At 42.0% G+C, this 72,089-nt stretch overlaps 1 protein-coding gene across 2 annotated transcripts; it reads right to left on the bottom strand.

Annotated features, from left to right (window-relative positions):
* Positions 1 to 47,546: 47,546 nt before the first annotated feature.
* Positions 47,547 to 71,362, bottom strand: JOSD1 (Josephin domain containing 1). 2 transcript variants are annotated; one of them, XM_053721327.1, is made up of 5 exons: positions 71,316 to 71,362; positions 66,964 to 67,455; positions 64,757 to 64,885; positions 59,022 to 59,216; positions 47,547 to 52,141 (listed from the first exon to the last, which is right to left on the bottom strand). In XM_053721327.1, exons 2-5 carry the CDS (start codon positions 67,143 to 67,145, stop codon positions 52,042 to 52,044), a joined length of 606 nt encoding a protein of 201 aa, XP_053577302.1. In that variant the 5' UTR covers positions 67,146 to 67,455; positions 71,316 to 71,362; the 3' UTR covers positions 47,547 to 52,041. The 2 variants fall into 2 exon arrangements, with proteins under 2 accessions (XP_053577302.1, XP_053577303.1); XM_053721328.1 differs by having other exon boundaries at positions 71,297 to 71,329.
* Between the last annotated feature and the right edge of the window lie 727 nt (positions 71,363 to 72,089).

Genomic DNA, 72,089 nt, shown 5'->3' with positions numbered 1-72,089 from the left:
ATATGCCTCGTCATTGGCTTATCTGATGTTTTCAGCTAGCTCCCAGAAGTACACTGCTGCTTATTTAACAAAGCATACTAAGATAACAAAGCAAGTTTGATAATATAAGTAAATTGAAAAGTTTACAAACTGCATGTTCTATATAAATCATGAAATAAAAAAAATAAAAAAATGTATGTTTTACTTATAAATTTATTTATTTCTGGACATGGAGAGTCCACAACGTCATTCCAATTACTAGTGGGATATTCAACTCCTGGCCAGCAGGAGGAGGCAAAGAGAACCCCAGCAAATCTGTTAAGTGTAACTTCCCTTACCCATAATCCCCAGTCATTCAGCCGAAGGAAAATGGAAAAAGAAGAAACACAAGGGTGAAAAAGGTGCCTGAGGTTTACTAAAAAAAACTGCCAAAGTATAATTAAAAAGAGGGCGGGGTTGCCAGTACTGCGGAGTGTTCGTGAAGGCACTGGAGGTACAAGCAGACCTATCCCCATGCCGCTCCAGAAGCTTTATGGCCTTACACCTACAGGGACCACGAATGGAGACCCTGCTCCAGTCACAGAAGCTTTACCACCGCAAGTCTTGCACGTTGTGCCCATACCCACGCCGATGATCCTACCAAGTATCCTACCTGCAGGAGGAACATTAACAATGAACCGGCAGGAAAAGCAGATGTGGGTGCGACATCCAGTGAGTACACCAGACTTATCCTACGCAGCAGTAAAAAAACTCACAGAATGTGTACCCCTCTTATTCAGGGCTTCAAACGCATCCTCCTTCCACAGAACTTAGTGCACCAAGAGCTGATCGACATGGTGTGGGGTAATTATGCTCTGAGAACTGGGACTGCCTATCATCCAGAATAAAACCACACTGGTCCTAAGGGCAGCTATTATATCTCAGCTAACACTCACATTCACCCTAGAAATTAAGGGGAAATGCTGTTCTCTACTTAATGTGCCCCCAGTGCTACGAGGCATTGAGATAGATTAATCGATTTCATGAAGATAGTATATCTGAGTCATAATCGAGATTTGAAAATTGTTTACCCCTCTAATATTCTGTTGCAGTTTTGAGGACTATGAATAAATGCAATCATACTTGGCTAAATATACCCCATCACAGAATAGGCTATAATTCATATACCCACTATATGTCAAAGCCAAATTGTTATGTTCATATGTTTACTTTATTTGTTTAGTTATTAAGCTAACTCCATTTAAAGCTAATATTATTTTATTATTTATTATCCCCCTCTATGATGCCTATACCCAGCAGGCTACATAATGCCAATGATAGTTAAAAATTAAATATAAAAATAAGGGCTATATCTACCATTGATATGTTGGCTTAGTAAGCTTCACCGTGGTATCCCAAGAGAGCTGACATATATTTATAATTCTAGCTACATACAGGAGCATAGTTAGAGTAATACCATACTGCTATAGATTAACATATGCACATAGTCCTTTATTGATCCAACCTCCTAGAACTTGAATGTACAGATTTTGAGTTACTGCGGACATGTCTCACTATACACACCTATATACCTACGTATTGGGTAGATAATCTTACCTGCCCTTTATGGTATAATACTTATTCTCTAGGCGTCACTCCCACGGTATATAGCACCCTCTGCAATTAGGTAGTCTTTAAAGATGGTTCCCCGTAACATTATATAAACTAGTAATAACCAGTTGTTTTTACAAGTTGATTATATATTTTACCCTAGTAGAAGGTTATTTCATCGCTATTTTCATTATTTTCATACCAAAGTAAAAACAGAAAATGAGGTTAATCAGTTGAGATCCAGAAGTGGTCTCCTTAGTTGGTACTTATCTCCAATAACTCCTTCATACAGACTGGAGGTCCGAAAGTGACCTCATTTATCATTTTGGAGATATATAGGAAAGTTGGTATACTATCTACATATTGTGTTCTTTTCTTTGTACCTTTCTATGGAATGCATATTACCAACCTACAATAATGTATCTTATGTTGTCTGTTTTCCAATATTTTTATTGTGTTTCTTTACTGTACATTCAATGTATACCTTCTTTTAAACCTCAAATAAAAATTATAAAAAAAAAAAAAAAAGAGGGCGGGGTCATGGACTCTCCGTGTCTGGAAAGAAAGAAATTTAATCAGGTAAGCATGAATTTTGTGTTCCTTCCTATGACATGGAGAGTCCACAACGTCATTTCAATTACTAGTAGGAACCAATATCCAAGCTAGAGGACACAGAATGAACAGGGAGGGAGAAAAAAAAAAAAAAACAGGAGAACCTAAACAGAAGGCACCACCGCTTGAAGAACCTTTCTCCGAAAAGAAGCCTCAGCCAAGGCAAAAGTATCAAATTTGGAAAAAGTATGCAGAGAGGACCATGTTGACGCCTTGCAAATCTGTTCCACAGAAGCTTCATTTTTGAAAGCCCAAGAAGAGGAGACAGACCTAGTGGAATGAGCTGTAATTCTCTCAGGAGGCTGCTGTCCAGAGAGAACAACAAACAGGGCAGAAGACTGCCGAAAATCTTTAGTAGCTTGTAAGTAAAACTTTTGAGCCCGCAGAACATTCAAGTTCTGCAAAAGACGTTCCTTATGAGAAAAAGGATTAGGACAAAAAGGAGGAACAATTTCCTGATTAATTTTTCGATCCACCTTAGGGAGAAAACTCAATTTAGTACAAAGGACTGCCTTAGCTGCATGAAAAATAAGATATGGGGAATCACACTGCAGAGCTGAAAGCTCAGAAACTCTGCAAGCGGAAGAAATAGCAACATGCATCGGCTCTAAGGGAGCCTGCTGCAAAACTTTAAGAACTAGGTTAAGGCTCCACAGAGGAGCAACAGGTTTAAACACAGGCCTGAATTTGAACCAGAGCCTGAAAAAAGGCTTGAACATCTCGTAAGTCTGCCAGACAGTTGTGCAAAGGATAGATAATGCAGAAATCTGACCGACAAACCCTTCTCCAGGCCATCCTAAAGATAAGACAAAATCCCGGGAATCCTCACCCAGCTCCAGGAGAAACCCTTAGATTCGCACCAATAAAGATATTTACGCCATACCTTATGGTAAATCTTGCGAGTTACAGGTTTAAACACAGGCCTGAATTCAAACCAGAGCTTGAAAAAAAGGCTTGAACATCTGGTAAGTCAGCCAGACGTTTGTGCAAAGGATAGATAATGCAGAAATCTGACCGACAAACCCTTCTCCAGGCCATCCTAAAGAAAAGACAAAATCCCGGGAATCCTCACCCAGATCCAGGAGAAACCCTTAGATTTGCAACAATAAAGACATTTACGCCATACCTTATGGTAAATCTTGCAAGTAACAGGTTTGTGAGCCTGAAGCATATTATCAATGACCGCTTCAGAAAAACCACGCCTATACAGAACTAGGCGTTCAATCTCCAAGCAGTCAGCTTCAGAGAATCTAGGTTTGGATGGAGGAAAGGACCCTGAATTAGAAGGTCCTTCCTCAGAGGTAACCTCCAAGGAGAGATGACATCTTTACTAGATCCACAAACCAGATCCTGCAAGGCCAAGCAGGAGCTATTAGGATTACAGATGCGCTCTCCTGTTTGATACGAGCAATGACTCGTGGAAGGAGAGCAAACGGAGGAAACAGATATGCCAGAGAGAATATTCAAGGAACCGCTAGAGCATCTATCAAAGTGGCCTGAGGATCTCTTGACCTTGAACCAAACAGCTCCCTAGCCTTATAGGCTGGCGTCCGTAGTCACAATCACCCAGGAAGGTCTCAGGAAGCAAGTGTTACGAGACAGATGATCCTGTGAAATCCAACACGAGATAGTGTCTTTTGTTAGGGGGTCTAGAATTATCCTCTGTGATAAATCTGAATGGTCTCCCTTCCATTGACGGAGCATGCAATGCTGCAGCTGTTGCAGATGGAACCGAGCAAAAGTAATTATGTCCATGGAGGCCATCATCAGACCAATCACCTCCATGCATTGAGCCACTGATGGACGAAAGGCTGACTGGAGGGAAAGGCAGGAAGTTTGGATTTTATGACCTCCATCAAGAAAATCTTCATGGACAGGGAAACTATTGTCCCTAGGAAACATAGTTTTGTAGTTAGAAATAGAGAACTCTTTTCCAGATTCACCTTCCACCCATGGGAACGTAGAAAAGACAACATCTCTGTATGAGAATTTGCTAGTTGAAAAGATGACGCCTGAACCAAGATGCCGTCTAAATAAGGCGCCACAGCAATGCCCTGGGATCTGACCACTGCCAAAAGTGCCCCCAGAACCTTTGTGAATATTCTGGGAGCCGTGGCCAGACCAAACGGAAGAGCAACAAACTGGAAATGTGAAACTAGAAACTAGTGAGGATCCCTGTGAATAGGAACATGGAGGTATGAGTCCTTCAGGTCTATGGTCGTCATGAACTGACCTTGTACCAATGGAAGAATGGAATGAATAGTTTCCATTTTGGAGGACGGAACCGTGAGGAACTTGTTGAGACACTTTAGATCTAGGACGAAAAGTTCCCTCCTTTTTGAGAACCACAAATAGATTAGAACAGAATCCTAGACCTTGTTCCTTTAGAGGGACTGGTAAATAACTCCCAGGGAGGATAGGTCCTTTACGCAATTTAAGAAGGCCTCCTTCTTTACCTGGTTTTAAGATAATTTTGACAGGAGAAATCTGCGCCTTAGAGGGCAAGACTTGAATCCTATCATGTAACCCTGAGATACTATGTCCTCAGCCCATGGATCTGGGACATCAAGTATCCAAGCTTGTTGAAAAAGAGAAAACCTGCCCCACCCCAACTGTTTCAAACTGATTTAGAGAGTCAGCGGAAGGCTTTTTGCTTTGTTTACCCTTGTTCGAGGGCTGGCTGGGTTTCCAAGTGGACCTGGATTGGTCAGGCTTGGAAGAGGAGGACTTCTGGACTTCTGCTCCTTAAAGTTGCGAAAGGAAAGAAAATTAGAAGTCTGGCGACCCCTAGGTCTATTTTTCTTGTCCTGAGTTAGGAAAGATCCCTTTCCACCAGTAATCTCTGAAATGATCTCCGCCAGACCAGGTCCAAACAGAGTTTTTCCCTTATAAGGTAAAGCCAAAAGTTTGAGGAAACATCAGCCGACCAAGATTTTAACCACAGAGCTCTGTGGGCTAGTAAAGTGAAACTAGACATCTTAGCTCCCAGTCTAATTATCTGCATGTTGGCATCACAGATAAAGGAATTGGCCATTTTGAGAGATTTGATCCTATCTTGGATCTCCTCTGCCATACTTTCCTCTGAAATAAGATCAGACAAGGCATCACGCCAATAAGATGCTGCTCTCGCAACCGTGGCAATACTCAACGCAGGTTGCCACTGTAATCCTTGATGGATGCACATCTTTTTTAAGTAAGCCTCTAGCTTTTTATCCATTGGAGCTTTAAAAGAGCAACTATCCTCTATGGGAATGGTAGTTCTCTTAGCAAGAGTAGAAATAGCTCCTTCTACTTTAGGCACAGTGCGCCATGAGTTACGAATAGAGTCAGCAACAGGAAACATCTTTTTAAAAACATAAGAAGGGGAAAAAGGAACCCCTGGCTCATTCCTGAGCTATAATTTCAGACAGTTTCCTTGGAACAGGAAAAACCTCCTCAGAAGATGGAGAATCATAAACTCTATCCAATTTAGAAGACTTTGTGGGGTTGACAGCAACCGAAGGTTCAGAATCATCTAAAGTAGCTAAAACCTCCTTCAGTAGTAACCGGAGGTGTTCAAGCTTAAATCTAAAATTTACCTCTTCAGATTCTTTTGCTTGAGTGTCAGAGTCTGAGATATCACCTTCAGAAGCTACTGAAGTATTTTCCTCATCAGACAACTGAAAAAGGTTGACTAATGCAGACTTCAAGGGGTCAGAAACCTTACTTAGCAAGCAAATGATTAGATTTCCTCTTGCGCTTACCCAAAGAAGGGAAAGCTGACAAAGCCGTCGATACTGCAGAAGTAATCCAAGCGGCAAAATCACCAGGTAAATAAACACCCCCAGGTGGATGAGAGGACACAGAAGGCACAACTAAAGCTTGGGACACCTGAGGAGAAAGCTGAGGCATGTCACGCACAGCATTATCCTGAGAGACACTTGGTTCAGAAGGGAGAATTTTTTCTTTAAATTTTAAAGTTTTCGCTAAACATGAGTAACAAAACTGCATAGGTAGGGCAATCTGGTTCTCTAAACAAAGTAACCATCTATCCATAGAGGAAGACTGATTCTGTTCTGAATCCATAGCTTTAGAATAAAAGGCTCACTAGTAAGTTCAATAAAGAAATTAAATAACAAAAATAAAATTCTCAAGTAAAAATATAAAAAATTAAACACCACAAATAGGTTAAAAAATAAGACGATATTTACAAATCTTGAAAAACAGCCTCAGATTGCCTGAGGCTCCTACTGGCCAGAAAGGACACCTCACTAGCAAGAGGCTAAACAGAACTCTCTTGTAGATGATCCTCTCCTCCGGATAATCCGATGAGATGATATAACAGAGCCGCGATAATAAGCTTCTAGCCGAGTAAAATAGACTGCATTCACTCTCTAACCGCTCTGCTCAAGTGGAAGTGCGGTCATCACGTGAGCGGGTCACACAGTAACTGCGTAACAGAAATTGTCTCTATAAAAAAAACAATTTATGTAAGAACTTACCTGATAAATTCATTTCTTTCATATTAGCAAGAGTCCATGAGCTAGTGACGTATGGAATATACATTCCTACCAGGAGGGGCAAAGTTTCCCAAACCTTAAAATGCCTATAAATACACCCCTCACCACACCCACAAATCAGTTTAACGAATAGCCAATAAGTGGGGTGATAAGAAAAAAGTGCGAAAGCATAAAAAATAAGGAATTGGAATAATTGTGCTTTATACAAAAAATCATAACCACCTCAAAAAGGGTGGGCCTCATGGACTCTTGCTAATATGAAAGAAATGAATTTATCAGGTAAGTTCTTACATAAATTATGTTTTCTTTCATGTAATTAGCAAGAGTCCATGAGCTAGTGACGTATGGGATAATGAATACCCAAGATGTGGATCTTCCATGCAAGAGTCACTAGAGAGGGAGGGATAAAATAAAGACAGCCAATTCCGCTGAAAAATAATCCACACCCCAAAACAAAGTTTAAATCATAAAATGAAAAAAACTGAAATTATAAGCAGAAGAATCAAACTGAAACAGCTGCCTGAAGTACTTTTCTACCAAAGACTGCTTCAGAAGAAGAAAACACATCAAAATGATAGAATTTAGTAAAAGTATGCAAAGAAGACCAAGTTGCTGCTTTACAAATCTGATCAACCGAAGATTCATTCCTAAATGCCCAGGAAGTAGAGACTGACCTAGTCGAATGAGCTGTAATCCTTTGAGGCGGAGTTCTACCCGACTCAACATAAGCATGATGAATCAAAGACTTTAACCAAGATGCCAAAGAAATGGCAGAAGCCTTCTGACCTTTCCTAGAACCAGAAAAGATAACAAATAGACTAGAAGTCTTTCTGAAATCTTTAGTAGCTTCAACATAATATTTCAAAGCTCTAACTACATCCAAAGAATGCAACGATCTTTCCTTAGAGTTCTTAGGATTAGGACACAATGAAGGAACCACAATTTCTCTACTAATGTTGTTAGAATTCACAACCTTAGGCAAAAATTTAAACGAAGTTCGCAACACCGCCTTATCCTGATGAAAAATCAGAAAAGGAGACTCACAAGAAAGAGCAGATAATTCAGAGACTCTTCTGGCAGAAGAGATGGCCAAAAGAAACAAAACTTTCCAAGAAAGTAATTTAATATCCAGCGAATGCATAGGTTCAAACGGAGGAGCTTGAAGAGCCCCCAGAACCAAATTCAAACTCCAAGGAGGAGAAATGGACTTAATGACAGGTTTTATACGAACCAAAGTCTGAACAAAACAATGAATATCAGGAAGATTAGCAATCTTTCTGTGAAAAAGAACAGAAAGAGCAGAGATTTGTCCTTTCAAGGAACTTGCAGACAAACCTTTATCCAAACCATCCTGAAGAAACTGCAAAATTCTAGGAATTCTAAAAGAATGCCAAGAAAAATGATGAGAAAAACACCAAGAAATGTAAGCCTTCCAGACTCGATAATATATCTTCCTAGATACAGATTTACGAGCCTGTAACATAGTATTAATTACAGAGTCAGAGAAACCTCTATGACTGAGAATCAAGCGTTCAATCTCCATACCTTAAAATTTAAGGATTTGAGATCCTGATGGTAAAAAGGACCTTGCGATAGAAGGTCTGGTCTTAACGGAAGAGTCCACGGTTGGCAAGTAGCCATCCAGACAAGATCCGCATACCAAAACCTGTGAGGCCATGCTGGAGCCAGCAGAACAAATGAATGCTCCTTTAGAATCTTGGAAATCACTCTTGGAAGAAGAACTAGAGGCGGAAAGATATAGGCAGGATGAGACTTTCAAGGAAGTGACAATGCATCTACTGCTTCCGCCTGAGGATCCCTGGATCTGGACAGATACCTGGGAAGCTTCTTGTTTAGATTAGAAGCCATCAGATCTATTTCTGGAAGTCCCCACATTTGGACAATCTGATGAAATACCTCTGGGTGAAGAGACCATTCGCCCGGATGTAATGTTTGGCGACTGAGATAATCCGCTTCCCAATTGTCTATACCTGGGATATGAACCGCAGAAATTAGACAGGAGCTGGATTCCGCCCATACAAGTATTCGAGATACTTCTTTCATAGCCAGAGGACTGCGAGTCCCTCCTTGATGATTGACATATGCCACGGTTGTGACATTGTCCGTCTGAAAACAAATGAACGACTGAAGAGCTCTGAAAATCGCACAGAGTTCCAAAATGTTGATTGGTAATCTCGCCTCCTGAGATTCCCAAACCCCTTGTGCTGTCAGAGACCCCCATACAGCTCCCCAACCTGTCAGACTTGCATCTGTTGAGATCACAGTCCAGGTCGGAAGAACAAAAGAAGCCCCCTGAACTAAACGATGGTGGTCTGTCCACCACGTCAGAGAGTGTCGTACAATCGGTTTTAAAGACATTAATTGTGATATCTTTGTATAATCCCTGCACCACTGGTTCAGCATACAGAGCTGAAGAGGTCGCATGTGAAAAGGAGCAAAGGGGATCGCGTCCGATGCAGCAGTCATAAGACCTAGAATTTCCATGCATAAGGCTACCGAAGGGAATGATTGAGACTGAAGGTTTCGACAAGCTGAAACCAATTTCAGACGTCTCTTGTCCGTCAGCGACAGAGTCATGGACACTGAATCTATCTGGAAACCTAAAAAGGTTACCCTTGTCTGAGGAATCAACGAACTCTTTGGTAAATTGATCCTCCAACCATGTCTTTGAAGAAACGACACAAGTTGATTCGTATGAGATTCTGCTAAATGTGAAGACTGAGCAAGTACCAAGATATCGTCCAAATAAGGAAATACCACAATACCCTGTTCTCTGATTACAGATAGAAGGGCACCGAGAACCTTTGTAAAAATCCTTGGAGCTGTTGCTAGGCCAAACGGCAGAGCCACAAACTGGTAATGCTTGTCTAGAAAAGAGAATCTCAGAAACTGATAGTGATCTGGATGAATCGGAATATGCAGATATGCATCTTGTAAATCTATTGTGGACATATAATGCCCTTGCTGAACAAAAGGCAGAATAGTCCTTATAGTTACCATTTTGAATGTTGGTATCCTTACATAACGATTCAATATTTTTAAATCCAGAACTGGTCTGAAGGAATTCTCCTTCTTTGGTACAATGAAGAGATTTGAGAGAAACCCCAGCCCCTGTTCCAAAATTGGAACTGGCACAATTACTTCAGCCAACTCTAGATCTGAAACATATTTCAGAAATGCTTGAGCCTTCACTGGATTTATTGGGACACGGGAAAGAAAAAATCTTCTTGCAGGAGGCCTTATCTTGAAGCCTATTCTGTACCCTTGTGAAACAATATTCTGAATCCAAAGATTGTGAATCGAATTGATCCAAATTTCTTTGAAAAATCGTAATCTGCCCCCTACCAGCTGGGCTGGAATGAGGGCCGCACCTTCATGTGGACTTGGGAGCTGACTTTGGCTTTCAAAAAGGCTTGGATTTATTCCAGACTGGAGATGGTTTCCAAACTGATACCGCTCCTGTAGGGGAAGGATCAGGTTTTTGTTCCTTATTGTGACGAAAGGAACGAAAACGATTAGCAGACCTAAATTTACCTTTAGATTTTTTATCCTGTGGTAAAAAAGTTCCTTTCCCCCCAGTAACAGTTGAAATAATAGAATCCAACTGTGAACCAAACAATTTATTACCCTGGAAAGAAAGGGAAAGCAAAGTTGACTTAGAAGACATATCAGCATTCCAAGTTTTAAGCCATAAAGCTCTTCTAGCTAAAATAGCTAAAGACATATACGTGACATCAATCCTAATGATATCAAAGATGGCATCACAAATAAAGTTATTAGCATGTTGAAGAAGATTAACAATGCTATGAGTATTATGATCTGTTACTTGTTGCGCTAAAGCTTCCAACCAGAAAGTTGAGGCTGCAGCAACATCCGCCAAAGATATAGCAGGTCTAAGAAGATTACCTGAACATAAGTAAGCTTTTCTTAGAAAGGATTCAATTTTCCTATCTAAAGGATCCTTAAAGGAAGTACTATCTGTCGTAGGAATAGTAGTACGTTTAGCAAGAGTAGAGATAGCCCCATCAACCTTAGGGATTTTGTCCCAAAACTCTAATCTGTCAGATGGCACAGGATATAATTGCTTAAAGCGTTTAGAAGGAGTAAATGAATTACCCAAATTATTCCATTCCCTGGAAATTACCTCAGAAATAGCATCAGGGACGGGAAAAACCTCCGGAATAACTACAGGAGGTTTAAAAAACGTATTCAAACGTTTAGATTTAGTATCAAGAGGACCAGATTCCTCTATTTCTAATGCAATTAAGACTTCTTTAAGTAAAGAACGAATAAATTCCATTTTGAATAAATATGAAGATTTATCAGTATCAACCTCTGAAACAGAATCCTCTGAACCAGAAAAATCATTATCAGAAACAGAATCAGAATGATGATGTTCATTTAAAAACTCATCTGAAAAATGAGAAGTTTTAAAAGACCTTTTACGTTTACTTGAAGGAGGAATAACAGACATAGCCTTCTTAATAGATTTAGAAACAAAATCTCTTATGTTAACAGGAACACCCTGAATATTAGATGTTGATGGAACAGCAACAGGTAATGGAACATTACTAAAGGAAATATTATCTGCATTAACAAGTTTGTCATGACATTCATTACAAACAACAGACGGAGGAACAGTTACCACAAGTTTACAACAAATACACTTAACTTTGGTAGATCCAGCATCAGGCAGCAATTTTCCAGAAGTATCTTCTGATTCAGGGTCAATCTGAGACATCTTGCAATATGTAATAGAAAAAACAACATATAAAGCAAAATTGATCAAATTCCTTAAATGACAGTTTCAGGAATGGGAAAAAATGCCAATGAACAAGCTTCTAGCAACCAGAAGCAAATAAGCAATGAGACTTAAATAATGTGGAGACAAAAATGACGCCCATATTTTTTGGCGCCAAAAAAGACGCCCACATTATTTGGCGCCTAAATGCTTTAAGCTCCAAAAATGACGCCACATCCGGTGACGCCGACATTTTTGGTGCAAAAAACGTCAAAAAAATGACGCAACTTCCGGCGACAAGTATGACGCCGGAAATGACTAAGAAAATTTTTGCGCCAAAAAAGTCCGTGCCAAAAATGACGCAATAAAAAGAAGCATTTTCAGCCCCCGCGAGCCTAACAGCCCACAGGAAAAAAAGTCAAATTTTAAGGTAAGAAAAATTTGATTATTCATATGCATTATCCCAAATAATGAAACTGACTGTCTGAAATAAGGAATGTTGAACATCCTGAATCAAGGCAAATAAATGTTTAAACAAATATATTTAGAACTTTATATAAAAGTGCCCAACCATAGCTTAGAGTGTCACAAAAATAAGACTTACTTACCCCAGGACACTCATCTACATGTAGTAGAAAGCCAAACCAGTACTGAAACGAGAATCAGTAGAGGTAATGGTATATATAAGAGTAAATCGTCGATCTGAAAAGGGAGGTAAGATATGAATCTCTACGACCGATAACAGAGAACCTATGAAATAGACCCCGTAGAAGGAGATCATTGAATTCAAATAGGTAATACTCTCTTCACATCCCTCTGACATTCACTGCACACTGAGAGGAAAACCGGGCTCCAGCCTGCTGCGAAGCGCATATCAACGAAGAATCTAGCACAAACTTACTTCACCACCTCCATGGGAGGCAAAGTTTGTAAAACTGATTTGTGGGTGTGGTGAGGGGTGTATTTATAGGCATTTTGAGGTTTGGGAAACTTTGCCCCTCCTGGTAGGAATGTATATCCCATACGTCACTAGCTCATGGACTCTTGCTAGTTACATGAAAGAAAAGAGTGTGAATCAACCCGCAGTTAAAAAACGGCATCCAACCATAAATTACTGTTTAAAATAACCCCATCAAAGTTAAATACATATACAGTACATAGAAGCATAAATGTATGGAAGGCAACTAATAAAGGAAGTCCTCTACCGTTAACCTATTGCATCTCTTAGCCAAGTGAAATCTCCCTTTTTAAGTCTCATATTTGTATAAATAAAAAATACACAAGTGCCTTGTTCCCAAGATGAATCCTTAACTAATAAGGATTTTTAAGTCCCAAAAAAAGGATCTGATGAGGATTAACCTCTTAAGTGCTGCTGTCCTTCTGTACCTAGAAGGCAAAGGCACTTACCTTGGATCCAACTGCAGGACAGATGCTGCTCCTTAGGTGTGGCAGGTAAGGCACCCGCTGTCATGGACCTGTAGAAAAAGAAAGAACAGAGTAACTAACTCTGGCTTTCTACAAACAGGGTAGCAAAGTGTTAAAAGTAAAGCAAAGACAACCTCGCCACCTTCTAACTGCTAAAAGCCACCACTACTCTTACTAAAGAGATTGACATGGACACAGCTAAACCCAATCCTTGCTTGCAGGAAAAAAATACCCATAAAAGGATTAATATCTTCAGATACCAACTTCGCACATCCTCTATTGACCGAGAAAGAGAATGACTGGGGATTATGGTTAAGGAAAGTTATATTTAAAGTGAAAGTCAACCATAGTGTTTTTGAAACACTAGGGTTGACTGTTGAAACAAAGGGCACTTTTATTCATTAAGTATAAGATACTTCATGCAGAAAGTGCCTTTATTCATTTCAACCGTTCGCAGTTCTTAGCTGCTACAGCAGCTCACGGCCAAAAAATATTTTGCTAAGATGTGACATTTTCACCTCTTAGCAAATAGCTGTGTGGTAAATCCAGCTCCCATGGACGCCAAACCCAATTTACTTCACGGCTATTGGCTAAGAGGTTAAAATGTCACCTCTTTAAAAAATATTGTTTTGGCTGTGGGCTGCCGTAGCAGCTAAGAACAGCGAACGGTTGAAACGAATAAATGCACTTTCTTCATGAAGTATCTTATACTTCATGAATGAAAGTGCCTTTATTTGTTTCAACAGTCAACCCTAGCATTTCAAAAAAGCTATGGTTGACTTTCACTTTAACATCTTTGCTGGGGTGCTCTTTGCCTCCTCCTGCTGGCCAGGAGTTGAATATCCCACTAGTAATTGGAATGACGTCATAGACTCTCCATGTCATAGGAAATAAATTGGGTTTCATGTCCCTTTAAAGGGACTTCCTGGCCAAAATTGGAATCCATATGGATACATTTGTTTTAAATAGAGGCATTTTTGTAATATACATTTATTAGCAAAAACAAAATTTATGCTTACCTGACAAATTTCTTTCTTTCCAGATATGGAGAGTCCACAACGTCATTCCAACTAGTAGTGGGAATATCACTCCTAGCCAGTAGGAGGAGGCAAAGAGTACTACAGCAAAGCTGTTAAGTGTCACTCCCCTACCCATAATCCCCAATCATTCGACCAAAGGGAAATGGAAGAAGGAATAACACAAAGGTGTAGAGGTGCCTGAGGTTTAGACAAAAAAAATTACTGTCTAATCTTAAGGGTGTGGTCGTGGACTCTCCATATCCGAAAAGAAAGAAATTTATCAGGTAAGCATAATTTTGTTTTCTTTCCTAAGATATAGAGAGTCCACAGTGTTTTTCCAAGGACCAAGTTGCAGACTTTCAAATCTGTTCACCAGAAGCTTCATTTTTGAAAGCCCAAGAAGAAGAGACAGCCCTAGTGGAATGAGCCATAATTCTCTCAGGAGGCTACTGACCAGCAGTCTCATAAGCAAAACAAATTATACTTCTCAACCAGAGGGAAAGAGAAGTAGCAGTGGCCTGCTTCTTTTTTTATTCACTAGGGTCATTGACTTATTGACTTTTTCACTGGTCAAATTTTGTATATCAACTGTTTGTCTACTCCTTGGACAATTGTTTTGATTTCTGATATCAATTTTACTTTTTATTATTCATTATTTATTTTTTATTTATCTCCACTGAGTATTTTTATTAACCATTTGTGCAGCATTCTATCTTATCAGTATTTTATTGTTATTATTTTTTGCTTTTATTGTATTTTTATGTAATTTTATGCATGGATCCATGCCATTTGTGATTATTGTTTAATAAATGTTTTAATCTATTATCGTATACCTATACCTTAGCCTTTGTTTGTCTGGCGCCTGGGCACACTCTTTACATTTGTTTCACTTGAGGTGATAGCTAGATATCACCACCCTGGGCCTTCAAGGTATATTTGGCGCTGGAGTATACCCCTGTCTTAAATCTCTCTCAACTCCAAGATGTTTATGGGGAGAGCAGACTCTTCTCAAGTCCAAAGTCCATGCGCCTTTAACGAGTTCCAGACTGCTCCCCAGCCTAGCAGGCTGGTGTCCGTGGTCAAAATCACCCAGGAAGGTCTCCGGAAGCATGTGCCCTGAGACAGATGGTCCTGAGAAAGCCACCACGGGAGAGAGTCTTGTCAACTGGTCTAGATCTATCCTCTGAGACAGATCTGAATGGTCTCCATTCCATTGTCTGAGCATGCATAATTGCAGAGCTCTCAAATGGAATCGAGCAAAGGGAATGATGTCCATGGAAGGGACCATCAGAACAATTACCTCCATGCATTGAGCCACTGATGGCCGAACAGTAGACTGTAGAGAGAGGCAAGAGTTGAGTATTTTGGATTTTCTGATCTCAGTCAGAAAATTGTTCATAGATAGGGAATCTATTATGGTCCCTAAGAAAACCACCCTTATAGCTGGAACAAGGAACCACTTTTCCAATTTCACTTTCCATCCGTGGGAACTAGAAAAGACAGCAAGATCTCTGTATGAGGGTTTGCTTGTTAAAAACATGGCGCCCGGGGCAGAGTTAACTGCAGAGCAGAGCAGCAGCACAAGTTGAGAGCTCTGTCAGATTTTACAGATTAAAATAATTATTAACTAGTTAATCCTTCTAGAAAAAAATTGATAGCTGTAGGAACTAGAACCGGTCTAACACAAGTCTGAGAAAGTTAGACTAAGAACAAACATCCTGACTTCATTTCTACTCTGATCAAGTGAAGCCAGCCACCGGGCCGCAGCAAGGTTACCGAAGCCTCTTAGCTTAGCCTCCACAGCCTCGGAGGGTCGGGGCTCCGCTCCGAGGCATTTGTGGAGTTTTGTGGAATTCCCTGGGTCACAGCCAACCCACAAGCACTCACAGCCGTCTCTGCAGCGCAGTGTTGAGAAGACAGCCTACAGCCCCTGAGACATCCTTCACGCGCTGCGCAGCTATAGGCACAGTTGCGATTTGGATCTGGACACCTGAACTCCCTAACCCTGCTTGGGACCACTTAAGTACTCTTGCCTCTTTATACTGCTGCCCGGAAAGCCAGAGCTCTGCTCCAGATCAGCAGTCCGCTGACACTTTGCATTTTACAGGAGGAGACGGGTGGCTATTCATGTGTGGAGGGCATGTGTCTGGTCCGGCTCTGCCTCCTAGCTAACAGCTCACCTGAGGTAACAACTTGGCTCCCACTAGAGAACGAAGACCCGACAAGAATCTGGAGAGCTGAAGCGCGCCACGACTGCCTTGGCGCGAATCTCCGCCATCTTGCGTCTGGCCTGTGTGGAGACGCGGCGAGTGAAAAGACCTGTGGCTAAGAACAGTGTTGCAAGCTCCGGAACTGCGACTATCCGACCTGTAGTCCCTAAGTCTCTAGCGGGACTACTGCTTCACCCCTTCAACCTTGCTTAGACGACAGCCTAAGAAGATTCATTGACGGCGCAGAGAGGCGAGAACACTGCTGATCAGTGACGACATCATCTGTACCAAGGGATCGGGTAAGCCTGCATTAACTTCTAACGCCTAAAGCCCACACACAGCAATCTCCGGGTCCGGGCAGGGTGAGGGGAGTAACTTAGCCTGTTCATTATATAGAGGAAGGGCCCGTAGAGCAGCCTCTAACATAGAGACTTAAGTGCCACAAACTACTTACTGTGAAGCTCCCTTTATCATATAAGGCCCTCTAGGTTCTTGAACACTGCCTGAAGTCTTGTTAGCAGGGACTGACAATAACTGTTTTTGGACCCTCCCCAGGATCCCTGTTCTTGCTACGCCTGCTTCTCCCTGCCTCTTCTAGGTTTATTTGGGCACTATTCACAACCCTTGTGAAGCTGGGGTGACTTTAATCTAACCTGTCTCTTCAGAGCAGCCCACTTTACCTTACTCCCCTAATAGGAGTCCATAAGAATCAGTATCTGCCTTCCTGGTTCCAACTGTTGATTTTGCCCCACATCACTAAATTATAAGAGCTGGTCCCGCGGGGCCAAAATTTGCTGGAGGACTTTTGTACATAGGCCCTATACATCCCAAAGGTCTTTGAGCACACAGTCCCTCTTTGGAACTCTTTCAGCTTTCTTATTGTTGGGGTTTGCCTCACCCTATCATTGCTGATACCCCTAACCGCTAAACCGCCCTCATAACTTGGATACCTTTTCTCTCTGGGGACATCTGTTGAACAATGTTTATCTCAGTCCCAGGCATGCTGTGACTTCCTTCTGATACCTCAAAAGTCTTTGTACCCCGCAACCACACTAGCTGACTTGAGTTGACCTTATAACCTAACAGCTGCTGCGCCAGCTTTATATATTTGGGCTACTCGTTCAAATTGTAGTGTTAATTTACCTAACGTGCATTTTTTCTTTACAGGGTTATTACTCCAATTCAGCGAAATATTGATTTTTACTCCTTGTCACCCTAACTACTCCTCAGACCTACCCTACCCATTGTCATCAGACATAGTACTATAGTTGGCACATAAATAAAAAATAAAATTAAAAAAAAAACAGAAAAAAAAAGAAAAAGGAAGAAAAAGGAAAAAAAAAAAAAAAAAAGGAAAAAAAAAAAAAAAGGAAAAAAAAGGGTAAAGTAAAAAAGTAAAAACAAGGAAAAAAAAAATAGAGGAGGGTTTTTTTTTTTTTTTTTCCTGTTACTTTATTTCTCATATTGGATTGATCCTTTAAATTTATAGTCGCTATCCAATTTATTCATATTTAGTTATTTACCTAGGTAGTAGTACTAATCCACATCCTTATCTTAACCTCCCTATTATAAAGGTGTAATTCCAGAGGTCTGTGTGTTACTGGCCATTATAAATTTGCTTCAGCAAACTTCGCGGCCTGTAGCCATATTTATCTATTTGGTTTTTGTTGGTAAGGGGCCCCTAGCTGACCCTCCCTTTCTGACCCAGCTTGTCTGGGTTGGTCACTTCCCCCTCCCATTTTCCCTTCCTTTGGGTCGTATCCACTGTTCCTGGGCCAGCTAGGGGTGTGAGGGTTCAGAAAATTTTCTTGCTCAACCTGTGCAGGGGGGTTCCGGCTGGCTTCTACCCCTGCGTGGTGATCTTCTCTACCTCTTCTTTATAGGCAGAATTCTGGTCTGGTTACGACCGTAACTAATGGAGGGGTAGGAGCCGGATTGAGCTTCTAGGCCTCACTCCTAAGATGCATGCTTAGTCTCGTTTGTAAAAGTATCCATTGTGTTTTAATGTAACATAACCGAATTTGACATTCTAACTTAGCCATACATTGCCTGGTTTACTTAACAATTCGCTCCTAGGATTGCTCCTCAGGCGACCAGACGGCTGCCCAGTTGCAGAAAATATGCCCCACACTGCTAGAAGGCAGCCTAGGACCCCTGGTCCAACCAAGAAAACAGTCTTGGACCATTTCACGCAGTCAATCAGGAGACCTGAAGACGATTTGCATGATGACCTTAGTTACCCAGAATCAGTTGCAGAGAGGGCCCAACCTGATGCTACCTCACCTTCCAGATCTCAACACTATATCACAGAGGAAACTCTTAAAAAAATGTTTGCACAGCAGACACGTTCCATCACAAAGGAGATCCAAAGGAGCCATGCCGAGCTCAAGAAGGATATTGGAGAAATTGGAGACAGAGTAGACTCCCTGGAGAGACGGCAGGATGACATTGCCACAGACCAGACAAATCTACTCGCATACTCTGAGTCGTTGGCTGATCAGCTAAGCCAACTTGAATTCAAACTGGCGGACGTGCCAGATGGAATAACATTAGATTCCGGGGCATCCCGGAGGAGATGTCTCGCCTGCGGATCTACAGAACTACCTGTCAGAACTCTTTAATAATCTGCTGGATTCTACCGAAGGTATGACCACCACAATGGAGAGGGCCCACAGGGCCTTACGTCCAAGATCAGTCTCGCAAGATAAACCCAGACACGTCATTGTTTGCTTCCACAGCTTCCTTTTCAAAGATAAGCTCATGCAGGCCGCCTTCCGTAAACCACCAATGGCAGAGAAATTCCAGAATCTTCAACTCCTACCAGACTTATCAGCTCATACTTTGCAAAGTCGCAGACTTTACCAACCAGTCACCTCCGAGCTCAGAAAGGCGGGCCTTAAATACCGTTGGGGTTATCCTGCCAAGCTGATTGTCACTAAGGACAACCAAACCCACACTGTCTCATCACTGGCCCAGGGTACCACTTTACTCGCACAATGGGGCCTCACAAAAGGTAGTACGATAGAACCCGCTCCTGTCAAGGCAAAATTGAGAGCCACAGCGCCCGACTGGCCTCCTGGGGATCAGCGGACTAAAAGACAGAAAACCCAAACAATACAGGACTCCCAGGGGTCTCCGGAGGTCCTACCTTGATCACTGGACAGTGTCAGGTGGCAATGTTGCTCTCCACTTGAACATCCGCTTTTATGCTTTTTCCCCCCAGCATAGCCAAGAAGGAGACCCCTGACATGAGAAAGGTCTAATTAGACCCAAATAAAAATATGCCTTTACCTCCTGTTATATTTTAGCCAAAAATAAGTTGTGGTCGTGTCTTTAGACATCTTATTTCTTGTTGATAACTTTCTTATCAAACTTTGTCTTATCAATAACTTTGCACTGAAATGTCACAAAGGGTCACCCTAGCACAGGTTGAGTATTTATGTCCCGCTGGGGAGATACCGATAATGTTGTTACTCAAATTGTTGATGTTACAAGTTATGTTGGCTAATGTTTTATTGTTGTTGTTTATGTTTACACACTACTATGTCAGGGCACTTCTAATGGGATGCCTTCACGCCATAGCAACATATAAGTTCAATATGGCACCACCTTCAATATAGCACCACTGACAAGATGCCCCCACATTACAGATATATATGAGACCTATCCTACTTATAGATGGAGTGGGGCCGGACACCCCGGCCCTTCCACATATAGCTCCCCCCCCATATAGGTAGCCCACGCCAGGGTTCCAACTAGGTGGACTATTTCCACCTCAAACTTCAGCACAGCACTTAATGCTATAGAGCTTAATCCGAATTTCTTACACAACCACATTTCCATTGTTCCTTCCCCCTTTCCCTCCCGCACCGTAACAATGGTAAACCGACTTCGACTTTTCACCCATAATGCGAAAGGCCTCAACTCTCCCCACAAACAAAGCCTTTTGGCCAGGGAACTCCAATTGCACAATCCAGATGTGGTCTTTATACAGGAGACTCACTGGAAGTTAGATTCCCAGCAACGCTTTCAATCCCGTTCCTACTGGATACCTGACCACTCTCCTTTTACTAAAAAAGCTAGGGGCACGGCCATACTCTTACATCGCAGAGTGGCGTACGAACCCATCCAGGCCTTTAGAGACCCGCAGGCCAGGTACACTATTTTAATCTGCAAGTTAAACCATGTACTACACACGCTAGTATCCATCTATCTCCCTAACTCTCACCAACCCGCATGCCTCCGCAGAATTCTTCAATTAGTTGATCAGTATAGACTAGGACGAGTTATCTTGGCGGGTGACTTTAACATGACCTGGGACCCCTCCTTAGACCGTAAAACTAAGACGCCAGACAGTACCAACCCTCAAGCAAGCAGTATTTCTGCTAAGTTCCGGAATGTGATGTCTCACTACGGCTACTTTGACATTTGGAGGTCCTTGCACACTAGAGAAAGAGACTATACTCACTACTCATATCCCCACAAGACTTACTCTCGACTAGACCACATGTTTTGTCAAGCAGAGACCTTGGACTCTGTCATAGGGTAGGAGATTGCTGTAAGCTCCTGGTCAGATCATGACTTAATTTTAACTGACTTACACCCCATGGACAAGCCATTCTTTCAGACAGGTTGTAGACTTCCACATCATATCCTAACGGATATAGCCTTTAGGGAGGAACTGAGACGTGACTTATCCGAATTACTTAGACAAAATGACAATGGGCAGATCCCGGATGATACCTTATGGGGTGCCATCAAAGCAATGGCTCGAGGACTTATAATCCGTAAACAGGGCCATTTGAGAAAACTGGCCGGCTTAACGCTTGCGCAGGCGCATACCAAACTCAGGCATTTGGAAATGAGTAATTAGAACCTCTATCTCAGCAGCCTTGACAGAGCAAATCAGAGTGGTTAAAGGGACACTGTACCCACATTTTTCTTTTGTAATTCGGAAAGAGCATGCAATTTTAAGCAACTTTCTAATTTACTCCTATTATCAATTTTTCTTTGTTCTCTTGCTATCATTATTTGAAAAAGAAGGCATCTAAGCTTTTTTTTTGGTTTCAGTACTCTGGACAGCACTTTTTTATTGGTGGATGAATTTATCCACCAATCAGCAAGGACAACCCAGGTTATTCACCAAAAATGGTCCGGCATCTAAACTTACATTCTTGCATTTCAAATAAAGATACCAAGAGAATGAAGAAAATTTGATAATAGGAGTAAATTAGAAAGTTGCTTAAAATTTCATGCTCAATCTGAATCACAAAATAAATTTTTCGGGTACAGTGTCCCTTTAAGGACCATATAAACCAACTGGAGTTGAAGCGGACTCAATGTACCCTCTCCAAACTAAAACAGCTATTTTATCATAAGGGAAACAAGGCTGATACGCTCCTAGCTAATAAACTGCGGAACAAACATAGTGCCACCCTCATCTCACAAATCCTGCACAACAATAGGCTGTGCAAAAAACCATCTCTGATAGGCGAGAGCTTTGCAGATTTCTATTCTAAACTCTATAACATTGGTTCCGAGGAAGGCTCACAACCGTCCTCCATACGTGAAATCAAACAGTACCTATCCAACCTGAATCTGCCCACACTCACGACAGAGCAGCAAACCGCGCTCACTTTGCCAATTTCCCTGCTTGAAATTAAGCACACCATCAAGCGCACAAAGCCCCTTAAGGCTCCTGGGCCTGATGGGTTCCCTGCTCAGTTCTATAAACAATACATCCATGAACTGGCTCCATATCTACTCAGGTTTTTCAACTTAGCGAGTAGTACTGGGTCTTTCAAAGAAGAATTCCTTCAGGCCGCTATTGTCACAATACCCAAACCAGACAAAGACCCATCCCTCTGTTCGAATTACAGACCGATCTCCCTGATTAACATGGATGTCAAGATCTATTCCAAGATTTTAGCTACCCGCATTGGTAAAATGCTACCGGACCTAATTCATCCTGACCAAGTAGGGTTTATCTACAACAGAGAGGGCCCGGATAATACCAGATGCCTCATTAACATCATGAGTGAGTCAACCAGGATGAATAAGCCCTTCTCAGTCATCTCCTTAGATGCTGAGAAGGCTTTTGATCGAGTTCGGTGGGAATATCTATGGGAAACACTCCAAGCCTTTAAGTTCCCCCCCGAAGTTTGCGTGGCTATCAAAGCTTTGTACTCAGCCCCAACGGCATTTGTCAGAGGTTTAGGATTCCAAACCTTGCCGTTTAGTATATCAAACGGCACTAGACAGGGGTGTCCACTTTCACCCTTGTTATTCGCTTTAGCGATTGAGCCTCTGGCCACGACAATCCAGTCGGACGCGTCTTTGCCAGGGATCAGACTATCGGGCACGTTACACAAAATTGCATTGTTTGCAGATGACGTTACCGTAATCACCACGGACCCCTTCAAGGCCATCCCCAGATTGTTGGAGACCCTGGGGATATTTGGAGATCTCTCCTACTACAAACTCAATACAAATAAAACTGAAATGTATTGGTGGGGATACCCGCAACCCTATATTCGTGAGTTGAAAGATAAATACAACTTTAAGTGGTTAACTGAGCGGATTACCCATTTGGGAGTTAAGCTGTCTCCTAGTGCCCAACAAATGATAAAAGATAATTACTCCCCCTTACTAGCAGAGCTACGTAAGTTAAAGAACACGTGGGACCATAAGTCCATATCATGGATGGGAAGAATAACATCGCTTAAAATGTCTTTCCTCCCTAAGTTAACATATCTATTTCGCTGCTTACCAATTAGAATCCCAATGCATCTTCTCTTCCAATTCCAGAGTGAGTTCACGAAGTTCATTTGGCGAGGCAAGACTCCCCGAATCGCTCATAAGACCCTACAATTTCCCGTTCTCTTAAGCGGACTTGCATCACCGTCGGTGGTGAAATACTATGAAGGAGCTATGCTAACGCATATCTCTCAGTGGGGAGTACTCAAGTCTCGCGACAGGTGGAGAGAACTTGAGCAGGCATCATTGCCGCCCAATGTTCTCCTTTGATATGTTATTTGGATCCCACAACACAGTCGTAGAATGTTGAGCATAAGCAACCTAGTGATCCTGGAGTGTCTATCAGTCTGGGACAGGCTTAGACATCGCCAGCTCATTGCTCCCCATCCCTCTCCTATAACTTCGGTAGCCGGACTGCTCACGAACTTACCGGACACCCACCCGAACACGTGGGCTCGGTTAGGGGTTACTAAAGTCTCAGACTTTTGGTCCACCACAAAGCCGGACAAATATATAACCCTAATGCAACTAAATCAGCAGATAACCATCCCTAAGTTCCTCACCTTTGAAATTTTTAGGATTCAGAGCTTCTTAAGAAGCTAGAACTTTCTTCCATCCGCTTCCCGCCCCCTTACTCCGTGGGAGTTTATCTGGCAAGGTGGGCGTAGACTTACTCGGCCATTATCGAGGCACTACGCCCTTTTGGACAGCACCTACCCGCCAACTTTGGCTCCGCATCTCCTAAGATGGGACGCCCTTCTGGGTAGGGAAACCTCTATCGATGTTTGGCAAAGAGCCCTCCAGCTGACTAAGAAGACTTTGCACTGTGTGACAATGTTTGAGACATATTACAAGGTCCTCTCTCACTGGTACTTTGTCCCAACTCAACTGTCTAAAATGTTCCCAGGAACATCTCCTTTATGTTGGAGAGGATGTGGCCTTCATGGTGGTTTACTGCATATCTGGTGGGAATGTCCCATTATTAGAACTTTGTGGGAAAGAGGAATACATACCCTCTTAGATCACGGCATTAGAGTCTCTGCTGGTCCGGCGCTTCCCCTTCTCCACCTAGAACTGCACGCCCTGCCCAAACACCAAGGTCTCTTTGGAGTCTATCTCCTGGCCTCAATTAAAACCAATATAGCCAGGGCTTGGAAAAGGGATGCTCCTCCTAGCTGGCAGGACATTATTCGCACAATGGCCTATCTGTACACCATGGAAAAGCCCATATACTTTGATCTTAACAAATCTGACCTGTTTGAGATGGCTTGGGCCGATTGGAAGAACAATCATGATACTTTGTGGCACCCACAGGTTCTGGCGACTGACACCTAATCCGACAGTTTGCGACTTGACTTCTCTACCTGACAGGTACCGTACGTAGTCATTTAGAAACTCTGACTGTAACACACTTCCCTCCCCCCCCTCCCTTCCCCACACACATATGAGCCCCCCCCACTACCCTCCCCCCCCCCTCCCCTTTTGTTTTCTACATTAAAAACATTTCAGCTAAAGTGCTCTGCTGTATCATCATTGATTAGTTCACCCGTTCTAGAAATAACTTGCAAATGGATTCAGCACAGGGTGAGGCCAACTCGATGGACTAGAGTCTGGTTGGCTTTGTATTGCTTATTCTTTTCTTCTTTCTCTTTTCTTGTTGTTTGATTTATTTATTTTCTTTTTCAAATGTGCAGAATTTTTTGTGTAGGGTTAGATGACCAAACAATCTGATTATTCCTATTATTGAAAAAGGGGTCCTGCGAGTCCCCAATTGTTATGTTATGGATTGCAAAATCTTGAATAAAAATATTTAAAGAAAAAAAAAAAAACATGGCGCCTGAACCAATATGTCATCCAGGTATGGCGCCACTGCAATTCCCTGAGACCTGATCACTGCCAAGAGAGCCCCTAGAACCTTTGAGAACATTCTGGGAGCTGTGGCAAGAGCAAACAGAAGAGCCACAAACTAAAAAAGTGTTTGTCCAGAAAAGCGAATCTCAGGAACTTGTGATGATCCCTGTGTATGGAAACATGAAGATATGCATCCTTCAGGTCTATGGTTGTCATGAACTGACCCTCTTGGACCAAAGGAAGAATGGAAGGAATGGTTTCCATTTTGAAGGAGGGTACCCTGAGAAATTTATTGAGACACAGTCTAAAATGGGTCGAAAAGTTCCCTCTTTTTTGGGAACCATGAACAGATTTGAATAGAGTCCTAGACCCTGTTCCTTTACTGGAAATGGAACAATCACTCCCAGAGAGGAAAGATGCTGAGCACAGTTCAAGAATGCCTCTCTTTTTACCTGATCTGCAGATAATCTTGAGAGGTGAAATCTGCCCTTGGGAAGAGGAGATTTGAATTCTATTTTGACTACTATGTCCACAGCCCAAGGGACATCTCATATCCATGCTAGACAAAAAAAGAGAAAGTCTGCTCCCCACTTGATCCGATCCTGGACCGGGGGCAGACCCTTCATGCTGACTTAGACTCAGCTGCGGGTTTCTTTGATTGCTTCCCCTTGTTCCAAGACTGATTGGGTTTCCAAGAAGACTTGGACTGTTCCTGCTTGGAAGAGGGAGATAAAGATTTTCCTTTGAAGTTACGAAAGGAACGAACATTACTTTGACATCCTTTAGGTCTGTTCTTCTTGTCTTGAGAAAAGAAACAACAAGGTTTTACCGTTGTAAGGTAGCACCAGAAGCTTGGACTTGGAAGTAATATCAGCTGACCAAGATTTTAGCCACAAAGACCTGTGGGCTAAGACAGTGAAGCCAGACATCTTGGCTCCCAGTCTAATAATTTGTATGTTAGCATCTGAAATAAAGAAATTGGCTAGTTTGAGAGCCTTAATCCTATCTTGGATCTCGTCCAAAGGAGTCTCTGTTAAAATTGATTCAGACAAGGCATCACACCAATAAGATGCAGCACTTACTACTGTGGCAATGCAAACTGCAGGTTGCTATTGAAGACCCTGATGAACATACATTTTTATCAAATAAGGCTCCAGCTTCCTGTCCATGGGATCCTTAAAAGAGCAGCTATCCTCTATAGGGATCGTAGTTCTCTTAGCCAGAGTAGAAATAGCCCCTTCTACTTTAGGCACCGTGCGCCATGAATCTTTAATGGAGTCATCAGCAGGAAACATCTTTTTAAAGGCAAGAAAAGTGGAGAAAGGTATCCCTGGTTTCTCCCATTCTGTCAGGGTGCCAGGAATCAGACTGAGACGAGAAGTGCAAAAATAAACACATCTTTATAAATACCAAAAAATAATAAAAAGGAGTCAATAACAAGCCAGGAGTCAAAACCAGAGCTGGTAGTCAGACGAGCCGAGTCAGGAGCCAAAACTAATAGTCAGACGAGCAGAGTCAGGAGCCAAAGTGAGTAGTCAGACGATCCGGAATCAGGAACAAGGAGAACAGCAGAGTCAGGAACAAGCCAGGGATCAGGAACCAGGAGGGACATCAGACAGCCAGGTAATACATAGCAACTGGAACTCACAAACAGGTCTGAGACAACGCAAGGGCAAAGCATACTGAACAGAGGCCCTTTAAATAATAAGTGATGACATCACAATTCTGAGATGGCAACCTATCTCACATGGATGATGTACACCAGTCTGGCCATAAAAGGGTGTGCAGGAAATGAGCAGCATCACACACTATGCACCAGGGTCAGCAAGAGAGGTGAGTAAAATGGCTGCCAGCAGCACATAGCAAACAAAGCAGGTAAAAAAACCCTCCCTCCTCCTAAAGGCCCTCTCTGCCGCGGAGAGACGCGTGAATCCCAACTGCATTGGCTTAGCAGTACCTGGTGACTCAGGACCAGAAGGCATGGGAGCAGAGGGAGACTTGTGTGGGAACGAACACGTACGAGACAACAGAACAGGAGGCTTCCGCAAGCGCTCCTTGAAAGAGGGCCTCTCTCAGAGTCTGATGTCAATTAGGATCAAAAAAGACACCAATGCCTCGAGATCCTCTGGTAAATCTCTGGAAGCAACTTTGTCTTTAATCGCATCAGAGAGTCCATGAAAGAAGGCGGCAACAAGGGCTTCATTGTTCCAACCTACCTCTGCGGCAAGCGTACGGAACTCAATGGCATACTGAGCAACAGATCTTGTACCTTGCTGAATGGACATGAGTCATTTAGCAGCAGAGGAGGAGCAAGCTGGAACATCAAATACCCTTCGAAAGGAGGCCACAAATTCAGGGTAATTTGAAATCACAGGTTTATTAATCTCCCACAAGGGATTAGCCCAGGCAAGAGCTGTGTCAGAGAGTAACGAGATGAGAAATCCCACCTTAGCTCTGTCAGAGGGAAACGCCTGAGGTAACATCTGAAAGTAAATGCCTACCTGGTTCAAAAACCCTCTGCACTGAATAGGATCGGGCTTCCGCAAGCGCTCCTTGAAAGAGGGCCTCTCTCGGAGTCTGATGTCAATTAGGATCAAAAAAGACACCAATGCCTCGAGATCCTCTGGTAAATCTCTGGAAGCAACTCCGTCTTAAATCGCATCAGAGAGTCCATGAAAGAAGGCGGCAACAAGGGCTTCATTGTTCCAACCTACTTCTGTGGCAAGCGTACGGAACTCAATGGCATACTGAGCAACAGATCTTGTACCTTGCTGAATGGACAAGAGTCGTTTAGCAGGAGAGGAGGAGCGAGCTGGAACATCAAATACCCTTCGAAAGGAGGCCACAAATTCAGGGTAATTTGAAATCACAGGTTTATTATTCTCCCACAAGGGATTAGCCCAAGCAAGAGCTATGTCAGAGAGTAGCTCTGTCAGAGTGAAACGCCTGAGGTAACATCTCAAAGTAAACGCCCACCTGGTTCAAAAACCCTCTGCACTGAATAGGATCGCCTCCATATCGCTGAGGTAGAGGTGCAGAACCGGACATGTTCCTGGTAGGCATAGGTGCAGCAGCGGAAACAGGAGCAGCCATAACTTCAGACAAAGGATTTACACTGTCAGAATCTGAGATTTCACCCTCAGAAGCTACCGAGGTAACCTCCTCAGAGTTATGAGGGAGGGCAACCTGCAAAGCAGCAGATGGAACAGACACCTTACTATCTGAAAAATGTTTAATTTTCCTCTTGCATTTCCCCAATGCAGGAAAAGCAGATAATGCCACAGATATCACAGAGGATATCTGAGCAACAAACGCTACAGGCAAATATACGCCTCCAGGAGGCTAAGAGAAACCGCAGGGCACTGCATGTGGCACCATTGAGGCTTGGGACGTTTGAGGAGAAAGCTGTGGCATTGCCTGAACAGCATCATCCTGAGAGACATTGGCTCAGAGGGCAACAATCTATCTTTAAATTTAAGGGTTCTAGCTAAGCATGCAGCACATAATTGCATAGGCAAAACAATTTGTGCCTCAAGGCATAACAAGCTTTTATCAGAGGTCACAGAGTCTTGATCCATGTCCATAAAAACAGGAAAACCTCTTTTTTCCCCAAAATTAAATTGTGAAAAACAACAAATGTAATCTTTATTTTATCTAGTTACTGTCACTTTAAAAAAAACTGATAGTACTTAGAGCATGTAACGCTATGTATCTTTAAATATCTTGCTAAATGACAAAAAATTTAACCAGGCTCTCTACACCTCAGCCTAACTGAGGTGTCTTACTTGACCACCGCAAATAAAAACTTTACTGTTTGAATTGAAAAAAGCCAGGGAGGACTCTCCTGTCGATCCGAGCAGTACTCAGAATGAAATGAAGACAGGAGATGTCGGACAGTGACGACGATGCTCCGCTTAGGTTTGAATGCGGAAGAGGGGAAGTCACATGTCTATCCGACTAGAAAGTGTGCAGCTAGAATTAAAGCACGCGTTTCCTGACAGTTTATCCTCTAACGATCTTGCAATACCAATAAACTCAGCCTAACTGAGAACTTAACACTGAAAAAGTTACACTGTTTGAAGCCCACACAATAATCAATATCCAGAATAAAATGAACATGAGCCACAAAAATAAAGGGTATGCTTCACTTCCAAATAAAAGCATTAACCCCTTAGTCTCCCTTCACATATACAGTGCCTGCACCCTGCCTAAAAAAAAGGAAATTTATGCTTACCTGATAAATTTATTTCTTTTTCGATACGATGAGTCCACGGATTTCATCCTTACTTGTGGGATTACGCCTCCTGGTCAGTAAGAGGCAGCAAAGAGCACCACAGCAGAGCTGTATATATAGCTCCTCCCTTCCCTCCCACTCCAGTCATTCGACCAAAGTTAGGAAGAAAAAGGAAAAGCCAAGTTGCAGAGGTGTCTGAAGTTTAACAGAAAATATAATAACCTGTCTCAGAGAACAGGGCGGGCCGTGGACTCATCGTATCGAAAAAGAAATAAATTTATCAGGTAAGCATAAATTTCCTTTTCTTTTTCAAGATATGATGAGTCCACGGATTTCATCCTTACTTGTGGGATACAATACCAAAGCTATAGTACACGGATGAAATGGGAGGGACAAAACAGGGAACGTAAACGGAAGGCACCACTGCTTGAAGAACCTTTCTCCCAAAAAACAACCTCCACCGAGGCAAAGGTATCGAATTTATAAAATCCTTAGTAGCTTGTAAGTAGAACTTCAAGCACGGACTACATCTGAATAATGAAGCAGACATTCCTTCTGAGAAGAAGGATTAGAAAACAAAGATGGAACAACAACATCCTAATAAATGTTCTTTCTGAAACAACCTGAGAAGAAAACCAGGAGTAGTACATAACACTACCTTAGCCGCATGAAAAATAAGGAAGGAGAATTAAATAAAAATTTTGAAAACTCAGATACTCATCGAGTAAACGAAATAGTAACAGGAAATAAAACTGTCCAAGATAATAACTCAATATCTATGGAATACATAGATTCAATGGAACCTCTGAAAGAACCTTAAGATCTAAATTCAAACTCCATGGAGGAGCAAGTGGTGTAAACACAGGCCTGAACCTAATCAGAGCCTGACAAAAAGATGGAACATCTGAGACGTGCCAGACACAAGTGTAACAAAATAGACAAAACAGAGATCCAACCCTTCAGGGAACTCACTGAAGAAACCCCTTCTCCAATCATTCTTGGAGAGAAGATAAAATCCCTGGGAATTCTAACTCAACTCCATGAGTAACCTTCGGATTCACACCAATAAAATTATTTACACCCTAATTTAAGGTAAATCTTCCTAGTTACAGACTTACATGCCTGAAATAAGGTAACTATGACCGAATCAAAGAATCCCTGCTTGCATAGGATCAAGCGTCCAATCTCAATCAGCTTCAGAGAAACTAGAATTGGATGGGAGAAAAAAATCCTGAATAAAAAGTCCTTCCCGGGGGGGGGGGGGGGGGACTTCCGGGCGGCGGCCATACTTGGACGCAATATTTTGAGCTGCTCCAGTTATCCTACTAATTCCAACTAAAATCTCAGCTTAGGAACTCCATCTGAACCTCAATTTGATAGCATTTTGATCTGCGGAGGATTCCCTTTCAAGAGATACTCGTATTTTCAAGATTGCTGCCTGCTCTCAGAATTACTGCATTACTCTGAGGTTTAGGCCTCAATATAACCCACCAGTGATTTTCCCCTGTGGACTTCACTGTCGAGCAGTGCCTACTGTGCGCTGTTTAATACCCACATACCTATATAAAGTCTACCATAGTGGCTTAACATGGAGAATACTGCCTGCATCTTAAAAGAACTGAGTTGTTTGCTTGATGGCTATCTAATCATATTAGAGGAGAAGCTACAGATGGCGTCTAACCCATCTGGCAATTACACCTTTAAGGGACCTCCCCAACAGGAGCCTGTGTGCACAGAGGGGGAGAGCGATGGAGTGTCTCATCTCTGGTGCATATTACCAGATATTGGACTTACCCAGAGAGACTGCAAACCTGCTGCGCTAGATTTTGAAATCAGGGATAGCGGAGACACACAGGAGATCGGTGTAGAGCTCGGGGAGAAAGCTTTGGAGGAGACCCATAGCTGCCTTACCGCTAGGGAACAGTCGGCCCCTGCAGCGAGTCCAGAGAATACAGTGTCACCGCATATGGGTATTGCGGCTGCATCCCCTGCCAAACCGAAGATGGATATTTTCTTACATGGATATGGGGCCACGCAGACCCTGCGAGACTGTGTCGCTGATTTTTTGGTTTGTCTGCATCCGCTTTCCTCCTTCATGCATATGGGAAAGCTAAAAATATGCCGGGACTCAGGTGACGTTCCTATATCTCCCCAACTGCCTGGACTTGGGCTGGACACAACCGACTCAGCATCTGAAGTTACCTTTTTCCCCATTCACATCGCTCCCACTCGACCAGGTACTGGGCTGCCTGAATGATATTCCACATGGGAGATCTGTTCAGAATGACCGCATTGGAGTGGGCTAGTGAACTAATGTACTCTTTTCTCTTAACCTAGATTGACTATCTTAACCCCCATTAAGGATAGCCATTTGACTACAAGAGTAAGAGTACTAACTGACTTACTTCATTAGCTATGCATTAGAGCATGTCATAGATGATGGGCACGAATGTATTACTATAAATCATTTAACAGTTATGTTATTATATTGTTATCGTTATATGCTTATGTACCCCACCAGCCTGTCCATTTTATGTGGTTGTGTGGCTTTTCTTCTATAAGGTATGACGAGTCCACGGATTCATCCTTTACTTGTGGGATATTATCCTCCTGCTAACAGGAAGTGGCAAAGAGCACCACAGCAGAGCTGTCTATATAGCTCCTCCCTTAGCTCCACCCCCAGTCATTCTCTTTGCCTACTCTAAGTACTAGGAAGGGTAAAGTGAAAGAGGTGATAAAATGTTAGTTTTTATTTTCTTCAAGCAAGAGTTTTTTATTTTAAATGGTACCGGTGTGTACTATTTACTCTCAGGCAGCAGATGGATGAAGACTTCTGCCTGGAGGCTGATGATCTTAGCATTTGTCACTAAGATCCAGAGCAGTTCCCACAGAATGGCTGAGGGGTACAAGAAACTTCAGTGTGAGGAACGTTTTCATGCTATATAGCAGTGAGGTATGTTCAGTCATTTTTTCTGGAGAGACTATGATATTTCAGAAAGGCTGACAGTATCTCCATGAGGGTAAGGGTAAGCAGTAATCCTAAGAGAGATAGAAGGGTATTACTATGCTTGCATAAGGGGCTAATAAAAAAATGGTTGACACTGAGTTTTAAATGTTTGTGGGCAAACGTTTTGTGAACTGGGAGTACTGTTAACATTTTTTGGGCAATAACGTTTTTTTGGAAGACTTTATTGAGGGTACACTTGGCTTCTTGTTTGGGTCTCAGAACCCACATGGCTAGTTTGGAACCGCTCTGGTGCGGTTTATTTAGGCTGACAAAACATCGAGTGAGATGGGCGGGGCCTATTTTTGCACCTCAGATGCGCAGTTGTTTTTACAAAGCAAGCAGCAAGCTCCAACTCCGGAGGGCCCTTTTGGAAGTGTTGGGCCAAACCCCATTTTTCCAATCCCTGAGGGCAGGTAGGCGCCACAGCAGGGCTGTGGCGAGGTGCAGGGGGTGTTTTTTCCGGATTTAGGCCTATTATCTATCTGGTTTGCACAATAAAGGGTTAAGTGTTTCTTTTTCTTGTGGGGCAAACTTAACTGCATAAATTGAATCTTATTTCAAAAATTTGAAACGATTGGTGTATTTTAAAGCAGTTTTTTTTCTCTTAAAGGCGCAGTAGCGTTTTTTAAGATTGTTATTTTTCACTAAATAAAGTGTTTTCAAGCTTGTTTGTGGTCATTACTAGCCTGTACAACATGTCTGACATTGAGGAAAGCCAATGTTCAATGTGTTTAGAAGCCATTGTGGAACCCCCACTTAAAATGTGTCCCTCATGCACTGAAAGGGCAATAAATTGCAAAGAACATATTTTAGCTAATACAAGTATGTCAAAGGATGATTCTCAGTCAGAAGAGAATAAGGTTATGCCATCTAATTCTCCCCAAGTGTCACAACCATTAACGCCCGTACAAGTGACGCCAAGTTCTTCAAGTGCATCTAATTCTTTCACCCTGCAAGATATGGCCGCAGTTATGAATACTACCCTCAGAGAGGTTTTATCTAAGCTGCCTGGGTTGCAGGGGAAGCGCAGTAGGTCTGGTGTGAGAGTAAATGCTGAGCCCTCTGATGCTTTATTAGCCATATCCGATGTACCCTCATAATGTTCCGAGTTGGGGTTGAGGGATTTGCTGTCTGAGGGAGAGATTTCTGATTCAGGAAAGATGTTCCCTCAGACAGACTCAGATATGACGGCTTTTAAATTTAAACTAGAACACCTCCGCTTATTGCTCAGGGAGGTTCTAGCGACTCTGGATGATTGTGACCCTATTGTAGTTCCAGAGAAATTGTGTAAAATGGACAGATATCTAGAGGTTCCTGCCTACACTGATGTTTTTCCGGTCCCTAAGAGGATTTCAGACATTGTTACTAAGGAGTGGGATAGACCAGGTATTCCGTTCTCTCCCCCTCCTACTTTTAAGAAAATGTTTCCCATATCAGACACCATGCGGGATTTGTGGCAGACGGTCCCTAAGGTGGAGGGAGCTATTTCTACTCTGGCTAAGCGTACAACTATACCTATTGAGGACAGTTGTGCTTTCAAAGATCCTATGGATAAAAAAATTAGAGGGTCTCCTAAAGAAAATATTTATTCATCAGGGTTTTATTCTGCACCCTATAGTGTGCATTGTTCCTGTAACTACTGCAGCTGCTTTTTGGTTCGAGGCTCTGGATGAGGCTCTTCAGGTTGAGACCCCATTAGATGATATTCTGGATAGAATTAGGGCTCTCAAGCTAGCTAATTCTTTCATTACAGATGCCGCTTTTCAACTGGCTAAATTAGCGGCAAAGAATTCAGGTTTTGCCATTTTAGCGCGTAGAGCGTTATGGCTTAAGTCCTGGTCTGCTGATGTGTCATCAAAATCTAAGCTTTTAGCCATCCCTTTCAAAGGTAAGACCCTATTCGGGCCTGAACTGAAAGAGATCATTTCAGACATTACTGGAGGAAAAGGCCATGCCCTTCCTCAGGATTAGACAAATAAGATGAGGATCAAACAAAATAATTTTCGTTCCTTTCAAAACTTCAAAGGTGGTCCCTCTACCTCTTCCCCTGCTGCAAAACAAGAGGGGAATTTTGCTCAATCCAAGTCAGTCTGGAGACCTAACCAGACTTGGAACAAAGGTAAACAGGCCGAGAAGCCTGCTGCTGCCACCAAGACAGCATGAAGGGGTAGCCCCCGATCCAGGACCGGATCTAGTAGGTGTGGTGTCATAAAACCAGAGAATTTATCCCTAGAGTGTTCAAGTAGTAAAATATAGACTAGGCCTCTGGCCTAGTCTTTGTCTAAGAAGGACACTCCCATGTAGCCTTTTGATTGGTGTATGGTAGGACACACCTTAAGTGAATTAAGTAGCCAACAGTTAGTATACACACTTTTTTATCTTCCTCACCTCCTGGAAGCAACTGATGAGAGAGAGAGAGAGAGAGAGAGAGAGAGAGAGAGAGAGCATTGGAGGACTGAACTGGCTGAGTATATTAGCATTCGTATACATTTTACTTTGGGATAAATTCTCTTGTTCACTATGTTTAGTTAATATTGCTTAATCTGGGTTTGTTTAAAATAGAGTTGCCCCATATAATTTGGACTATAATTTATGTTTGTAGCTCTTGGTATTTCTTGAGACTTGTTTTATATTTTGTAGCCTATAGATAATTGTTAATCTTCATACCTATATTATTTGTCTTCCAATAAAATAATTTTAAAAAGTGGACAACCCCTTTGGTTTTATATTCTGGTACTAATTACCACCACAGTAGGGGGCAGACTTTCTCTCTTTGCTCAGGCTTGGGCAAGAGACGTTCAAGACTCCTGGGCTTTAGAAATCGTAACCCAGGGGTATCTTCTAGATTTCAAAGATTCTCCTCCAAGGGGGAGATTCCATCTTTCTCAATTGTCTGTAAACCGGACAAAAAGAGTGGCGTTCTTACGCTGTGTAGAAGACCTATATACCATGGGAGTGATCTGCCCAGTTCCGAAAACAGAACAGGGGCAGGGGTTTTACTCCAATCTGTTTGTGGTTCCCAAAAAAGAGGAACCTTCAGACCAATTTTAGATCTCAAGATCCTAAACAAATTCCTTCAAGATGGAGACCATTCGGACTATTTTACCAATGATCCAGGAGGGTCAATATATGACCACCGTGGACATAAAGGATGCGTATCTACACATCCCTATCCACAAAGATAATCACCAGTTCCTCAGGTTCGCCTTTCTGGACAAGCATTACCAGTTTGTGGCTCTTCCATTCGGGTTGGCCACAGCTCCCAGAATTTTCACAAAGGTGCTAGGGTCCCTTCTGGCGGTTCTAAAGCAGCGGGGCATAGCAGTGGCGCCTTATCTGGACGATATCTTAATTCAGGCTTCAACTTTCCAACTAGCCAAATCTCACACGGACATCGTGTTGGCTTTTCTAAGATCTCACGGGTGGAAGGTGAACGTAAAAAAGAGTTCACTTATCCTTCTCACAAGAGTTCCATTCCTGGGAACTCTGATAGAGTCGGTGGACATGAAAAATTTTCTGATGGAGGTCAGGAAATCAAAGATTTTAACCACCTGCTGAGCTCTTCATTCCATTCCTCGGCCGTCAGTGGCTCAGTGTATGGAGGTAATCGGACTAATGGTAGCGGCAATGGACATAGTTCCGTTTGCTCGCTTGCATCTCAGACCACTGCAACTATGCATGCTCAAACAGTGGAATGGGGATTTTGCAGATTTATTTCCTCAGATAAATCTGGATCAAGAGACCAGAGACTCTCTTCTTTGGTGGTTGTCACAGGATCATCTGTCCCAGGGAATGTGATTCCGCAGGCCAGCATGGGTCATAGTGATGACGGACGCCAGCCTATTGGGCTGGCGTGCAGTCTGGAATTCCCTGAAAGCACAGGGTGCGTGGACTCAGAAGGAGGCTCTCCTCCCGATAAATATTCTAGAACTGAGAGTGATATTCAACGCGCTTCAGGCGTGGCCTCAGCTGGCTTCGGCCAGATTCATAATATTCCAGTCGGACAATATCAACTGTAGCATATATCAATCATCAGGGGGGAACAAAGAGTTCTCTAGCAATGATAGAGGTTACCAAAATAATTTGATGGGCAGAGACTCCCTCTTGCCATCTATCAGCAATCTATATCCCAGGAGTGGAGAACTGGGAAGCGGATTTTCTAAGTCGTCAGACTTTTCATCCAGGGGAGTAGGAACTCCATCCGGAGGTGCTTGCACAATTGATTCATCAATGAGGCACACCAGAATTGGATCTGATGGCGTCTCGTCAGAACGCCAAACTTCCTTGCTACGGGTCCAGATCAAGGGATCCTCAAGCAGTACTGATAGATGCTCTAGCAGTACCCTGGTCGTTCAACCTGGCTTATGTGTTTCCACCATTTCCTCTCCTTCCTCGTTTGATTGCCAGAATCAAGCAGGAGAGAGCTTCTGTGATTTTGATAGCACCTGCGTGGCCACGCAGGATTTGGTATGCAGACCTGGTGGACATGTCATCTCTTCCACCGTGGACTCTGCCACTTGGACAGGACCTTCTGATTTAAGGTCCGTTCCAGCATCCAAATCTAGTTTCTCTGCGGCTGACTGCCTGGAGATTGAACGCTTGATTTTATCCAAGCGGGGATTCTCTGAGTCGGTCATAGATACCTTGATTCAGGCTCGAAAGCCTGTCACTAGGAAAATTTTTCATAAGATATAGCGTAAATATCTTTATTGGTGCAAATCCAAAGGCTACTCCTGGAGTAAGATCAGGATTCCTAGGATTTTGTCCTTTCTCCAAGAAGGATTGGAGAAAGGACTATCAGCTAGTTCCCTAAAGGGACAGATATCTGCTTTATCAATTTTACTGCACAAGCGTCTGGCAGATGTTCCAGACGTTCAGTCGTTCAGTCAGGCTTTAGTTAGAATCAAGCCTGTGTTTAAACCTGTTGCTCCGCCATGGAGTTTGAATTTAGTTCTTAAAGTTCTTCAAGGGGTTCTGTTTGAACCTATGCATTCCATAGATATTAAGCTTCTATCTTGGAAAGTTCTGTTTTTAGTTGCTATCTCTTCGGCTCGAAGAGTTTCTGAACTATCTGCATTGCAATGCGACTCGCCTTATCTTGTTTTCCATGCTGATAAGGTGGTTTTGCGTACCAAACCTGGATTCCTTCCTAAGGTTGTTACCAATAAGAATATTAATCAGGAAATTGTGGTTCCTTCTCTGTGTCCTAATCCTTCCTCTAAGAAGGAGCGTCTGTTGCACAACCTGGACGTGGTTCGTGCTTTAAAATTTTACTTGCAAGCGACCAAAGATTTCCGTCAAACATCTTCTTTGTTTGTTGTCTATTCTGGAAAACATAGAGGTCAAAAAGCTACGGCTACCTCTCTTTCTTTTTGGCTGAAAAGCATCATCCGTTTGGCATACGAGTCTGCTGGACAGCAGCCTCCTGAAAGAATTACAGCTCACTCTACTAGAGCGGTGGCTTAAACATGGGCTTTTAAAAATGATGCTTCTGTTGAACAGATTTGTAAGGCTGCGACTTGGTCTTCGCTTCATACCTTTTCCAAATTTTACAAATTTGATACTTTTGCTTCTTCGGAGGCTATTTTTGGGAGAAAAGTTCTTCAAGCAGTGGTGCCTTCTGTTTAGCCATCTGTCTTGTCCCTCCTGTTCATCAGTGTCCTGTAGCTTTGGTATTGTATCCCACAAGTAAAGGATGAATCCGTTGACACGTCGTACCTTATAGAAGAAAAGTAAATTTATGCTTACCTGATAAATGAATTTCTTCTATGGTACGACGAGTCCACGGCCCGCCCTCCCATTTTAAGACAGATTATATTTTTTTATTTTAAACTTCAGTCACCTCTGCACCTTTTAGTTTCTCCTTATTCTTCCTGTACCTTCGGTCGAATGACTGGGGGGTGGAGCTAAGGGAGGAGCTATATAGACAGCTCTGCTGTAGTGCTCTTTGCCACTTCCTGTTAGTAGGAGGATAATATCCCACAAGCAAAGGATGAATCCGTGGATTTGTCGTACCATAGAAGAAATTAATTTATCAGGTAAGCATAAATTTACTTTTTTTTTGAGAAAATTCAAGAAGCAACTGCTTACTGCCACTTACCTAAAACACTATTAATGACAGCCTAAAGCTAGATGACCTAGAGATACCTGGATTTAAAGGGACAGTCTACACCAGAATTGTTATGGTTTTAAAAGATAGATAATCCCTTGTTTACCCATTCCCTAATTTTGCATAACCAAGACAGTTATATTTATATTTTTTTTACCTCTGTGATTATCTTGTATCTAAGTCTCTGCAGACTGCCCCTTTATTTGTTCTTTTGACAGACTTGCAGTTTAGCCAATCAGTGATGGCTCCCAGGTAACTTCACGTGCACGAGCACAGTGTTATCTATATGAAAAACATGAACTAAAACCCTCTAGTGGTGAAAAACCTGTTAAAATGCATTCTTAAGAGGCGGCCTTCAAGGTCTAAGAAATTAGCATATGAACCTCCTAAGTTAAGCTTTCAACTAAGAATACCAAGAGAACAAAGAAAAATTGGTGATAAAAGTAAATTGGAAAATTGTTTAAAATTACATGCCCTATCTGAATCATGAAAGTTTTTTTGGACTAGACTGTCCCTTTACTTCAATTACCTAGCTCTTCATACAAGTGTTACTACTTATGTATCTCTGTAGTGACATACATCACTTTCCCTCTTAAGTGTGATATAAAGCTAGTCATTTGCTATTAGCCATAAATAAACATCTCATACACTGCAGTATCTCACTTGCTAAAAACTGGATATGCCTGATTTCCCTATTTATATAGAGTCTTATCCAAGATGATATCCCTTTCTGGAAAACAGAATGTAATAATAATATTGATATGATATAGCATATCTGAGCTGCATTGTTTTTCTATTCGCCTTATTGTATGCAGCAAAAATTGGAAGCCCATCTCCTCTCATCATATGTTAGGTAACATTAGCTCACTCCCTGAGTGTATCTGTCTATATTTATCTCACCGCCAGCTACAGGCAAATATTTGTGTTAATGACATATGACCAAACATTATTTTACATAGTGCATGACATAACTACCTCATGAGTGATTTAATATCAAACTAATTTGCCCCAGTAACTAGATACCATAATACACTGGTCCAAGAGTGGCCCATTCTTATCTTAGGGGGCTCATACCAATATAAAAAGGGAGGTTTCACTTACATTGGCCTTAACTTTGTTAGATACATATGCAGGTAGATAACTATGCTAGTGCACAGCTATGATCTATGCCTTATTTTATCCTAATATATGTGAAGATCACATGATGTTTAGTCCTTTATCTAGGATAATTAGATACAAGCTGTTATCTATGTATATCTTCCCAGGAAATGGATGATTGACTAGAAACTACTACCGTTATATCCTGCGTTGTCCTGTAACTGTGGTGCTACCAACTATGTATTGTAATTCCTGGACTTGTATCCACTTTGTTTGCCTACTATTTAAGTGCAAGGTCATGTTATCTTTGATGTTACTACTAAATACCCCAATAAAAAAATTTAAAAATAAGTCCTTCCCCAGCAGAACAATCCATGTTGCAGAGATGACATGTCCACCGGATCAACATAGCAAATCCTGTGAGGCCACGCAGAAGCGAGGAGGATCACTGATGCCCCTTCCAATATGGCTTGAACAACCACCCGGAAAGCAGCACAAATGGGGAAGTTAGACATTCTAGGCTGAAGGACCACAGAACTTCCAAGGCAGCTATCAGATTGGTCTGGGGCCCTAGACTTGGACCCATAACCCAGAAACCTGGCATTCGGACACAATGCCATGAGATCCAAATCCAGCTGATCCCATATGAAAATCAGGTTGAAAAATACTCCCGGATGGAGCTCCCATTCTCCCAGATGAAGGATCTGTCTACTCAGAAAATCTGTTTCCCAAGGGTCCACCCCTGGAATATGGACTGCTGACAGATAGCAATAATGGAGGTGCTGCCCACTGGATAAGCTAGGCCACCTCAGCCCTGGTTAAGGAACACCTTGTTCCATCCTGGCGTGGACATAGTGTCAGTCTTAAGAAAGAGGAAACTGGGCCGAAGCCAACTGAGACCAGACCAGAAGAGCCTTGAGCTCGCACTGAGTACCAGGAAGTCTATAAAAAGAATAGACTCAGAGTCCACACACTGCTAAATCAAGTTCCCTGGAATAGATGATCCAGAGACTAACCGAGGAAACAAATCTGCAGAGTCTCATTTCCCTGAGTATGCTTAACTGCAGAGACCTGAAGTGGAAGCAACAAAAAACGGAATTGTAAGGTACACAAGATACTGCTCAGTTGATCAACCTTAAAAGGATGAAAGACAATAGACCACACCGGCGATCGAATATGCAACCCTTGGGTTGTCACAACGTTCAGCCACAGCGCCGTAGCACGCTGAGCTACCTGTCCGGCTATTGTGGCTTGCAGACACCGTCCGACCGACTACACTTAAGTACTAATCCACTGAAGGCCGAGAGGAGGATAGAAGAACTAGGCGAAAAAAGATAGAAATTAATTTCCTGACCTAAGTCAGAAAATCCTACATAGATATGGAACCAGCCACAATTCCTAAGAAAAAACTACCAATGAGCTTGGACCTAAGGAACACTTGTCCAAGGCCACCTTCCTCTCCTGGTATCACGGGAAGTATAACACCATGTCCGAGTAAATCCTGCTTGCTGCAAGGATGACGCTGGGAATAGGACATCAGCCAGATAGAGCGCCAATGCAATGTCTCATAACTGAAGCATCGCCATAGCGATCCCAGAGTCTCCGTAAGAACTCTGAACTATGGCAAGACCGAAAGGATCACAAATAGAAGTGTTTGTCCAGAAAGTCAAACCCAAAAACTTGAGCCGAATCTCGTGAATGGCATATGAAGGCACCTGATCTTAAATCCACCGTAGTCATAAAATGACCCACTAGGATCAAGGGAGAAATGGCACAATAAAAGTACCCCTCATGAAGGACAGTACCCTTCTCACAAAATTGTTTGAGGATTCCCGTTTAACGAGAGCCAGATCTTGGACCAGTATGAAAACTGGAACCATCACTCCAAGGTCCAAGAGATCTCCTGCACAGAGCAAGGACGACTCGCCTTTTGTCTAATCTTCAGACAACATTGAAAGCAGAAACTGCCTCTGAGAGAAAAACATTTGAGATTAAACCAAACTTAAGCGAAAAACGGAGAGTCATCGCCCACAAGACCCAATTCCGGACCGGGACACGTTCTCCATGCTGTCTTCGATTCAACAGCAGGCTATGGTTCCATTTTTCTTTTATAACAAGCCAGGTCTCTTAAAAGTCCTTGCCAGGAGCTAACTTTGTAAACATATAACCATAGAACAAGGCTCCAACCATAAGGTCCCAAAAACTGGAACAGAGCCCAATGCCCCCAGTTTAAAAACTGGAAGGGAAGAAATGAAATAAAGGAACCTTTATCCAGTCCTGGATGCTATCCAGAGAAGCTACTGACTGAACAGCCTCAGACAGTGCAACAAACCAAAATGCCGTCACACTAGTAACGGTAATAAAGCACACAGAAGGTTGCCTTTGTAAACCCTGGTGCGTGTCTCATTACTTAAATATATATATATATATTTTTTTATTTTTTTTAATCGGACTACCTTCTAAGGGTATAGAAGTTCTTGTCGTGTCGCCCAGTCTCTTCAGCTTAGTCGGAAATAAAAAAAAGTAATGAAAATATAGGGAATGCCTAAGGTACCACTCCGTCTGAAACCGAGAGCCTCAGAAACATGGAGGAACCTTATGGAATAGCAATTCCTCTAGCAATGCTTTTACCTTGTGTAAAAGTATAGAATGCAACATAACCCTGAGTGGAATGTGAAGGAAACGCAGGGCACTGCATGTGGGCCATAAAAATTTCGATTGGAAACTATAGGAGAAATTTGTGGCCATGTGTTAACAGACACCCAAACAGCAATCGCCGAAGAGGGAGTAGGTTCAAAAAGGAAAAATAAATTTGACAATCAACTATTCTTGAGTGCTTTTGCTGCATCATCAGTCATAAAGGATGAACTAACAAATAAAAAGCTGAAATTCTTTTAACATAACGCACATAGAACAAGATGTTAACTCAGTCTTGTGACATTTAGTACCATCCTACGTCACAAAGGATGATTTAAAAAACAAAACAGTCCCAATTCCGTTAATAAAATTTACACAGAAAAAATATTACTGTCTCTTTAAATTTTAAAATAATGTTTGATTTCTGTCGTTCAGAAACAAATCAATAACATATTAACATTGCTGTAACAAAACATCGCTATGTTACATCAAAAGCAAAATCTTTGCTAGGAACCGCAGAGCACTGCCTGTGGGTCAAAAATTAGTTTGGGCACCCCATGTAGAATATTGTGGCATGGATTGACCGGTGACACCACACTCCGAACAGCCACTGCTGTAGACTGAGAAATCACTACTGTCTCTTTAAAATGTAAAAATAATAACATTATTCCTTTATACTAGCTGAAGAAATAGAAAATGTAGCAGCTGTAGCTAGGATCGAACACAGAACCCTTGGGATGGGGGCAGAGTACTTGGCACTGGGCTACAGGACCCCCATATATTGGTTAACTAAATTCGCAAGATATCAATACCCTTCAGTAGAAACTGTAAATATACCTCCCCGAGCAGTGTGTTCCCTATGTTTACCGGAACCCCACCGCAACAGAGAGAACATAGGCTATAGTCCAAGAATGCCTATAACCTATGAAAAAATATCACTGTGTATCCAACATAGAAAGGGGGAAACAGACACCTAAAGCGCGCAGAGCTTCTCTACTATATTATTTGCACACAACCAAGAAAGCATCTGGCGTCCATTGAAGGGATAGATCAAAGGCGCGCAAACCATGGCGCGTATCTTAGCTCCACCCATCGTGGGCGTTTCAGTGAAGTCTCCCTGGCCGCTACGTTATGGCAAATGGAGCCGTCGGAGAACCGCATGGCACTTAAAGGGACAGTCTAGTATAAATTAAACTTTCATTATTCAGATAGGACTTTTAATTTTAATTAACATTCACTTTTATCATCATATTAGCTTTTTTCTCTTGGTATTCTTAGTTTAAACTAAACCTAGGTAGGCTCATATGCTAATTTCTAAGCTTTTTAAATCTCTTTTCAACACAAAGAGACAGAAAGTACACGTGGGCCATATAGATAACACTGTGTTCAGGCACAGGGAGTTATTTAAGATTTAGCACAAAACAATGCTAAATGCAAGTCAATAGACAAACAGTCACAGTCATGTGATCAGGGGGCTGGAAGAAGGTTCCTAGATACAAGGTAATCACAGAGGTAAAAAGTATATTAATATAACCGTGTTGGTTATGCAAAACTGGGGAATGGCTAATAAAGGGATTATCTATCTTTTAAAACAATAACAATTCTATGGTAGACTGTCCCTTTAAGAAACCAAGTCAGCTTCTCGACTACAGTGAACCCCTTCTCCCGTAATGCCAAAGAAGTCATTGTGACTCTCAGTCTCACATTGAACTAAAACGGGGAAGTAAATCTTCCAGTCGGCTGCCCTCGTGGTGCAATAAGCCGAAGGGAACGAGACATGCACAACACGCGCATGTACAATAAAATAATATAAGTTGTTGGGGGTCTGTAGCAACATGTTTAGGCAATAAAAAACCTCCCTGACGGCAGTTTATAAAAAATAAGCCCTATGGGAGTGAGGACATGTATTTCCATGTATTTCTCTGTCGGCTGTCAGTTTTCTAGGAACAGAAGCCGTTGTAGAGTAATAACGCCCTGCAAATACAAAGTTGAAGCAGTGACTATTTCTCACAACATCCCGTAACTGAACACGGATAACCCTCCTGGGCTGCAAACATATAGTAATTTAAGTCCTTGAAGGCAGCACTGAAGGGAGTAGATATGGTTTCTGAGACTGCAGGAAAAACTGCCCAATAACTTAACCTCCCCTGATCACATAGGGATAAAGTTATGTAATGTCTCCAAGTAATAAGGGAAGTCTATAAAATCTAATTCCCCACTTATCAGATAGGTAAGCATACAGTCTATTCTGAGTTAATTCTATGTCCCAGAATAATAAGGACTGCACTTACCTCTATGCTGAGCGACAGCATGACCGGTCTCACAGGATCAAGAGGTCTTTTCCCTCCTGCAGTTCTGTGGACACAGAAAGGGCCTTAGTTAATATCTGCTAAGACCATCAATCCAGAAGGGCAGCACTAGTATGGGAGGCGCAGTTAGGGTAAAACCCCACCAGTTCCCATTGCTTTAAAGCCACCTGTAGCTCTACTCTATAGGCTGACAAGGAATACAGCTACACCCTGTAGTAAAATAGCACACTTTGGCACCATTTTAAAAATAATAAATTCTTGATTGAAGAATCTAAACTAACATCTCACTTTACCTCTTCCTATCAATAACACAGGCAAAGAGAATGACTGGAGAGGGAGGGTAGGAGCTATATATACAGCTCTGCTGTGGTGCTCTTTACCTCCTCCTGCTGACCAGGAGGCGTAATCCCACAAGTAAGGATGAAATCCGTGGACTCATTGTATCTTGAAAAAAAAATAATATATATATATATATATCAATGAACAAATGGCTGCACTCACTGGTCCTTTAAATAAAAATATTTATTTATGTGACGTTTCGGGGACCGTATCCCCTTCCTCACCTGATCATTGATATTATTCATTTTTTGCATGCACCCTGGCAGATTGAATTTGGAAGTGAGAGTGCTCTCCTGTTTATATTTTTATATATATATATATATATATATATATATATATATATATATATATATATATATATATATATATATATATATAAATATATAAAAGGATATATCATGTCCCACATTAAAGTTGCAGTTCAATCTCCTTAAGTGCAAGTCTCCAATACCTAGAAGACAAAAGGCACTTACCTGCAATCTAGCTGTCAGGCAGGACAACAGCTTACAAGGTGGGTGTGAAAGGACACATACTCCTCACAGAGACCTGTAGAAAAAGTAAGAACAGAGTAACCAACTCTGGCTTTCTATAACTAGGGCAGCAATGTGTTTGGAAACAAAGCAAGGACTACCTCACAACTTCCTAACTGCTTAAAAGCCACCACTACTCTACTGAAGAGATTGATGTGAACTCTTATGGGTGATTAGCCGTGCTTTACAAGATATATATATATATATACATACATACATATACACCTCCTCTATATATATATATATATATATATATATATATATATATATATATATATATATATATATATATATATATATATATATATACCTCCTCCATTGGCTTTCTATAACTAGGGCAGCAATGTGTTTGGAAACAAAGCAAGGACTACCTCACAACTTCCTAACTGCTTAAAAGCCACCACTACTCTACTGAAGAGATTGATGTGAACTCTTATGGGTAATTAGCCGTGCTTTACAAGTTATATATATATATATATATATACACATATACACACACACACACACATATATATATATATATATATATATATATATACACACATACACATATATATATAGATATATAGATATATATATATACACACATACAAACACACACCCAAATCCTTGCTTGCAGGGAAAAGTACCCAAAAAAGGAATACATTTCTTCAGACACCAAACTTCACCTCCTCCATTGACAGAGGCAAAGAGAATGACTGGGGATTATGAGTAGGGGAGTGACACTTAACAGTTTTGCTATGGTGCTCTTTGCCTCCTCCTGCTGGCCAGGAGTGATATTCCCACTAGTAATTGTAATGATGTTGTGGACTCTCCATTTCTTAGGAAAGAAAACGCTTCTAGTAAAAGCTGTAGCTTGTTTCAAAAGTGTATTTTAGTATGCACTGTACACTAACATTTTATACACAGCACTTGCTCAGAGAGCCTAAGGTGCTTGCACCATCTGGTAATGCTTACAAGGTGTGAAAGGACACACAACATGATACAAGCCCCACTGACACTCTGGGCAGCTATAGTATTTAACATGCTGGTGCACAGAGAATAGCTATGCTTCACATGCAGAGAGAAATGTTATCACTAAAACTGATAACTTTTACTAGAAGCTGTCACAGACCAGTGGCCTATACCAGCCGAGAGGGTTGATCTGGTGGTCTAACTGGGCAGGCTGTGCCGCCAGTCCTTCCCTTTCCCCTCCGCCCTGCCATCAGGGGTTGTGACGGTTATGGATACCAGGTTGCAAGGACGAACCCTTCACCAGTTGGATTAAAATGTTTTCCACCAAGTCCCCTTTTTTGTTGCAGTGATTGAACTTAGCCCTGAAAGAACTGATTGCTACCCCGCTTTACCCCCTTTCCCCCAGGCTGAGTCCCAGACAGAATCTTATGGAACTATTAGCAGGCTGGGTTCGCCAGAGATTCCCACATGACTAACTTAGGTCGCTCCGAAAACCCCTTGCCCCAGAGCTCCGCTTTTTTGGGGGACTTAACCTACAGTTGATAGGCTGGGGTAAATACTAATAGGGAGCTCACTCAGGAACCTGGTGTTTTGGACCCCCCCCCCCCCCCCCAGCTTGTGCTGTTCCTGTGTACCTTTACCAGGCTGCTGCTGCTCCAGTAAAGGATCATGTCACTTTTTGGACTGTGACATCTTGGGACCAGGAGCTCTCCAAGGACACCCTGGAATAGCCGCTGCTCCCCCTCAATCACCCCAAAAAGACTACCTATCCATATCTCTATGAAGGCGCCAGACTGTCGGGGGGGGGGGGGGAGTGGGATGGGATTAGGCTCTTAACAGATGGCGAATGTGTATACATACTGTGAGTTTGTGTGAATACATCAGTTCTTGTTTCAAACCTTAATACTGGTCTTGTCTGGTTATTAGGGTGGGCTACTTGCTACAATCACTTCAAGCTCTACAGGTTCCAGGGTTGGAGGTCTCTTTTGGCCAAGATATCTAGTCGGGGTATCCGGAGTCCTTCACAGAAGCATTTTTGCCAATACAAGTATATTGTAAATGTGTTTCAATTCAAATACGTAATTCATATATGTGCATTTAAATTTTTACTGGAAAGTCCCTTTAAACAGACTTTTTTTTTTTTAAATACAAAAATGGATTCTTAGATGCACAAATGTTATTGATTTGTAACTAGCTGAAACAATAGCACAACTGAGCTCACTAGTTAATAACTCTGTAAGTAATAGTATTGTGTTCCAAATGGCAGATTCAGTTGTACTACAGCTACCGGTATTGACCTTGTGTAATGCGTATTGTCGTCGCATTTTATTTATAGTAAATGCCATAACCTACTGTTATTCCTTAGCAATAGCTGTGAGGAAGGATCATACCGGCAATACCAGAAGAAGATGATGAAGTAGCGACTTGTCTGTGTAAAGAGAAATTTCTTTTATTTTAAAAAGTTTTTATGTTTGATTTTAAGGTTCATGAAATCTTCAAATAAAAAAAGGGCCCTGCCTTACAGGACTGGCAATAGTTAAACTTGTTTTTGTTTTCCCCTACTGAGCAAAACTGCCCAATTTATGCCCACATGCCAGCGCCAATAAGACTACATGAAACAAGACAGACTTTATCATTTTGTTTTATTTGGATAACAAAATACATTTTCTCTGTAAACAAGTAGCACAAAATAGCATATAAAAGATTTAGCTTTTCCTTGTAGGAGTCTATTTCTGCGCTCTGATTTTGGATTGCATTATAGAATTATACTAGAACCCTTCTGTTTAATACTAAGTCTGACCTTTCCTGCCTCTGGCATCTAGTTATGCCACGTGTTTGGGATTGCTCGACAGGGATAACTTTACCCCTGTGCTTAAACTATTTACAAATGGTGGATTCGAGAGGTGCTCAGCAAGATCACAAAACACTTAGTATAAAGTTTGTTGGTCGCTGAGCCTGTGCATCACTGTACACGGCCACTATAAAATGTGGCATTTCCACCTTAAATGGCTTTAAAAGTCCTTAAAGGGACATAATGCAAAAGCAAAATGCATTTCACTATCCTATTGTATATTCCTGTGTTTAGTCCCTGCGAAAAGGGGTAAAAAATACTCTGAACAGTAAATAAAACGCTGGATATAATGTTTTCAAAAGATGATCAGAAGAATATAAAGATGTATTTATATTGTTTTAGTTACTTAAATATTGACAGAAGTGTAAAGTTCTTTAGTTTCTATTAAGTAATGGGAGCCACCAGGCTGAAACCTAGGATTTCTCCTTATCTATTGATAAAAGTCAAAAGAATGTGCAAACGAGGCTGCCTGAAATATCGGATTGTTAAAGTAACAGGGTTTTCACACAGCATCGTTTGCACATACTCTTATTGCCCTTAGCAAAAAAGATAGAGAAGGGAAAACATAGGTTCCAACATGGCACTGCCCATAGGTTTATAAAAATTCAATGGAACTTAAAGCTTTCTGGGTTACTTTATAGGAAAGGGGGACAAAAAGTATACAGTAATGTTTACTACACATAACTAAACAACTGCATATTACAAACAGGTAATGTCCCTTCAAAAACAGTTTAATCTGCTCCGTGCTGGCAATGCCCTGATCTATAAACCAATCAGGAGAGACATATGTGCATAGCACCTGCTGTGTTCAGCTCAGGGTCAATACTACCACTCCAGAGCGGTCATTACTAAAGCTTTAGAGATAGTGCACTATTATGTCTCGTTTAATCCAGATCATTAAAGGGACATGAAACCCCCCCCCAAAAAAAATGTTCTTTTGTGTTTCATATAGAACATAAAACTTTAAACAACTTTCCAATTGACTTCTATTTAATTTGCTTCATTTTCTTGATATCCTTGGTTGAAGGAGCAGCAATGCACCACTACTGGGAGCTAGCTGAGCCAATGACAAGAGGCACATGTGCAGCCAATCAGCAGCTAGCTCCCAGTAGAACATTGCTCCTCCTGAGCTTACCTATATATGCTTTTCAACAAAAGATGCCAAGAGAACAAAGCAAATTAGATCATAGAAGTAAATTGGAAAGAAGTTTAAAATTGCTGCCCTTTCTGAATCATGAAAGAAAAATATTGGGTTTCATGTCCCTTTAACTGTTTTAAATCTTTTACCAATCAAAACCAAACCCTCAAATACTATCTCATAGAAGCAGTTTGAGATCTGGTTTAAGCTACATAATAGTCACAAATGGAATTCACATCACAGCATTTCAGTTTTGAATAGGTGCAGTTTTGCAGTAAACGTGACAGCTTTTACCGTGCACCGTCATGCAGAGCAAATGTATAGCGCGTTTCATGTCACTGCAGTAAACGTGACAATTTTGTGACAGCTTTTACCGTGCACCATCATGCAGAGCATATGTATAGCGCGCGTTTCATGTCACTGCAGTAAACGTGAGTGCATACACATACAAGAACAGTAAAAGCAAACACGTGCATAGCAATTGCATTTACTAGATGCATTTTGCTAGGTGTATTGCAAGAAATGCCTCTACCCAAACCTGAAATACATGCACTTCAAATGTAACTAATATGTCCCTTATCAAGTGAATTCTGGTCTATAGCTTGGCACTCTATGCAAAACAAAACTGTCTCTAAATTACATTTTTCTGTTGCTGTAGAGCAGCCTGTGGCCATTACTTTGTGTGCTTTGGAGGGTTGAAGAATCCTATTAATGCACAACCTAGGCTGAGAGTGATTCTCATGTGCTGGCCTGTTTGTCAGCTTGTATAACTGGAGTCAGCTACACTTTAATACTGGGAAACTGGGAATCACAACATGGTGAGATTGACATTTAACCCCTGGGCTACTACACATGCTAGTGTGTGGTTCAGGGATTAAATCTGTAACAGGTTGCGTACACACTGGCGTTATGGTCCTTGGGCATATACATGCCCCATGGCTATCAGTGTATCAGGGCAAGCTAAGCAGTGGGCTAAACAGTTAACGGCATGGGTCCGCTTTAGGCAGGATATGTAGATATAGCACCAAAAGCCTTCGGGATGTGGAAGCATCGCCATAGTCGCTCGGAATAATCTGACATGTGCAGACCACCCCATAGTCACTCGGAATAATCTGACATGTGCAGACCACCCCATAGTCGCCCGGCATGATCTGACATGTGCAGACCACCCCATAGTCGCCCGGCATGATCTGACATGTGCAGACCACCCCATAGTCGCCCCGGCATGATCTGACATGTGCAGACCACCCCATAGTCGCCCGGCATGATCTGACATGTGCAGACCAGCAACTTCCTTGGATAACTGAGGGATACAACACAGGGAGGATCCTGAAAATGCAGTTTGACCCCCTGAGCTTCACTTCTTATAATCTATTTTTCTTTTCATGATTAAGATAGAGAATAACATTTTTAACAACTTTCCAATTTACTTCTATGATCTAATTTGCTTCATTCTCTTGGTATCCTTTGTTGAAGAGTCAGCAATGCACTACTGGGAGCCAGTTAACACATTGGGTGAGATAATGACATAAGGCATATATGTGCAGCCACCAATCAGCAGCTCCTATACCTATGTATCTTTTTTAACAGAGGATGCCAAGAGAACAAAATAAAATGAGATAATAGAAGTAAATTAGAAAGTTGTTTAAAATCCCATGCACTATCTGAATCATGAAAGAAAAGAAAAAAAAAAGTGGGTTGTGTGTCCCTTTAATGGGACACTGAACTGCTAAATCTTCTGGCCTCTATGAGTAAATTCAGGATTTAAACAAACTAGATGTTTTTGCCTGAAAAAAAAAAAACTTGTAAGGTAAAAGGTTAACTTCAAATTGAAATTAAACAGTCTGATAGTGGTGCACTTCCGTTTTATTCTCATTGGTTGACTAGTGCTTTCTACCTATGCTCATTGGCTGATATTAGTGCTGATCTTTCATTGGCTGATAAGTACTCTCAAGTAATGCTCATTGCCTGATGGGTACAAAGAGCATTTATACCTATTGGCCAGTAAGAATTAACAGGGAATACTTGCCAGACAATGAACACCATCAGGAAATACACAACCAATACCTCTGTATTAGTTTCAATTTAAATAGCGTTTACTTAACATTTTTTTCCGGGTAAAACACATTATCAACATCCTTAAGTGCTGCTGTTACATATGGATATAAAAGGCTTATAAGTACTCTAGGCTCACCCAGGCCCCCAGTTACCAACAGCTTCCGATCCCACTGCCGAGAAGCTCAGTCACCAGGGCCCCTGCCTTTAGGTGCGTTACAATATACAGGTATGTAGGACAACATACATGTGACACGCATTACATGTTCTTGTGTTGGGCGCGATCAGGAAGGCATTGACAAGATACCAACCCCCCCACAAGTGAAGGCAATGACAGTTTCTAGTACAAAAGCTCTGGGCAGAAGAGCTGGAACCACCACTAATGCCAATTTGAGTGTGCACCTAAAATGACAGCTCAACCGTTCCTACCCATCCGTAAGAACTAAAATATCCAGAGAGAGATTGATCAGCACCACATAAGGAAATTAAGTGCTCCTTATACTAGAAATACCAGAGTGATGAGAACATCTAATTATACAATAGGAGCAATCAACAATGTAAGGTCAGTTTGGTGATGAGTGAGGCTTATGAATGTAGCTTTATAGATAAAAGGACGGCTCAGTTTGGTACAAGTTGCAGATGTTCTGTTGTGTTAAAAGGGCTGATAACTACAACCCACCACAAATCCATTAGTGGAAGTTACCAATAAACCCAATAAAGCACTTTTTCCAGAGGGAAAAAAAAAAGTTTATGTAACAATATCCATCAATGAAGTCTGCAGGTATCCCACTTCTTACACCAATGCCTCAACAGTTAACAAGACAAAGAAAACTGTTTGAGAACATCAATCTCTGATAACCTTACTGAGATGAAATACCCCATCCATGCACACCCTGTAATTGTATCCCCTAATCTATTCCTCCTTATTGCACGGTAAGAGAAAAAAAATAAACATGGTTCATTGTCACCCTCTTTTCTGGAGGAAGTGAGATGTTGTCCAAAACAGAGATTGTCAACCATAGGATATAGAAATTGTAGTGAATAAAAAAAAAAAAAAATATTCAGTACAAGGTTGATCACAGGTCAGTCCGCCAGCGCTGATTAACTTCAACTTCCTCCGGCACCACTAAAAGCAGCTCACAGTTTTTGCCTCTAAGCTGTTGCTGGAAAAAATGCCTGAAAAAGGAAGAAAACTGTTAGAGGGGAAAAAAGTAACCAGAAATAGTCACAAATTAGCTTGTGGTGACATTTTAAAATAAATGAATAAAAACCTCTCCAGCATAAAAGGACTCGTTCTTTACATACCAGATCATTTCACACAAATTCCCAACACACCGTTTTTAAAATGCCACATGGGTTTTTGGGTAAGGACATGCAAATTAGGTTTGTCGTCATTTTTACTGTTTTTTTGTTTGTTTTTTAACTATAAAGTGTATTCTAATCCCTAAAAATCAGCACTTGGAACGTCATTTGCATGAACGTAACCCTAATTCCCTGCCTTACCTGGATATGTACGTGTCCTACAAAACCCTAATTCCCTACCTTATCTGGATATGTATGTGTCCTACAAAACCATAATTCCCTACCTTATCTGGATATGTATGTGTCCTACAAAACCATAATTCCCTACCTTATCTGGATATGTATGTGTCCTACAAAACCATAATTCCCTACCTTATCTGGAAATGTATGTGTCCTACAAAACCATAATTCCCTACCTTACCTGGATATGTATGTGTCCTACAAAACCCCAATTCCCTACCTTACCTGGATATGTACGTGTCCTACAAAACCATAATTCCCTACCTTACCTGGATATGTACGTGTCCTTCAAAACCCCAATTCCCTGCCTTACCTGGATATGTACGTGTCCTACAAAAACCATAATTCCCTGCCTTACCTGGATATGTACGTGTCCTACAAAACCATAATTCCCTGCCTTACCAGGTTATGTACGTGTCCTACAAAACCATAATTCCCTGCCTTACCTGGATATGTACGTGTCCTACAAAACCATAATTCCCTGCCTTACCTGGATATGTACGTGTCCTACAAAACCATAATTCCCTGCCTTACCTGGATATGTACGTGTCCTACAAAACCATAATTCCCTGCCTTACCTGGATATGTACGTGTCCTACAAAACCATAATTCCCTGCCTTACCTGGATATGTACGTGTCCTACAAAACCATAATTCCCTGCCTTACCTGGATATGTACGTGTCCTACAAAACCATAATTCCCTGCCTTACCTGGATATGTACGTGTCCTACAAAACCATAATTCCCTGCCTTACCTGGATATGTACGTGTCCTACAAAAGGGCCTGACAAACGCTGGGTATTTGCAATACATAAAATACTTCTGGTTCCCACCCCCTGTAGTTTATTCTACATATACAATAAAAAAAAAAATTCAGGTAGAAGCCTCAAAGTGAAAGTAAAAAAGTATTCTTTATTCGTTCATCATGGTAAAAGATTCACAGGAACAAGAGAGTAATCCTGCAGCTAGTTAAAAGTCTGACCAGCTTCGGTCTGGGACCGTAATCATAGACTGATAGCTGTAAGTTATGACAGCTATTTACACATACACAGAATATTCCTGATTGGTTAAAAACAGATTGACTCAGGATAAGTTAATTAAAAACAAAAATGACTCAGGATTAACCCTATACTACCTCTCAGTAATTTAAGAATGGCACACTGACATATACTAGCTCAAAGTTTCACTATAATGGCTAGTACAGTGATTTTTAACCTTTTTTTTGCCGTGGCACACTTTTTTACATTAAAAAATCTTGTGGCACACCACCCATCCCAAAATTTAAAAAAAATCACACATTGTAGCCTAATACAGCGCATATATATATATATATATATATATATATATATATATATATATATATATATATATATATATATATATACACACACATACACACACATATACACACACTGTATGTATTGTGCTGTTATGCCATGCCTCCTACAAACTACCCCTGCACTGGGAGTAAAAAACAAGCAAAGTTTAATAAATATGTCACACTGTTGTCAGTCTGCCGTGGCACACCTGAGGATCTCTCACGGCACACTAGTGTGTGTGTATGTATGTATATATATATATATATATATATATATATATATATATATATATATATATATATATATATATATATATATATATATATATATATATATATATACACACACATACACACACATGAAACCAAACCTGCATACAATGCAGTATTAACATATGGAATGCTGTAACTTATAAAAAGGATTTAGTAAATGAATGGATGTCTGTGTATACTTTGTTTCCCCTTCGTGTACGATAAGCGGACGTCAGGTTCTGGATGGGAGTGATTTCCTATTGGCTGTTAAAGGTCATGTGGCAGCAAGTTCCATGAGAGTCTATTGAGATGGCGAGTTTGGAGCCTTTTTCAAAACGCATACATCACGGACACAATCAGCTGGCTATCCGACCGCACCAATGAATTGATGAACTGCCTATTAACCCGGTGAGTGAAGACTGGATGCGCACGATACATGCATATATATTGTCCACTTTGGTCTTTTCTCTGCTCACACCATACGCTGATTCCTGTTTGTAACACACCGAGCTGAGTAAGTGGCTGTTGTGTGGTTAGCGAGGTGTTAATTGTTACATATTAACCCTCTGATGTTCTAGGGAGGTTTTTCTTATGTGTACACTATAACCTGAGTGCATCCTCTTAAGTCTCACCCGGCAGTGACCAGCATCAATCATGCAAGTGGTAATAACTACTCATCTTACAGATAGTATATATTAACCACATTTGAAAAAAACACATGTGAAAAAATATATTTGAAAAAAACATATTTGAAAAAACATATAAAGTGAAAAAGACATGTCAGGTATAGTAATAAATATATCATACTGGTGTAATGAAAGTGTAAGGAGAGTGTAAATAGAACACAAATTCTCCTACTCTCAAAATATCTGTGTAATAAATACCTGTGTGTCCCCTAACACATGTGTTAAATCTATGTAATAGTGACTTTAAAATATTGTGCACAGTAAGTGTATATGCACACTGGCAGCCCCCTGGAAAGCATAAATATAGATACTAATTTGAAAAACTAGTCTCAAAGCATCTTTATCAAATAATATAAGCAGAGTTGCAAGACCATTCATAGTTACCGCTCATAGCAGGATAGGACGATGCTGCTAATGGTACAGTCTGTGGCCCATACACTGACTGAGGGGATACTGGACTTAACATAGCGTATTGTTAACTAACTACCTCTATGTGTCGAATTGCAGCAGATCTCAAACAACATACCTCTTAACAATTATGATCATATCATCTAAACTATGTACCTGTGCAAACATCGTGGCCGCCAGTAGAACATCTAAGACGCACACACCCGACTGTGTGATGACGTCATCCGCCGACAAGTTAGGCTAAATACTAGGTTGCCATAGTGACACTGTACACTATTAGAATAATAATAAATCGGAAACAAAGCTACCGATACAGCTGTAGATCTCACCCCTGTGTAGCCCAATACTGTTCACCTTAATCCATGAGTTCATTGTATATGGAATTAATAAGAACCGACTAGAATGTATACTGTGTTAAGTCAGAGCGGCTCAAAAACGGCATATGCTGTCAATACAGCTGCTTGTGTTCATGTGGCCCAATGTTAAATACACAGATAAAGCCACTGAAATTTCAGAGAAGCACAATCATCATAACAACTAGAGAGGACAACAAATAGTATACAGCAGAAATAAAACAGTCAAAAAATGAACCCCAAACAAATAAAATAACCTAAAATGAATAAAAGTAAATAATAATAATGATAAAAATAAATAAATATAAATAAAAATAAATATAAAATGAAAATAAAATTATTATTTTATTTTCATTTTATTTTTATTTTTAATTTTATTATTATTATTTTTTATTATTTTTATTTATTTTTATCATTATTATTATTTTTATTTACTTTCATTCATTTTAGGTTATTTTATTTAGGGGACACACAGGTATTTATTACACAGATATTTTGAGAGTAGGAGAATTTGTGTTCTATTTACACTCTCCTTACACTTTCATTACACCAGTATGATATATTTATTACTATACCTGACATGTCTTTTTCACTTTATATGTTTTTTCAAATATATTTTTTCACATGTGTTTTTTCAAATGTGGTTAATATATACTATCTGTAAGATGATTAGTTATTACCACTTGCATGATTGATGCTGGTCACATGATTACAATGTTGTTGAGGATCACTATAGCAACTAGTTTTGGCACAATTTTCACTGGGAGGGCCTTGTTTGGCTTTATATGTTGAGTCACTTTTGGTTTATATTTGTCTGAGGAAGGGGAGTGTGTCCCCGAAACGTCACGCTAATAAAATTTTTGATGAAACCAGTGAGTGCCTTCCCCTGGCATTAGGATTTTGAAAGTGAGAGTGTGTGTATATATATATATATATATATATATATATATATATATATATATATATATATATATATATATATATATATATATATATATATATATATATATATATATATATATATACACACACATATATACATACATACACACACACACATTCTTATATTTTACCTTATTCTACATATATCTGTACATAAACACTTATCTGGCTACTAAAAAAATGTGCCAATCCCTGTGCTACAGAATATTTACTCAATTTTTTCACAAATGAAATTGTCAGTTACTGAAGAGAAGCCAAGTAACATACACGTTCACTTTCACCAATGGAACCACTGCTCTCTTAGGACTCAATTTTTTCAGTAGGTACAATGAGAGCAATCGTGGGCTCCAAAACACACCACATCGGTAGATAGTTATAATTTCCTTGACTTTTACAGCAATCATTTAATAGAATGGAAGACTAATATATCCCCTTTAGTCAGTCTAGGAGAATTAGGAGGAACTGCTCTGATTTTAAATTACCTATGATAAGCAAAGCAAGATCCTCAGGTTTTTTTAGAGAAGAATTGTCCTCTTATAAAACAGTTTTTCTAAAGCTAGAATGTTGGACAGAACTTAGATATTGAGTAGTAATAAAAAAAAAATAGAAAAAAAAAATGTAGACACTATGCCTCTATTCATTACACAATTTAATAATAATTATAAATTAAGAAAGTATTACAAAAACATTGACATATCCTGTTAAAGGATCCAATTAAAAAGGATATCAAAATGTGTTTATAGGAGAGTTTGCACGTTTTAAAGCAAATTAGCCCCAAGTGGTGAGATCAAACCGTAAAATGACCACTAAAGTGTAGGTGTGTGACACATAATACAAACATAGTACAATCAAATAGAACAGGTGAAAAATTTAATATTAAAAACCAAATGTGGCATATTTATTGTTTATGTGGAAAACAGTACATAGGCCGTCCCTACAGCCCAGTTAAGAAAAGATAGGGGAGGACACAGATTTAGCTACGGTGTCTAGATATTGTATATATAAAATGTCCACACTCTTCCTCATCTATCACTATAACTGCCCTGGTGCAAGTCAGTCACTTGGCCTTCTCTAAAAAAAAGAGACGTTTGCGCCAGAGGGAAATATATTGGATATACACATTTAGTTCCTTTTTTCCCACTGGCTTAAACAAAGTATTGGACACTGCTGCTTTTTGATGTATACATTTTGCTTATTTTTAATGTGAACTTGCTATGCCGGCTATGACTTTTTTATGCCTAGAATAACCATCACAATAGTATTCATATAGATCAGGAGTATTTTTATTTGTTGGATACCTGCAGTAGGCAAAGACACTGTTAGAGTACTCTGTATCATCAGCATCTTGATATTTTGTATCATATGTTCTATTCAGACAAGTATCTAGATACTTTGTTTTTTAATTGGATTTGAAAAGAAGTGGTTTAGTTAGATGGCCAGACCTGATGTGTGTCCGATATCCGAGTGTTAACTTAGTTGTATCTAATAACACACTATGCAAGAGGTCATTTAGGATTGGCACTTTGTTTTAGAATTTTGATTTGGCTCTTATTTTTTATAAACGTGCTACTGATGAACATGAGGAAACAGCGTTAAAAGCGGAGATACATGTTACAATATAGCACAAAGACCATTACTTCAAAATGGGTCTCTTTTGTGTGTATTTTAAATACAATATTTTTTATTTGAACTGATCCTTGTAGTTCACTTTATACCTACTGATAACCGAGTTATAAGAGAGCGGTGGTTCCACTGATGAAAGTGGGCTTTATATTCCCAATCCAGATGAATCCGTGCCTCTAAAACGGTGTTCTTTGGAGCAGCCTTATCGAGAGAGTTAGTGAGCTGAGCCGCTGTTGAATAGCTCAGTCTGCTTAATATAGCACACGAGTGCTGTCACACTGAGTATCCTCTGATACTTAACGCACAATGTGGCGCCTTCTTTTTTCATTATAGGACTGCTGTATTCTAGGAGTAATGTGTAGTGTGGCGCACACACAGACTTGATTATTATTTGTTCTTTATAGTTTTTTTTTTTACATTTAGTGCCTTCTTTATTTGTTTAACAAAAAGTAACATATATAATATTTTTACTTTAAGGTATTACTTTGCATGCTGATTACTACATTGTTCTGTTTCATATCTCTTGCAATCACTGCTCACTGTTTCATGTACAAGCCCATTCCGCACTGTGACATTTATCCCTCTGCCTGATCACTGAAGTCCTAACTTGTGCGTTTATCTGGTGGCCATAGATGCAGATTTTCTTTACCATTATTTGAGTAGTCACAGAGCATATAGGCCAAAAGGGAAAAACTGAATCCAAACAGATAATGAAAATCACCAGAGGTGTTTATGGGAGTTGTATTCTTGTAATTTGTTAAAATGTAAATTTTGACTTGGTACATGTTACACTAAAAAGGGTAATTAATTCACTGTACCAGAAGGTTAATTGTTCTGCGCGTTTGTCAGCCCTTTCATTGCCCCAAAAAAACAAAAACAGTCCTCACACAAGAAGCTGGCCCCAACACGCACATTGACAAAGATTAAACATACCTTAGCTCCTCCTCATTTCCAATCTTTTCCGGCCTCTTTAGTTTGGAGTCGAGATTAAAGTAGGTGCCTGCCACCTCCCGCACGCATATCCAGTGCTGCCTCTTCAGTGGGAGTTTTAATGGGCCCCAGGAGAGGCTGGAGGGGAGGTTCATAATAAACCCAGTTACATTGGAGAGGGAGATCAAACCGACATCCCTATGTGCAGAGAAAAATGTATAACAATCAGTCCTTCAATAATGCCTGTATACAACATCATTTGCTGGCTGTTTATCTGTAGCCAAGTGTTTAGCAGTGTAGTCAGGAGAACTCAAACTGGCAGATATTTTTCTAGCAGTTTACCATTTTTATTTTATTTTTTATATATAAAAAAGGGACATTCTAATATAAAATTGCATCATTTCATTTGTGTATGAGCATCCCTTCCTAACTGTGTGTTAAACCCCACAAAAATGAGTTAAACACATAGCTAAAGTATTGTTCAGGAACCACAGTACACAGCAGCTCCTGCCGGTGAGCCAACTGGGAACAGCATATGTAAGTAGAAGCCAATCACAAGTGATGTCATGCTTAGGAGCTGCTGTGTGCTGGGGCACCTAAATGGAACTTTAGCTGTAGGTTAAACCTATTTATGGGGGTTAATCACACAGTAAACTAGAGTCACTAGCGTGCAAAACAACAAGCCGTAATAAACTAGAGTCACTAGCGTGCAAAACAACAAGCCGTAATAAACTAGAGTCACTAGCGTGCGAACAACAAGCCATAATAAACTAGTCACTAGCGTGCAAACAACAAGCCGTAATAAACTAGAGTCACTAGCGTGCGAACAACAAGCCGTAATAAACTAGAGTCACTAGCATGCAAACAACAAGCCGTAATAAACTAGAGTCACTAGCGTGCGAACAACAAGCCGTAATAAACTAGAGTCACTAGCATGCAAACAACAAGCCGTAATAAACTAGAGTCACTAGCGTGCAAACAACAAGCCGTAATAAACTAGAGTCACTAGCGTGCGAACAACAAGCCATAATAAACTAGAGTCACTAGCATGCAAAACAACAAGCCATAATAAACTAGTCACTAGCGTGCAAACAACAAGCCGTAATAAACTAGAGTCACTAGCGTGCGAACAACAAGCCGTAATAAACTAGAGTCACTAGCATGCAAACAACAAGCCGTAATAAACTAGAGTCACTAGCGTGCAAACAACAAGCCGTAATAAACTAGAGTCACTAGCGTGCAAACAACAAGCCGTAATAAACTAGAGTCACTAGCGTGCAAACAACAAGCCGTAATAAACTAGAGTCACTAGCGTGCAAACAACAAGCCGTAATAAACTAGAGTCACTAGCATGCAAAACAACAAGCCGTAATAAACTAGAGTCACTAGCGTGCGAACAACAAGCCATAATAAACTAGAGTCACTAGCATGCAAAACAACAAGCCGTAATAAACTAGAGTCACTAGCATGCAAAACAACAAGCCGTAATAAACTAGAGTCACTAGCGTGCGAACAACAAGCCATAATAAACTAGTCACTAGCGTGCAAACAACAAGCCGTAATAAACTAGAGTCACTAGCATGCAAAACAACAAGCCGTAATAAACTAGAGTCACTAGCGTGCAAACAACAAGCCGTAATAAATTAATCACTAGTGTGCGAACAAGACAATAAACTAGAGTCACTAGCGTGCGAACAACAAGTAATAATAAACTAAACTAGGAGTGACTAGCGTGCAAACAACAAGCCGTAATAAACTAGACACAACCGTGTGAACAAGACTTAAACTAGAGTCACTAGGGTGCGAACAACAAGCCATAATAAACTAGTCACTAGCGTGTGAACAAGACTTAATAAACTAGAGTCACTAGCGTGCGAACATCAAGCCATAATAAACTAGTCACTAGCGTGCGAACAACAAGCCATAATAAACTAAACTAGAGTCACTAGCGTGCAAACAACAAGCCGTAATAAACTAGTCACTAGCGTGCTAACAAGACTAAGTCTTGTTGTTCGCATGCTAGTGACTATAGTTTATTAAGTCTTGTTCGCACACTAGTGACTAGTTTATTAAGGCTTGTTGTTTGCACGCTAGTGACTAGTTAATAAACTAGAGTCATTAGCATGCGAACAAAAAGCTATAATAAACTAGTCACTAGCATGCGAACAACAAGCCGCAATAAACTAGTCACTAGCGTGCGAACAATAATCCGCAGTAAACTAGTCACTAGCGTGCGAACAACAAGACTTAATACACTAGTCACTAGCATGCGAGCAACAAGCCGCAATAAACTAGAGTCACTAGCGTGCGAACAACAAGCCGCAATAAACTAGAGTCACTAGCGTGCGAACAACAAGCCGCAATAAACTAGTCACTAGCGTGCGAACAAGACTTTATTAAGTCTTGTTGTTCGCATGCTAGTGACTATAGTTTATTAAGTTTTGTTCGCACACTAGTGACTAGTTTATTAAGGCTTGTTGTTTGCACGCTAGTGACTAGTTAATAAACTAGAGTCACTAGCATGCGAACAAAAAGCTGTAATAAACTAGTCACTAGCATGCGAACAACAAGCCGCAATAAACTAGTCACTAGCGTGCGAACAAGACTTTATTAAGTCTTGTTGTTCGCATGCTAGTGACTCTAGTTTATTGCGGCTTGTTGTTCGCACGCTAGTGACTCTAGTTTATTGCGGCTTGTTGTTTGCACGCTAGTGACTCTAGTTTATTGCGGCTTGTTGTTTGCACGCTAGTGACTCTAGTTTATTAACTAGTCACTAGCGTGCCAACAACAAGCCGCAATAAACTAAAAGTCACTAGCGTGCGAACAACAAGCTGCAATAAAACTAGAGCAGCTAACTGGTTTCACTGCAAGATATTTATAGCACTGCATAAGCACCACACACAAACACACAACAGGTTTAACGTAACTCCATGTTGTAATAAATCATTATTCTAAATACTTTATTTTTCCCTGAAACAAAATGTGCTCACATGCTTAAAGGGACAAATGTGCTCACTACTAATCCCAATCACATGCTTAAAGGGACAAATGTGCTCACTACTAATCCCAATCACATGCTTAAAGGGACAAAATGTGCTCACTACTAATCCCAATCACATGCTTAAAGGGACAAAATGTGCTCACTACTAATCCCAATCACATGCTTAAAGGGACAAAATGTGCTCACTACTAATCCCAATCACATGCTTAAAGGGAAAAAATGTGCTCACTACTAATCCCAATCAGATGCTTAAAGGGACAAAATGTGCTCACTACTAATCCCAATCACATGCTTAAAAGGGACAAAATGTGCTCACTACTAATCCCAATCACATGCTTAAAGGGACAAAATGTGCTCACTACTAATCCCAATCACATGCTTAAAGGGACAAAATGTGCTCACTACTAATCCCAATCACACGCTTAAAGGGACAAATGTGCTCACTACTAATCCCAATCACACGTTTAAAAGGGACAAATGTGCTCACTACTAATCCCAATCACATGCTTAAAAGGGACAAAATGTGCTCACTACTAATCCCAATCACATGCTTAAAGGGACAAAATGTGCTCACTACTAATCCCAATCACATGCTTAAAGGGACAAAATGTGCTCACTACTAATCCCAATCACACGCTTAAAGGGACAAATGTGCTCACTACTAATCCCAATCACACGTTTAAAAGGGACAAATGTGCTCACTACTAATCCCAATCACACGTTTAAAGGGACAAATGTGCTCACTACTAATCCCAATCACATGCTTAAAGGGACAAATGTGCTCACTACTAATCCCAATCACACGCTTAAAGGGACAAATGTGCTCACTACTAATCCCAATCACATGCTTAAAGGGACAAAATGTGCTCACTACTAATCCCAATCACACGCTTAAAGGGACAAATGTGCTCACTACTAATCCCAATCACACGTTTAAAAGGGACAAATGTGCTCACTACTAATCCCAATCACACGTTTAAAAGGGACAAATGTGCTCACTACTAATCCCAATCACACGTTTAAAGGGACAAATGTGCTCACTACTAATCCCAATCACATGCTTAAAGGGACAAATGTGCTCAGTACTAATCCCAATCACATGCTTAAAGGGACAAAATGTGCTCACTACTAATCCCAATCACATGCTTAAAGGGACAGTCTAGTGTAGGGATAGAAAATAATCATTACAGCGTTGAACTTTTCTTAAAGGACCAGTAAATATGCATAATCTAAAATGCATAATAAGACAATATCACTTAGAAAAAAAATGTCCTACTCATTTCAAGTTTAGACTGACAATTTTCACTTATGTCTATTTTCAATCCTGTATCATGTGACAGCCATCAGCCAATCACACATACGTTTATTCTGTGGATTCTTACACATGCTCAGTAGGAGCTGGTGACTAAAAAAAGTGTAAATATAAAAAAGACTGTGCACATTTTGTTAATGAGAGTAAATTGTTTAAAATTGTTGCTCTATCGGAATCACGAAAGATGAATTTTGAATTTAAAGGGACAGTAAACTGCTGGTACCGGGGGGGCTGCCATCATGGAGCACAGGTATTCTCACAAACAATGGTTTTGCATTTACAAATCAGTGAGGTTGCTAATGTGCATCAGGTTGTGAGATACAAAGCAGGAGCTTTACATCAGCTGCATCATTCTGTAGTTTTGCGGAGTGCTTATTTTTGTAATACATTTTGTTTAAAGGTTTGTTTAACTTTAAAGGGACACTGAACACAAATTGTAAACTACATGATTATAAACCTTCATATATAAGAATCATTTTGTAATGAAAGCTGCAGCATTATTTTGTAAAATGTGTATAAGGTTTTATGTTCGTTCTTTTCACTGATGTCCATGTCCCCCGGAACAAAAGAACCCTGTTAACCAATCACAAACTAATATTCAGATATAGCCCAAACTCTGTTTGCACATCTGCAGATTGGGATAGCCTGCCCTCTTGTATTCCCTTAAACAGTTTAGAACTGATTCAACTTGGTTACTAATGCAAAGAATGATTTGCCCATCATGATTGTTGATGCAAAACTGATAATCCACCTTTGAAAAGCAAGTGACATCACGGAAGCCTAGGGAGGTAAAAGTAAACAAAAGCTCACATAAATCGCCTTAAAATATTAAGCCAAGCCTCCCTGTGAGAAAGTGAAACGTTTTTTAGATGTATTTTACAACGAAAGGCTGCAAAATAATTAATGCACATTGCAATATTGTTTCACTTGTAATAATGAAACATTGTATGCGTGTAATGATCCTTTAAAACGCTGGCAGTGTTCAGTATGAAAAGGTGAAACAGGAGGAAATACAACATGGCGAGCAGGAAACATTCTTTTGTAGTTGTGCTCAGCAGTTTAAGGTTCCTTTAACTTGTGTGTTTCAGTGCCTCAAAAGGGGATACACATGTGGTGAGAGTTGCCCTTGTGGAACCCCCCATTCTGCTTTAGCCGACGATAAGGCCAGTGATTGGAGTATATGTATGCCTGCTTCTCATTGGCTAGTGACACAGGAGCACAACTGACTGGTAGGGGTTAAACACAGTAAAATAAGGGAATTAGGTGCCCCTTTAAACATGTCACTGTGATTAGAACAGCTGTGTCCCACCGCTAATTACAAACTTGTTAAGAAGTGTTGATCTCTGCGCATTCCTTGAGCCATGCTCTCTAAACCATGATCCTTTGCACATGAGGAGGATCTCTTGGCATCTGAGCCCCTAGTACCTTCTCTTGTCCCACCACACGGCTTCGTAGCCCTTGGTCTGCAGAGCCGCCATAATTACGTTCACGTCATAATTCCCATTTCCCAGCACGTTCTTTTTGTGAGGAGTCACCAGAGTGTTGGGTGATAACCTGTGAGGGGACAGACATTGTTTAGCGACTGTACACGCGCCATCAAATCCCTGCGCCTTTACACACACACACACACGCGCCATCAAATCCCTGTGCCTTTACACACACACCATCAAATCCCTGTGCCTTTACACACACACGCGCCATCAAATCCCTGTGCCTTTACACACACACGCCCCATTAAATCCCTGTGCCTTTACACACACACACACACACACCATCAAATCCCTGTGCCTTTACACACACACGCGCCATCAAATCCCTGTGCCTTTACACACACGCGCCATCAAATCCCTGTGCCTTTACACACACGCGCCCCATTAAATCCCTGTGCCTTTACACACACACGCGCCATCAAATCCCTGTGCCTTTACACACACACGCGCCATCAAATCCCTGTGCCTTTACACACACACGCGCCATCAAATCCCTGTGCCTTTACACACACACACGCCATCAAATCCCTGTGCCTTTACACACACACGCGCCATCAAATCCCTGTGCCTTTACACACACACGCGCCATCAAATCCCTGTGCCTTTACACACACACACGCCCCATCAAATCCCTGTGCCTTTACACACACACGCCCCATCAAATCCCTGTGCCTTTACACACACACACGCCATCAAATCCCTGTGCCTTTACACACACACACGCCATCAAATCCCTGTGCCTTTACACACACACACGCCATCAAATCCCTGTGCCTTTACACACACACACGCCATCAAATCCCTGTGCCTTTACACACACACGCGCCATCAAATCCCTGTGCCTTAACACACACACGCGCCATCAAATCCCTGTGCCTTTACACACACGCGCCCCATCAAATCCCTGTGCCTTTACACACACACACGCGCGCCCCATCAAATCCCTGTGCCTTTACACACACACGCGCGCCCCATCAAATCCGTGCCTTTACACACACACCCCATCAAATCCCTGTGCCTTTACACACACACACGCCATCAAATCCCTGTGCCTTTACACACACACACGCCATCAAATCCCTGTGCCTTTACACACACACGCGCCATCAAATCCCTGTGCCTTTACACACACACGCGCCATCAAATCCCTGTGCCTTTACACACACGCGCCCCATCAAATCCCTGTGCCTTTACACACACACACGCGCGCCCCATCAAATCCCTGTGCCTTTACACACACACGCGCGCCCCATCAAATCCCTGTGCCTTTACACACACACCCCATCAAATCCCTGTGCCTTTACACACACACACACGCGCCCCATCAAATCCCTGTGCCTTTACACACACAGACACCATCAAATCCCTGTGCCTTTACACACACATGCACCATCAAATCACTGTGCCTTTACACACACACGCACCATCAAATCACTGTGCCTTTACACACACACGCGCGCCCCATCAAATCCCTGTGCCTTTACACACACACCCCATCAAATCCCTGTGCCTTTACACACCCACACACGCGCCCCATCAAATCCCTGTGCCTTTACACACACAGACACCATCAAATCCCTGTGCCTTTACACACACATGCACCATCAAATCACTGTGCCTTTACACACACGCGCCATCAAATCCATGTGCCTTTACACACATTCAGATACAAATTGTTTTTAACAACTTTCTAGTATCAATTTTCCCTTATTTGCTTTGTATCTGTTGTTAAAGTAGCAGCAATGCATTATTAGGATCTATGTGAAGACATCAGTAAGCCAATTACAATAGTTATGTGCAGCCACTAATCCCAGCTCCTGAGCCTACCTATGCTTTAGTACTGCACTGTCTGATCCATGAAAGTTTAGGTTTTACTTGTGTACAGTACTATTAATGTATCACCTCCCTAATCTGAGTTTGCTTAGAAATAATAATTTCACCCTTATCCACAGATTGCCGAGAAGGCAGCAGAGCATCCTGGCGTTTCCCAGTGGATAGGATCATTCTCTAATATAACCTGAAGCCCCCAGAAGAGGGGAAGGATTAAGCCACTGCCAGTCAAGTAGGATGAGATATTGGACATTTAACAGGAAGTTTGCCAATACAGCATAAGGTATCAAGATACAAGTGTTAGATGCCCACCTTTGGAATATTTCCTGCAGAGCTTCACGGGTGAAGGCCCCAGCGTCCTGGAAGACGTTATTGAGTGCGTGGAGGGCGCACAGCTCCCGGCGCTGCTTCTCATGGTAGATCTGAGCAGGGAGAGGCTCTAGTCCATCTGCTTCAGATTTTGCCTTGTCCCCTTTCCATGGCACGCAGCTCATGGTGAGGGCTCACAATCAGGTCACGGCTGTAGCAAAGCAAAAAGTCCCTTGACTTGAATGCAGCACACTAGTGTAGGTGTTGGAAAGTATAATCCATACTCTGGCCTTGGGCAAAGTATCACAGTGAGGTCGGTAAAGCTTTTCACTAGGTAATGCCGGATACGCAGCAGCTTTTATATTACAGCCATGTAACGTGTCTACTGCATCTTTCCTTTTCCTCCATTCCACAGGGTCTGATCAGTTAGGGAGAGCTCCTAACGCTGGTGTGGAAAGTGGGACGCAAGGATGTCGTGAAAATCCTAGAATGTTTCTAAAAAGGAATTAACAAAGTGTTAGACAAAGTGATAAAAACACTCCTATGGGGCATGTGTGTATGACAACTTAGGCAGTGCAGTGACCAGTGGGATCTGGGGCATTAGGGGTGCACCATACGGGGGTATGGGGCATTAGCGGTGCACCATACGGGGGTATGGGGCATTAGCGGTGCACCATACGGGGGTATGGGGCATTAGCGGTGCACCATACGGGGGTATGGGGCATTAGCGGTGCACCATACGGGGGGGTATGGGGCATTAGCGGTGCACCATACGGGGGGGGTATGGGGCATTAGCGGTGCACCATACGGGGGGGGTATGGGGCATTAGCGGTGCACCATACGGGGGGGGTATGGGGCATTAGCGGTGCACCATACGGGGGGGTATGGGGCATTAGCAGTGCACCATACGGGGGGGGTATGGGGCATTAGCGGTGCACCATACGGGGGGGGGGTATGGGGCATTAGCGGTGTACCATACGGGGGGGGTATGGGGCATTAGCGGTGTACCATACGGGGGTATGGGGCATTAGCGGTGTACCATACGGGGGTATGGGGCATTAGCGGTGCACCATACAGGGGTATGGGGCATTAGCGGTGCACCATACAGGGGTATGGGGCATTAGCGATGCACCATACAGGGGTATGGGGCATTAGCAGAGCACTATACAGGGGTATGGGGCATTAGCAGAGCACTATACAGGGGTATGGGGCATTAGCAGAGCACTATACAGGGGTATGGGGCATTAGCAGAGCACTATACAGGGGTATGGGGCATTAGCAGAGCACTATACAGGGGTATGGGACATTAGCAGAGCACTATATAGGTTATCAGGCATTAGCAGAGCACTATATAGGGGTGTCAGGCATTAGCAGAGCATCAGACATTAGCAGAGCACTATATAGGGGTATGGTGCATCAGTGGTGCACTATATAGGGGTATGGGGCATTAGCAGGGCACTATATAGGGGTGTGGGGCATTAGCAGAGCACTATAGGGGGGTATGGAGCATTAGCAGAGCACTGTACGGGGGTATGGGGCATTAGCAGAGCACTGTACGGGGGTATGGGGCATTAGCAGAGCACTATGCGGGGGTATGGGGCATTAGCAGAGCACTACACGGGGGTATGGGGCATTAGCGATGCACTATACAGGGGTATGGGGCATTAGCAGAGCACTATACAGGGGTATGGGGCATTAGCAGAGCACTATACAGGGGTATGGGGCATTAGCAGAGCACTATACAGGGGTATGGGGCATTAGCAGAGCACTATACAGGGGTATGGGGCATTAGCAGAGCACTATACTGGGGTATGGGGCATTAGCAGAGCACTATACAGGGGTATGGGGCATTAGCAGAGCACTATACAGGGGTATGGGGCATTAGCAGAGCACTATACAGGGGTATGGGGCATTAGCAGAGCACTATATAGGTTATCAGGCATTAGCAGAGCACTATATAGGGGTATCAGGCATTAGCAGAGCATCAGACATTAGCAGAGCACTATATAGGGGTATGGTGCATCAGTGGTGCACTATATAGGGGTATGGGGCATTAGCAGGGCACTATATAGGGGGGTATGGAGCATTAGCAGAGCACTGTACGGGGGTATGGGGCATTAGCAGAGCACTGTACGGGGGTATGGGGCATTAGCAGAGCACTGTACGGGGGTATGGGGCATTAGCAGAGCACTGTACGGGGGTATGGGGCATTAGCAGAGCACTATGCGGGGGTATGGGGCATTAGCAGAGCACTATGCGGGGGTATGGGGCATTAGCAGAGCACTATGCGGGGGTATGGGGCATTAGCAGAGCACTATGCGGGGGTATGGGGCATTAGCAGAGCACTATGCGGGGGTATGGGGCATTAGCAGAGCACTATGCGGGGGTATGGGGCATTAGCAGAGCACTATGCGGGGGTATGGGGCATTAGCAGAGCACTATGCGGGGGTATGGGGCATTAGCAGTGCACCATACGGGGGGGGGTATGGGGCATTAGCGGTGCACCATACGGGGGGGGGGTATGGGGCATTAGCGGTGTACCATACGGGGGGGTATGGGGCATTAGCGGTGTACCATACGGGGGTATGGGGCATTAGCGGTGCACCATACGGGGGTATGGGGCATTAGCGGTGCACCATACAGGGGTATGGGGCATTAGCGGTGCACCATACAGGGGTATGGGGCATTAGCGATGCACCATACAGGGGTATGGGGCATTAGCAGAGCACTATACAGGGGTATGGGGCATTAGCAGAGCACTATACAGGGGTATGGGGCATTAGCAGAGCACTATACAGGGGTATGGGGCATTAGCAGAGCACTATACAGGGGTATGGGGCATTAGCAGAGCACTATACAGGGGTATGGGACATTAGCAGAGCACTATATAGGTTATCAGGCATTAGCAGAGCACTATATAGGGGTGTCAGGCATTAGCAGAGCATCAGACATTAGCAGAGCACTATATAGGGGTATGGTGCATCAGTGGTGCACTATATAGGGGTATGGGGCATTAGCAGGGCACTATATAGGGGTGTGGGGCATTAGCAGAGCACTATAGGGGGGTATGGAGCATTAGCAGAGCACTGTACGGGGGTATGGGGCATTAGCAGAGCACTGTACGGGGGTATGGGACATTAGCAGAGCACTATGCGGGGGTATGGGGCATTAGCAGAGCACTACACGGGGGTATGGGGCATTAGCGATGCACTATACAGGGGTATGGGGCATTAGCAGAGCACTATACAGGGGTATGGGGCATTAGCAGAGCACTATACAGGGGTATGGGGCATTAGCAGAGCACTATACAGGGGTATGGGGCATTAGCAGAGCACTATACAGGGGTATGGGGCATTAGCAGAGCACTATACAGGGGTATGGGGCATTAGCAGAGCACTATACAGGGGTATGGGGCATTAGCAGAGCACTATACAGGGGTATGGGGCATTAGCAGAGCACTATACAGGGGTATGGGGCATTAGCAGAGCACTATACAGGGGTATGGGGCATTAGCAGAGCACTATATAGGTTATCAGGCATTAGCAGAGCACTATATAGGGGTATCAGGCATTAGCAGAGCATCAGACATTAGCAGAGCACTATATAGGGGTATGGTGCATCAGTGGTGCACTATATAGGGGTATGGGGCATTAGCAGGGCACTATATAGGGGGGTATGGAGCATTAGCAGAGCACTGTACGGGGGTATGGGGCATTAGCAGAGCACTGTACGGGGGTATGGGGCATTAGCAGAGCACTGTACGGGGGTATGGGGCATTAGCAGAGCACTGTACGGGGGTATGGGGCATTAGCAGAGCACTATGCGGGGGTATGGGGCATTAGCAGAGCACTATGCGGGGGTATGGGGCATTAGCAGAGCACTATGCGGGGGTATGGGGCATGAGCAGAGCACTATGCGGGGGTATGGGGCATTAGCAGAGCACTATGCGGGGGTATGGGGCATTAGCAGAGCACTATGCGGGGGTATGGGGCATTAGCAGAGCACTATGCGGGGGTATGGGGCATTAGCAGAGCACTATACGGGGGTATGGGGCATTAGCAGAGCACTATACGGGGGTATGGGGCATTAGCAGAGCACTATACGGGGGTATGGGGCATTAGCAGAGCACTACACGGGGGTATGGGGCATTAGCAGAGCACTATACGGGGGTATGGGGCATTAGCAGAGCACTATACGGGGGTATGGGGCATCAGCCCGGGGCAGAAGGTCTGTTGCGTTAGTGCTGTCGGTTCGGTACTATATGCGCCGTACACACTCAAGGCCTACGTGACAGCAATACTCTCGGTGTTTCCCCCCCCCAGACCGCTACACGTACCCCCAGACCTGGCGCTCACCTGCAGCCTCCTCCCCACAACGCTGTGTGACGTCACCAATACCCGCCCCAAGCTCCAGTCACATGACATCTCAGCGCCCCACTACAACAGAAATACCATATTCCAATTGGTGAGTCCATAAGACGTCACACGCGTTCCTATCCTCATTTTGAAACTGCTGTCGGATTGGCTGCAGTTATATTTTGGAACGCAAAGTTTTGGGAGAGTTGTGTTCCGGGTCTGATAAAGTCACATTATATGGTGATAAATCTCGTTATACACAAGAAACAGGGCGGCTCTGGTGTAGCTCAGGGTAAAGGCTTTAGTCCATGTGTTTAACCCTTTAGCTGACGGGTCCTGATACGTGCTGGAAGCAAAGATATACAAAAACAATGTACATCTCATTGATGGTGCACAGGTAGGGTTGCCAGGTGTCCAGTAACATAAATACAAAAATACTGGGCACTTAAATGTCCAGTATTGTTCTAGTCCCCTAAGTATCAGCTAAATGTAATAAAACCTCTATACATTAAAAATATTCCCAATAAGCAGTGACATTGTGCATTTTCTACTATATGTGTTACAGGCAGCTATGGGGGTGTTAAATAATCACTGTGTCTGTGCTACTGGCAGTCAATGGGTCAAATAACTAATATGTAAAATTGTATGTTACTGGCAACCAAGAGGATAAAATGATTTCTCAGTTGTGAAAACTATACATGGTGGGATCGAGGGTGGAGCTTTTGGGGGGACATTGTGTTACCCTACTTACCAATCATACCCGTCACCTATGGG

The sequence above is a fragment of the Bombina bombina genome, chromosome 7 (genome assembly GCF_027579735.1).
Source record: "Bombina bombina isolate aBomBom1 chromosome 7, aBomBom1.pri, whole genome shotgun sequence".
In the NCBI taxonomy this organism is placed as follows: domain Eukaryota; kingdom Metazoa; phylum Chordata; class Amphibia; order Anura; family Bombinatoridae; genus Bombina; species Bombina bombina.
The sequence above is the reverse complement of the archived record's forward strand: the minus strand, read 5'-3'. Positions and strand labels throughout refer to the sequence as shown.

What these genes read in the sequence shown, in the direction of transcription:
- JOSD1 (XM_053721327.1), bottom strand. Translation starts at nt 67,145, where the DNA reads ATGAGCTGCGTGCCATGGAAAGGGGACAAGGCAAAATCTGAAGCAGAT. An exon ending in GTGTGGTGGGACAAGAGAAG is followed by an intron (nt 59,217 to 64,756) that starts GTACTAGGGGCT and finishes CTCTGCACATAG; the next exon opens with GGATGTCGGTTTGATCTCCC. An exon ending in GGAAATGAGGAGGAGCTAAG is followed by an intron (nt 52,142 to 59,021) that starts GTATGTTTAATC and finishes TTCCTTTTTCAG; the next exon opens with GCATTTTTTCCAGCAACAGC.